Here is a 72,089-nt window from a genome sequence, read left to right on the forward strand (position 1 = left end):
CCTTGACACAAATTTTGGGGAAAAAATCTCTAGAATAAGCCCTGAAAGAATCATTCATCCTGAATACATCTAATTACTACCTAGAAAAAGTGAGTAGTATTACGCAGAAATTATTGCAAAAACCAACCTATGTAATGTTTTAGCTCAGTGATTTCCTAATTATATTAGGTTAAAATGTAAACATTTTCTAGTCAGAAACTTGAAAACTGTGACATTTAGTGTAAAAATAAATCAGCTAAACCCAGATGGTACCGTCATCACTTTATATAGTAAAGTGCCTCATGGCTGCTTTGTTCACACTCTGTATGTATTGGGATTTCTATATCTTTTTTACAGATTACAAACATACCTCTAAATTGGATATTTTTTTTTCTTTATGATATCTAAGTAAATGAATGCATAAATTAAAAGTCACTCAAGGTGGTTATTTGGCATCATTAACATAAAAAACTGAAATGCTCTAACCAGCAGCTTTCATCTCATAGGTGCCTTGCCAGTAACTGTATGTAAAGATTATCATGAATTGGAAGTGCTAATATTTCTGCACAAATAAAATAATATAATGAAATAGAAGCCTTCTTGGAAATTCTATTATCATTATATGCTTTCTAGTTGGAAGGTTTGAAACAAGGTGAAAAATAGAATGACATAATATTAACTGAATCATCTTGAAATGAAATTCTTAGTGACTATTTTCTTAAGTTGAAGCTATTCAGAATATTCCTATGTCTTTGTCTTTATCTCAAATTATCCTATCTAATAATAGACAAACATGGTAATTGACCATACCTTTGCTACACCTCCCATTGGCTAATCAGTGTGATATGCAAATTAACCACCAACAAATATGGCGATTAATTTGCATACGTAGGCTCCAAGCAGCGGAGAGAAGACTGAAGATGAGCCGGAGCAGCAGAGATGGAAGACTGAAGGCGGCTCCAGCCAGAGTGAAGGCCTGGATCCCGGGTGCCAGAGGAAAACCTGTGCTGGCAGCCAGGAGAAGGGAAGGCCTACTGCATGAATCTCTTCGTGCAACAGGCCTCTAGTAAATATATAATGGGCCTATTTATAGGCAAGAACACATATCCCTTAACAATACTCAGATACTCCACTTGATCTTAAATTATCCCAAGAATAAAACAAAAAAAGAAGTTGGAGGACAAAGTGGTCATCCAATCTCTATCCCCACAGTGCCCATCTTGTGTGTCATGCAGCACACCTCTTAAAAAATGCAGTGACATTAGGTTCATTTCTTCATTTGATCTCTGTTGCTCCATACACCTGTACCTAGAGTCAGCTATGTTTGACTTTTATAATCTTCAGGCCCTCAGGGAGAGTTGATACCTGATTAAGTTAAAAGTGAAGCCAGATGATTCTGGGTCAACAGGCTGATTCTCTGGTGTTTTTAAAAGAATCTTTACCAATTTTTCATTTATGTTTTTATTCTGCAAATATGTTTTACTTCCTACCATATGACAGGAACCATTTAAGACCTTTTGTGTGTATCAGTGAATAAAACAGAAAAGATTTTGGTCCTCAGTGAGTTTGCATTCTTCTTAAGGGCTCACACGGTCTCCTGCACTGTACTGTCACACGGCCCTGAGACCAGCAATAACATGATCAAAATGTAAATACCATGTTGTCTTCTAAAGTGATCAGCATTGTGTAAAAAATGAAACACTGGAGTGCAGGGAGCAGGAATAATATGTGTGGAGTAGGCCTCATTGAGAAAGTGGGACTCAAAGAGGGTGATGAGAATAATTCCCTGCAGAAAAGGGTTAGAAAGTGGAACTGCACATGTTATGTTTGAACTGCACGTAGTTCTGTGTTGCTAGGACACTGTGAGCCAAGGAAAGTAGCAGAGTTGGGACATGGGGTCCATTGGAGGGAAATCAAGAGAAAATTATTGCAGAATTGAATAAAGGTGAGCTACAATCTGGCTCATACTGTGCTTGTCTCATTCTGAGTACCACCTTGAGAATAGCCTCTGAAGGGCAGGGACAGAAGCCAGCAAACACATAGACCAATGGAATAGTCCAGGAAATATACAATGGAGGCTCAGACCAGGGTCATAGCCACAAAGGTGGAGAGAAAAAAGTAGGTTCTAAATATATTTTAAAGGTAGGCTCAATAAGATTTCTTGAAGATCTGTGTAGAGAATGTTAAAGAAAGCATAGACTAAAGAATGGATTTAGGAGTTTAGGTCTGGGAGGGTGTTAGAATGTTGAATGTTTGTTATTTGTTCTTGACCATGATTTCGCAGCTCCTATAAATTATTTCCCGACCTTGGGTCTCTCAGTAACTTTTCTTATATTTCCAGTGGCTGACTGTTTATAGGACTCTGCCCTATTTTCTTACTGGCTCCTGACTCCATGCTTTCTTTACCTACTTTTAGCTAGTCACTCAGTCTCTTGGACAAGATGTGTCCATGTTCTGCCTTGGTGGTCACCTCCTGCACATTACATGCAAAGGACTTTTCACAGTACTGTTTTTATAAACCCTAGAAACTCACAGGGATTACTAAGAAACCTGCATGGCATGGGCCATATAGAAAAGAAAATATTTAACTACAAGAAATTTTCAAAATCCTTGTTATAAAACAGAACACTGTTTGACAATTCTTCTGATACGTTTCCTGATAGTTACTGGTCCAGCTATATGGCTTTCATAGGAAGTTTCAGAGTATTATTGTTTAACTTTCTCTGATGCCAAAATTGCTGTTAGAAAAAAATGAAAATGTAGTTTTTCCACTCAATCAGTCAATTGTTTGATCTCTGTTATGCCAAGAATTCAGTCAACTATCATTTTCCACTAAAGCTGTGTCTACACAGTGCCAAAATCACCATGATGCTCAATCAAATGAACAATTAGTCAAGTCAGATGTTTGGTTAAGATGCTGAGCAGACAGCCAGAACCCACAGTTCTTGAGGTACACAGAAAGAATTTTTGGGTTTTCTTTATTCTTTATTCTTTCAAGCACTAGCAAGGTCACAATCCTCAACTGGAACAATGGGTCTTGGCTGCAGTCCCACCATTGTTAAGCTCAAGCTATTCCTCATGCTTGACAATTTGAGAGGAATAAAGATGGTGTCTGATGTCTTTTTCATAGCTCATCTTCTTGGGTGTACGCATGACAAATACCTGACCGGCCTTGATTTAATGTATCTTGGAAAGTGAAAGCAATGATTATGGCTAGGTTTTATTTAGTCTTAGCCTTGCTCCATTCTTGCACCAAACTGTAATCAAGTCCTTGTCTTGTTTCATGACAACTGAGTTGAAGAGATTGCCTATTAAGTATTACTTTTACACTCTATTTTATTTTTCTTAGTGAGCTTCTCAGAGTCCTGTAATTAAGCCTTTCTGCTTTAAGAAAATACCATTTGTGATAACTTGGTCCACAGGCTATTTTGGAACTTAAGCTTAGCCATATGTGTCTCTGTTGCCAAAATTAAACCATTTAAGGCATTCTTTTCAAAACTCAATTAGTAACTGGAGCTAATCAGAGTTTGGCTTCTTGTGGTATGTGTCTCTTATCTGTTTGACAAGTTTCTGGGCAACAGAATAATATCACTAACATTTAAATACAAACACAAGCTGCTATATGAGTGTCTCATTGTGAACTTCAGCACTGTTGGGACAGTGCAGAGAGTGTCACCTCTCATCATCTTGATGGACAGCTACAGACAGGAATGACCTGCTCTTGTCTTCCTTTCTAACATTTAATTCTTCTTGATGTCACTATATTTATTGTGTTGTTGTAATTGTTTTATTCTGTTTGGATGATGATAATGATGATGACAATGATGATGATTTGCTGGAATCTTAACTCTGGGTGGTGTTTCTCAGTGGTTAGAGCATTGGCTCTGCCCACCAAAGGGTCACAAGTTAGATTCTGGGTCAGTCCCCTGTGTCAGTCAGGGCACATGTGGAAAGCAACCAATTTATGTGTCTCTTTCACCTCTCTTTCTCTCTCTCTTTCTATTCTCTCTCTCTCTCTCTCTCTCTCTCTCTCTCTCTCTCTCTCTCTCTCTCTCTCTCTCTCTTTCACCCCCCTCCCATTCTCTCTAAAAATCAATGGAATGAAATATGCTCAGGTGATGATTAACACACACACACACACACACACACACACACACACACACACAAAGAATTTCCAGCTAAATGATATTTTGTCTTAGAAATATAGCTTAGTCCAAGTCAACCTCAAACAAATTGCCAGAGTGGGCCAAAATAATTGTTAAAAATACTTTTTCATTTAAAGCCATCAGCAGGTTTTAATTATATTCCCAAGAAAACAGAAGAAGTGACATTAAGGAATGTAAGTCTATACTTGACAATATTACAATGTCTTATGTTAAACTCATGCTTTAGAAAATTACTATGTCTGCTTCACACATTGTTTCACTAGATGACCAATAAGACCCTTTGAGATAATGAAGAGAAGTAGATGACCCTGTCCACTTCTTTTGAGAAAATGAAGACTGCAGAAGTCTCAGCAGCTGTTAGTAACTCAGTCATCTGTGTATAATGCAGTTACTCACCTCTGGCAATCATGAGATCACTTCTATGTGACATTAAAAGACATTATTTAACCCACCAGTGTGCATTTTAATGTTATAAAATGTATTAATTATAAAAAGTGTTCATTCAAATATTTGGGCCCTATTGTAATATTGATCCAGGTCCAGATATTAAGTATTCTATGCTATGGGAAAATGAGGACTGTGGATCACTGTGTACATGTGCAATTTGAACTGACAGACTGTAAAATTCTATAAGGAGTATGATGAGCGGTGGGGTAGTTTGTTTTATTCTTTCAAAATAAATTCAGGACAGACATTCATCTCTCCAACCCAACTCATGATGTTTGCAAAGTTTTCTAAAACCTGTACATTTTATTCTATAAATTATTTTTGTTTATAGGTCTTCATATGTAACTGAACATTATAAATTATTCTTTAGAGGTAGTTAGGTACCTTCTACAAGACGATAAGATCACTTCCCCCTTTGTTAAAAAGTAAATAGAGATGGTTTTTCAAGTTGAGAGCCTTTGGGGGTGTTTATGTCTTATGACTTTGGGTGAAGAGTGCATTGTGCCTTATTTATAAAGGTGTTTCCTTGGGACTTCCACTCGGTCTTTCACAGAGATGAGGCAATGCTGAAAACTGGGAGGAACACTTCCACAACAAAATATCCACCATCACTTCTTTCCATTTCTCACATATGGTAATTGGATATAATTAGGATTATCTATTTGACTGGGCCAGTTAGAAACATCTTACACTCTTCAGTAGGTTCCAGTGCAATTATATTTCCCCCTCCCCATGCTTCACAACCACTTACATGCTTTCTGTGCATTGATCAGGAGAATATTAACATTTTACTGGAAAGTACAATCTGGAAAGTCTTTAATTTACTTTATTCTTAAGAACAATATACGATTTCCATCACCTTCCTAACCCTACTTCTTGTTATTCCTACTTAGTGTAACATCGCCACAGAGTATAAGCAATGAAATGGGGTTTAGGGGGGAAAAAAAGCCAATCCTGTATTATATCATTGTCTGGGGAGCATGATGGTTTCTGCTGTGTTAATTTACACTAAAATCCATGACCCCGGAGCCTGATTGATTGCCAAGGGCAGAAATCCAGCCCCTGGCCTAGTTTGTTTTGTGAACTGAGGCCTCAGATATCCCTGCCAGCCACAATGATATTGATTTGATATACACTAGATGGCTCTTTATGCTCTTCGGGAAATTTATTGTGCCGAGTCAGAACCTCGGCAGTGGAGAGAAGCCACTCTTTAAATTGAAGAGGGCTATCACAGTTTGACCCCTGGGCTGCTCAGGTTACTGAGTGGCCTGGGTGAGGCTAGGTCGGAGCAGGCCCAGGGGGCCAGTGCTCATCAGTTTTGAATGTCACATCCCTTCAGAGGCCCTGAGTTATTGCTAATAGGAACTTGCTTGGGTCTATGACATTTGGATGCCCTATAAGTTAAACATCATAACACTTTCTTCATGTCAGTGTCTCTTAAATTATGGCTGAGCACAGCACCTTTGCTCTGGACGTTTAGCATTACTCTGCTGCACAATACGAGGCGACCTGCCTCCAAGCTAGAAGATCAGCGCAGCTATTATCAGCCCAAGAGCTACAACTGCACAGATCTCCCAGCGCCGATAAATTAGTAGGCTTGTCATGGGAGCGCCAATTGCTAGAACATTGTTGCCATCTTGTTTCTGCACAATCTGCACAATCAAAATCCAGTGGCCTTTGGCAACCCGCACAATAAAAGTTAGGATGCAATTCTGGCCTTGATAGCTTTTACTGTTTTTCTTGGGGGAAGCTCAGCTTGTGCCGAAAAAAGAAAATGAGGGGCAGAGAGAGAAACATCATTTTCCATGGGCATCTTATGCATGAAATAGAAAGAAATCATCTTTGTTAGAACAATTTGCAATCAGCTCTCCTCTAAGGAGAGATGTTATGCTTATAATTTCTAATTTATGCAGAAAGATATTATTCCATAACAGACCATTGTCACACTGGCAACAGATGACTTGATCTATCTCAGTAGGCTTATCATGACTAATTCCAACTTCTGAACTGCTGGAATACCCATGAGCATCATTTTACTTAAGTTCTAGAAACAGACTCCTGGTTCTGGCAAGTCGCACTTCCAGGACAGAGCTTTACAAAGGCTACTGGAATCTTCTCTTGGAAATTTTCTACTGCTGGAGACTACAGACATTAAAATCTATAGCCTCACTGAACTTCTCCTAATACATAGCTAATTACATTCTATTGGAAACCAGTGTGACCTGCAATATTGATAGGGATACTCAAACTGGCTTAATGGCAGGGTCACAAGCAAATGGCACCTAGGGTGGCATGCAAAAACAAAACAAAGCAATTTCAAATAAGGCTGCATCTGGCTTGTTCTTAGTCTGCGTTTGTATTGTACCTATTACACTGTCAAGGTCCCTGAAAAATTCCCATAACTAAGATCTGAATATCTTGAAGAGCTATAAATCTCTTGACTAGGGGGAGGAAGAAAGAGCTTAACATATAAACTTTGAAAATAAAATAATGTATTAAAGTGAATGATATCATTAGGAGCAATAAAACATCAGGAATTAACTTTGAGGCAGAAGAGTACTGAGATGCATCCCCATAGTGTCACATACAGGCAGGAGCAGCCCACAAGAGCTAGGAAATCTAGGTGAGTCATCCCTAGGCCCTGGCCCTTGTGAGTAAAGGAAGTAATCTTGTTGAGTTTGCCTCTGAGTGACTGACTTATTTTGTTTAGTGCAGTAGTCTCAAGGTTCATCCAAGTTGTGGCAAATGGCCACATTTCATCTTTACTTATGGCTGAGTAGCATTCCATTGTATATGTATACCACATTTTCTTTATTCAAGCATCTATCAAAGGACATTTTGGTTGTTTCCATGTCTTGGCCACTGTAAATAGTGCAGAGGGCTCAATCCTGGCAATCTAATCACCTTCCGTAGGTCTCACCTTCTAATACCATCACATTTGGGGGTTAATATTTGAACATATGCATTTGGAAGGGACACAAATATTCAATTAATAGCATTACTCTTGTATGCAAAATATAAAATCTAAATTAAACATTGTTGTGAAAACTAGTGATAAAGCTCTTAGGGCCCTGGGCACATGCTACTTCTGAGTATGTTTATGGTTGCTTTCCCTGCCCAGAGCTATTATCACACAATGGGCACAATCACTGTTTTACATTCGCTGGAGATTTTGGAGGTCACACCTGCCCGTTGTCACACAGGCAGCACCACATTCACACTCTGGTTCTCCAAAAGGACACCCTTGAACAAATCACTAAATACACATGGTCTTACCCCTTAAGTAGAGAGTGCAAAGAAAGACAAAAGCTGAGTCTCTCAGATAGATGAGACAGCATAGAGGCAATGAAAGGAAAACAAAGTTGGAAATGTTGGGATTTTGGAACAAAAAAATACAAAGGACCAGTTGGACAACGGGTATGGGAAGAATGGAGCCAGCAGAATGATTCAGAGAATCTGCTCTTTCTGGTGGGGAGAAATATCGGTGCCTTTGCTCAGGAGGACTCAGGAGAGAGCCAGACTTGAGGATTAAAGGTAAGCTTGCTTTATAAAAAGTAGAATTTAATGTGTGGCTGACAAGATGAGTCTGAGACGAACAAGGACATGCTCTTGAGATTTCTGACCCGATATTTGGGAGACATTTGTGGGCAGGAAGTAGATAATGGAGAATGATCTTCATACAAATGAGTGGTCAGGTTGAAGTTGCCTCTATAGTAGCATTTTTTTTTTACACAAAGATTGTTGTTTCCCCACAATTGCACCCAGAAGAGTTATACAGTTCAATGAAGGAGCAGTCACTTTCTTATGAAAAGTACATATGAACTTGAAACTGTTTTATGATCTAAAAATTTAACAAAACTATTCTATTTTTAATAGATGCACATAATTCTAGAGGATAAGTCAATTTCACTATATTTAATTAATAGAAACTCTTGAAGGAGGAGACACCATGAAATAATAACTATGTTGAAGAGGAACGTGAAGGATATGGAGCAGTCTGAATGACCCTGGGCTAGGCAGACTCCATCTTGGCCCATATTTGCTCTTTATTGTGGAGAGTGAGACCCAGACCTCAAAGTTTCCTAATTAGAGGAATTACCTGAAGCACCTGGTGATTAAAATGTCAGGTTTTAAAGTCACTTTTCCAGAGATTCCCATTGAACAAAGCTGGTGAGAGGGGGTGGCTGTGAAATAAATATCCACTTGTCCTGAACATCAGAACCACTCTGAGGGCCTTTTAAACAGAGTGTTGGGCTCAGCCTCCCAAGTCTCTAGTTCAATATGCCTGGGTGTGACAGAGGAGTCTGTATGTCTAAAAATGCCCCTTTAAAGGTGATGCAAACACTGCTGGTGCCACACCAGGTCCAAGCTTTGAGGAACACTTCCATAAGGTATTCTTTTCAGGGAAATAAAATTCAATTCTTGCCAGTGACCTCACTCATGAGCCATAACTGTGAATGCCTTTTCCTCTGCAAGGGTGACCTGGAGCTTCAGCCACCTCCCTCTTCCCTTGGAGAGAGTGACTTCCATATCCTGAAAGTACCCTGCCCACCACTCAGCACTTTCAGGATGTGGATGCCACTCTCTCCAAGGGAAAAAGGAAACCTGAGAAATAGACCCATTAAATCTTGAGTAATTTATAATCAACACACATCCCCCAAGAATGTTGACATTGTATAAAAAGAGTGAGCAGGCAAAATCAAAGAAATGCATTTCTAAGGGTGCAATTCCTGGCTGAAGGGGAGAAAAGAGTGTGGACCAGAAAGCGTCCTTTTACCTCTTCAGGAAACATGTGCACAATCCCCACCTCTAATTCTTACCCTAACTGTGTGCTTATTTGCCTACTATTTAACTTATTTCCCTTTCCATGTTTTCATTTTTTTTTTAATTTTGGTTTTATTTTTTTGGAAAGGCACATCCCCCCATCCACCTCAGTTTAATCTGCAACAATTTTGAGAGTGCTAAAAAGTAATTTCTTACATAAAATTTTATAAATTGGCATGATGGTACCAGTATGATGCCTCTTGAAACTTTCATGAATTGTCTGCCATTAAGCATTTTTTCCCCCTTTTGTAGCTCTGTCTTGGCCTCCCCATCAGCTCTTAGCAGGCAGAGTGTGGTGAGAATACTTTGCAAGCACCCATCAGGGCCCCGATGCAGGCACCCATGCCTCATCCTCCTTTATTGTACTATGAGAAAAGCTGAGCAGTAAAGATGGGCCTAGGACCTTGGCTGGTAACCTGCTCCCCAATACCATGCTGATTCTGACAGATGGAGATGTTCCTGGGCAGGTGAGGCTCTGTCCTGTGACTCAGTACTGAACCCTCTGAAACAAGATAATGTTGCATTCTATCATGGACACACATACAAGGCTTTCTTATTTGCCTGTCAAATCATTTTAGTTTTAATAGAAATTCACATTCATAGCTTTAATATTAATTCTGTTGTTCAATTTTGGGGGTGAGATATAGCTAAAATGGAAAAAAAGTCATGTGTAATATTTTTATCTTTTTTTTTTCAAATTATACTAGTGAACTTCATAATTCTAAATGGGAAGTTGGCTCTTAAACCTTCCTCCCACCCTACTCCTCCCCCTGAAATACCAGTGGAACACATTTTTTTCTCAGAAAAATAAATTTCTAAAATACTAAAATTACTACACATTAAACCATAAGAAAGCATATTAAGTGAATATTTGGAGTCTGCCTGGCTTAAGACCAGAAAGCATGGAAATTAAACCTTTAGGCCTAAATTTTAACATAACTTAAAAGTTCTACATTAGAGTTAGACTAATGGTGTTTTTCCCAAGTTGGTTTTCAGAAGCCCTCTAAGCTCTGAATTATAAAGAAGGAAAATACCCCCAAAAGAGATAGAGCTTCAGGATGATGATGAAGTTTTTAAGATTCACTGCCTGGTTTTACACAATTGTATACCTCCAATTCACAACTGCCTCTATTTAAAGGAAAACATTTTTTAACTCTTTATAAATAGTCCCTGAAGTTGCATTATCCCCATAGAACATAATTGATGTGGCATTCTGAGGGGGTGGGAGGTAAGTAATTGATCCTATTCCCTGACTGTCACTTTGTTAATGTTAGAATTAGAATCAGTGATTCTCTCTAAAACACAATGACATTTCAAGGAAGTTATTTTTAATGTAGGTGTTTTCATCTGACCCAGATCAAAGCATCTTGGAGAATAGATGATTTCTGGGATCTCTGAGAGATAGACCATACACATCCTTTCTCTTCAGGGTTGTCCTTCACTCTTCAAAATATGACATGGACCCTGTTTATGAAGCAAGTTTTCATTTATTTCTTTTCTGTAGGACAACATGTTATATTTTCACAATAATAAAATGAGGTTTTGGTTCAGTGAATTTTCTTATTAGACATATGCATTAAAGAAACAACAATTAGTTTAGCAATTGAAAGATTTCTGATTAAATATGGGTCCACTGGAACATTCTGGTCACTACTGAGATGAATCTACACATAAACCTTTAATTAGGCGATCACATCCTACTTATATCAGTGCCCCCAATGTGGAAAATGTAACTGTTAGAGAAAAATATGATTAAACATAATTTGCTTAAATCTATCCACACACATCTAGATAAAAATATATAAAATCATGATTTCAATATTTTACCATTCAATATAAGATATTGCTTAGAAACTAAATGATCAATAGTATCATTTTTAACGATCTATGTACAAGTTAGACATTGGATAGAGACTTGACAGTCAACTGATAATTTTCTGGCAACAAATCATTGTCTCTTACCTGTTCCTGACCAGATAACAGCCCCTGCTTGACCATTACCTGGAGATCCATACTTGATTTGGGGTGCCTCTTTCCTTGACACACTCACTTCCTTATATCCAACTTCAACTGGGAAATTTCTCCTCACTCGTTTCAAATACTCACACTACAGTCTTGACCCCACTTGCTTGCATCAGAGCTTTAGGTGTTGGCCACATGATTTTCACTTCCATCTGGGGAGTTTTTCTCCCACATAAGTTTTAGAATCATTAGGAAGAAGGATAGTAATTCCATGGCCCCTGTTCATGGGAGCCAGGCTCCCACTGAGATCCCCAATGCTCCCTGCCATGTGCAATTCTATGTCTCAAATATCCTCTGGCCAATCTTTTCCTTTGGTCTGAAGTGACCTAGAGTTCACAGTAGGTGATAATGTATGTGGAAATGGAGAAACACCTTTAGAATTTGAAAATGGTACTACTTTGTATCTGGCCTTTAAAGAACCTGGATTGACCAGGTTAATAACACTTATTCCTGGTTTGATCAATTTTCCTCTTCAACCTAAGACTGAAGTCACTGAGCTCTACTAGTAGGCAGAATAGCACTTGGGTAAAATAAGCATAGCACTCACCCTGAGTTTCACTCAGACCCAATTCCTCAGTAGGACTATTTATCTGCTGCACTCACAGAATCTCAGCACTAGTCACTCAGTTCTGTTAATCCAGGGCCACTGGGGACTATTTTATGAGAGAGTTCACATGAATCTTCCTTTGTGGTGGTGTATGTCATTAGTGGCTGACAAAATGTCTCTTTTTTTAACATAAACTTTGAGCCAATGGTACAACAGCAAAGTTAGAAAGTATTAGTTTATATTGATGGCAATTTAAACACTTCAGATGAAACTAACCCACTGTTAGATTCAATTAGGAGAGCAAAGGACTATAAATGACCCATTTAAACATATCTTCATTTTGTTTGGTGGCTTTGGAAATGAAAGGACAACTAAAAATGTGATGCTTAAAGAAAGCTGTGGAAAAAATCAAAAGACACTACCACCTTCAAGAAAAAGGACTGCATTCAATGAAGTTGAAAGTTCTACTTTGCTCCCTCACTTTTTATATTTAGTGACAAGTTTGTGGTGTTTTTTTAAAATGTCACACATTGTAAATCGAAAGAATTTTTAAGGGGTGGAAAAAGCCAATGATGGGGTACAGGCTCTGGTACACCCACTTGTGACCATAGCACTAGATAATTATTCAGACCTTCTCAACATTCTCTCATGTTGTTTGTGTTATAATTAGGGCTCTCTATTAGAAATAAGGTAGTAAAGTCTCCCTGAAGAATGGCTGAGTTTGTGTGCCAGAATATTGGACTATAAGGGCTACTTTTTGTTGGCTTTTTATTATAACATGTGCTACATTAACTCACTCACCTTTAAAAACTTTTTCCCCCTCTATTTGGAGGTTGCCCAAACATTTTTAAGTTGTTTCCTCATTTTTACTGATTTATAGGAAAACCTCAATCATGTCCCCAAACTCACATTTGAATAATAATAAAAAATCATATTTTACTACAGCAGTGTTGGCAGGAGGTTAAAATATCACTTTGAAAAACACTTACTCACTTATTTTTATTTTTTAAGAATTACAAGGCAGCCTGACTTAACTGAGACATGTGGTTAGTTTTACCTTCAATTTGTTTTATTTGAAAAACAAAAAGAAAAGACCTTAATTTGGGTCCTCAAGAATGCAACTTGAGTTCATAAAAATAAACATGAGTCAAGTTTTGCAGGATTTGGGGGGTCTAGGGCAAAATCTTAAAGGTAAAGAACTCAGAACTCTCTGGTAACCAAAGGGTGATGGGTTCAGGAAACAGAGTTCACATACTAGTATTTATCCATTCATATCACTTTAGTGAGGCTGAATAGCTATAACGTTGGAAGCCTGTGCTTTTTTGTTAGGGGCTAGAATCTATTTATAAGGCATAATAGACAAAAGATCAATGAGTGTAGCATGAGAAAAGAGAACTGAATAATGTCTGGATTCCTCCTGACCTGTTGTGGTTCCTCAGCTCTGGGCTCTGTTTAGAGAACATCATGAAAACATGTCTCCAATTCCACATATTTTTGAAGCTCTTTGGAATTGATGTGCAGTCAAAGCAATGAGAGTGAATTGTATAAGTGTGTGTTTTTGTGACTACTCACCCACCCCAGAGATCTGTCCTTGCAAGCCCTGCTAGAAACATTAAATGGGAAAAGAATACAAATAGATTATTTTGCCAGTGTTAACAACTCAGTGCTTAGAGCATTGGCCCCACATTGAAGGGTCTCAGGTTGGATTCTCTGTCGAGGGCATGTACCTGGATTGTAGGTTGATCCCAGCCCCAGTACAAGCGGGTGTGGGATGCAACAAATATCTCTTTCTCTCTCTCCCTCTTTCTAATTGCCTCTCTTTCTAGCTCCCTTCCTCCCTCCCTCCTACTGTCTCTAAAAATCAATGCAAAAAATATACTTGGGTGATTATTAAGAAAGAAAGAAAAAAAAAAGAAAGGGAGGAAGGAAGGAAGGAAGGAAGGAAGGAAGGAAGGAAGGAAGGAAGAAGAAGAAAGAAAGAAAGAAAGAAAGAAAGAAAGAAAGAAAGAAAGAAAGAAAGAAAGAAAGGAAAATACTTCATTGAAAGGAGCAAAGTCAACTCAACAGGATGTCCTCCATTCTGTTTTCAGGATATTGCTCACATTCTAATCTTTTCTCTCCTAATACCCCTCACCTCTTCACTGACCTTAAGCAAACATAATCATCAACCTACTATTGCCAACACCCAAGCCTACGGCATCCTTAAATAATAAAACTTGTCACAGGGTATTTTAAATATGTCATCACATCGCTGTCATATTGCTGAACTATGAGCTTCTAGGAAGCATGGTTCTGAGTAATACATAAGCCTAACTCAGCACTCTCCTAGTACATAATAGACACTCAATGCAGGTTATAGGGGGGAAACCAAGAATAAAGGAAATGATAAAACAAAGGAGGATACCACTAGTAAAATTTGTAAATATACATAGATGAGTTAAGTAAAACATTAAGTAACACATCATAGCCTCGGAATATAGTGTAATAGTAGTCTAAAGAGTGTTTCTGTTCCCTGACATCATAAATATTTTTTTCTAAGCATCTCAGTGCTGCCTCTTTGAAATGCTCCACTTTCAGAAATATTCTCAGGTCATCAACGCAGTGGTTGTGAACTCTATGGGTTCTTATCACTATAGTACTAGTGATTGCTCATTGCCAAGGAGCCGCTGTAGGTCTAATGTCATGGAGGCGTTACATCCCTGTAAGAGTAACATGGACTTACCAGCATGTGGTATCTGTAAGAGAAGATCTGGACCTCCCACCCCCATACACACTTCCCCCAACACTTAGAATGGAGCCTGGGGCACAGGACAAACTCCATAGATATCTGCTGAATGAATGGCATACTAATATGTTTTCTCCTCAATTCTCAAATTGTGTAGGATTACCTGTACTCTCTGGTTACAGGACCCAGAGCACAAGGTTAGGTGACATGACTTTCTGCAAAGGCAACTGCACTGACCAGCCCCTTGGAAGCGTTGGTGGTGCTTAGTTATATAATTAACTCTAAATCCTCCTTGTTGTGGGTCCCAAAGTTAATTTTACTCTTAAAAGTGATTGTCATTGTCACTTAAACTTTACCTCTAAAACAGACTTGCAGAAGTCAGGAATTTCTTAAAATTTATCTTTATTGTTGAAAGTATTACATATTTTCTTCTTTTTTTCCCATTGACCCCTCTACCCTGCACCTGCCCCACACCTTAGGCCTTCACCACATCATTGTCTATGTCCATGGACTATGCATGTATACATATAATTCTTTGGTTAATCTCTCCCTACCCACCAACCCCTGCCTTCTAATAGCTCTATCAAAGGAATTTGGGTAGCTTATTAATACCCATCCCAAAATCTGATTTAAAAACCCTCAAACACATCCTAAAAAAGAGACCCATTCTTATAGATAAAGACAATATACATCGATCCTCGTACGCTTTTTTAATTAATCAAAATTATCTTATTTGGCCAGCACAAAGTGAAGCTATCCCATGTAAGATGATGTTGGAGACTTAACTATCAGCTATAAAAATCCACACACATGAACAGGGTCATGTCTACAGACTCTTTCACATACATGAATGATGGTATGAAGGGAAATTTACAGCTGAAGTAGAAAAGAGTTATAGCATATTTCTTACTATGTGTATAGTTTTTAATCCTCACTTGAGGATATGTTTTTATTCATCTTTTTAGAGAAGAGGAAGAGGGGAGAGAGAGAGAGAGATTAAAGTAAGAGAGAAACATCAATTGGTTGCTCCCGTCGTATGCACCCTGACTAGGAATCAAACCATCAAACCTGCAACCTAGGTATGTGTCCTGACTAGGAATTGAACCCTAACCTTTTGGTATATAGGAAAAAGTTCCAATCAACTGAGCCACCCGGCCAGAACTTCAATAAAAATTTTACCAAAGTCTTACCATGTATTTACATCATTTGAATAAACATGGCCAGTCCATATAAGTCTCATATTCAGTTGTATCAAATAAAAGAGAAAACATTTGAATATAGATCCACAACTCTGTATATGACAATATATCTACAAATATGGGTACTAAGGTAATTAATTATTTTTGCCTTATCTTATCTCTGAAATTGACATAAATTGACATGCATCTTTCCATTAAAGGCATCCTGTAATCACTGTGAGCCTGGATGGAGATCAGAGTCTTCTGAAGAGGTTAGCATGTGCTACTATGTGTAATCTCAGAGCCCTATTAGCTTAAAACCATTTAGGATTAATTCTCTGCCTGAGGAAATTTGGACATTGCCAGCAGTCTAAATTTCCATGTGTGGGAAATCCTTAGATAAGTTTTGTTCTTCTTGCACCCTTGGACAAAGTTGAAATATTCAAGTTTCTTCTACATTCCTCTTTATGTTCTGGCTTTATATTTGTTAATCCTCTCTTGAGGTTATAACTCTTTCATCACCCCATTTTATGAAGGTCTCTTATGAGCTTCCCCAAGAGTGAGTGTGTATGCCCTAACTGGTTTGGCTCAGTGGATAGAGAGTCAGCCTGTGGACTGAAGGGCCCCAGGTTTGATTCTGGTCAAGGGCATGTACCTTGGTTGCTAGCACATCCCCAATAGGGGGTATGCAGGAGGCAGCTGATCGATATTTCTCTCTCATCTATGTTTCTAACTCTCTATCCCTCTCCCTTCCTCTCTGTAAAAAATTAATAAAATATATTAAAAAAGAGTGAGTGAGTGAGTGAGTGTGTGTGTGTGTGTGTGTGTGTGTGTCTTGCTCAATACTACAAAAAAATAGGGTACATTTATAGATCAACATGACTTAGATTTGATGTAAGGAAATACATATATCCACTCTGTCACACATTAGGTCAAACATAAATGAAAAGTTATTAAGTATTAAGTATTGGCCTACAATTCATTAATTCCTTAAAGAGGTTAAGTGGACTTGGATTCCCTTGAGTTTTTGTTGGAGATCATACTCCACAAATCTTAACCAGCTATATATTACAACTTCTCTTGCCATTGCCTGTGTTCCATATATACCCTATGGTGACTTCCTGGAGAGAAGAGAAAATATCAATTACACTTATAGCAGTATTTGGTGTATTAGTAAAGATTAGGTAGTTGGTTGGTTGGATGGGTGAATGGACAGGTGGATGGTTGGAAGGATGGGAGGGTTGGATACATGGAAAAATGGATAGAAAGTTGGTTAGATAAATGAATCAATGGTGGATTATGGTTGGTTGGATAAGTTGATGAAACAATGGTTCAATAAGTAAGGATTTATGTGGGAACAAAAGAGGGCTATCGTCTCAAGAGACGTGAGACTAATAAATAAATGAATATTCTATATTTTGCTACTCTCCCCTGAAAAGCAGGAAGATTCAATTTGTGTAGTCTAAACATTCCTTTTTGAGAGGAGGACAACTAAATTATATCCTGGGTCAAGAATCAATCCTTTACCTGTTGCACATCTGGCTTTCACAGAGGTGCTGACAATTCCTTGAAGCAGCATTCAACCTAAACTATCACATTACTCTTTTATCTTCCCTCCTTTTTCTCCTACTTACATTTAATAGAAACATTTTGAGTCCCTATTCTCTATAAATTCTATCATGTGCTACAGTTCCCAGCAACAAATTCTCACTGTAATTGAAAATACCAGGCAAAATCATGGGACTATTTTAGCACAAATGCGTACCATGGGAGGAGGGTTGTATGGCTCCGTTATCAACAGAGGTCATCTCTGGGACAAAGAGCTGAGAGACATCCCAATAAGGAACTCAGAGAAAAGGGAAGATGAGTGAAGGGATGAAAGAAAAAGGGCAACTTGATGAATATGTTGGACCTTAAACTACTTTATGTAATTTAAACATTTTATACCTAAAATAATATTTGGAGGAGGATTTGCTATATTCAAACATTTCTATATTCAGACTAAATGTCTGATTTTTAAGAATCATTCTCACATTGGGGCCTACAAAATAGAAATTAAGGTGAGCTATATAGAGCAGAGGCAAAGTGCAGAGAATACTGTAGTCTATGGAAAGTCCACATAAAACTTAAAATGTTAACATGACTTCTTTCACCTCAGGTGAATTTATAAATGAAACTTTTTTTTCTTTTTTAAGGCTACAAATTCATTAGTATATCCTTGGGAATGACTGATTCAATTCAAAGGATTTTTTTTTTTTTTTTACAATTTGACTCTAATCTGAACCATTATTTCTAATTTCTTAATATGAAACTAGAAATATTGGTGACCTAATAAGTTTTACAGCACTGCACACAACCTTCTTTATGGAGCTTACACCATTATGTAATATGTTATAAAGCAAGTTGAATGTTGTAAAACTCATTATTTTTTTCTCTTAGCTAAAGTGCATGATAGCCAAAAATTTAAGTGGAAAGCTATTAAAGTTCCAGAAATCCAAACCTTACATGTTTTTTCAAATGTTTTATTTTTCTGTTTTTGGTGCTTTGTGTCAGTTTCTGCTGTTCGGTCTATTGAAAGATTGCATACTAACATTGCAAACAAAGTTAGGAGGCTACTATAGAATCTTGGGGCCTTATACATTTTTATATGATTTATTTTTTTCACTTTTTTTTAGGACGGTTACAAACTAAGTGGAACAATTAGAATGGACAGTTAAAGTTAATTGTTTTTTTAAAAGTAAATATCAGAAAGAATCATTTATTGTTAATAATAGTCTTATTACTCTAAGCTTCAACCCAAACAATTTTTCTCTTCTTAGAGAACCTTGACATGGAATAATGAAGAAAGGACCTTTATTACTTGTTGAAGTTTGCTGTTTCTCTCCTATGGTTCTTGCTGTCATGCCTCTGTTTGTAGGTCCAGGGTATAGCTGGTTCCATCTTTAAAATGATGCTGTCTTTGACCTAATGGGCCACTAGTATTACCGAGTGTCTTTGTCACAACTTCTGGGTGAGTTTAGAATTTATAGATAAGATTGACTAATAGTAAGCATAAAGAATTAAGAGAAAATATCTTTCAATAAGCAGAAATTGTCTCCCTCCTCATCACTACACAAAGACTTATCTTAGGCCCATATCTCCTCCAACAAAAGAAGTGGAGGGTTTTGCAAATTTGTTAAAACATCGGTTGTTTCATTTGTTTTTTTTGTTTTTATTGAAATTTTGTACCATTTGTTTTTACCACTCATACAGTTCCCACAAATTGGAAGTATGCTTGAAAATTAATCTTTAGGTGAAATATTTGCAATGTCAAATATCTCTTAGAATAGGAAAAGTTTTTGTTGCCAAAACCACAACTGTGAACTATAGCAGGTACTTACATTGAATTTCCAAAAGCAGAACCACAAACAGAAGTCAACATTAGAATCTATAGGGATATAGTCTTTAATTCTTGACTTCTATGTTCATGTTATATTGCAAAGATTATTACATACATTATGGTAGACTTCTAACTATCTGCCAAAATGCACTTTTCTCTTTTCCCTTAGTAATTTTACCCTGTGATTTTTAGGTAAGGCTCATGGTTATTGGTAACAAAGACTACATTTCCTAGCATCCCTCATAAACAATGTGGCCATGTGCCTACATTCTGACCAATGGACTATAGGAAAGTAAAAATCGAGGTCCTTAGGAGAAGTATGCTTTAGCCTCCTCTTCTTTCCTCTGCTCCTCACCCATTGTCTCTTTACTGCTAAATGCAAAGATAGTGTAAAAGCTGATATTGAGAAGCTATCTTGGACCATGAGATGTCCTCAAGATAAAACCTGGGTCATAGACCTCACCGGCCTTGAACTAACAACTTCCAAACTTCTTAAAAAGGAAGGAGAAAAGAACATCTTGTTTTAGCCATCTAAATTTAGTTTTTGTTCTTATTACTTATACTTAAATCTAATCCTAACTTATACAGTGACCATAATGTCATCTATTTTTTTATCAATCAAGTTAGTAAAACTTAGTAAGAGAAAATCTATGAAAATCTCTAGCAAATTACCTGGCACAGACTAGGATTCCTGTATATAACAGTTAAATAGTTTATCAAATGTTTCCAAAAACATCAATTCAATTAATAAAATCATTATATGAATAAAAATATAATCAATCTGAAAGCTGTTATTTTGAATAAAAATATAATCAATCTGAAAGCTGTCAGACACTCTGAAAGCTGTTAGACAATCTAAATAAAGACCTGTGAGTGTTAATGTATACAATTGGTCTTGTATGTACACATTTTTGTAGGGTATATACCTAGAAAAGGAGTTGCTGGGTCATAGGATGTGTGTGCGTATACATTCAGCATTAGTAGACACTAACATATAATTTTCAAAATGGCCCTTCCAATTTACACTTCCACAGAGTTTATATGAGACTTCTAGTCACAAATTCAGAGACACTTGATCATTTACTTATTTATTTTATTTTATTTTATTTTATTTTATTTTAAACATTATACTGGTTATGTAGTAGGTGTCATTGCATTTTTAATTTTCATTTCTCTGATAACTATGAGATTATATCTTTTCATATGTTAATAGCCATTTGGAAGACTTCTTGTGAGCTATGAATATTTGTTTCTTATCCATTTTAAATTAGGTGAAGTGTTTACCGAATATATGTACTTCAACTACCACATCCCACTTTGTAGCTTGCCTTTTTCTTCTCTCAATAACATCATTTGATGAAAAGAAGTGCTTTTCCATTTTGTGTCAGAATTCTCATCTATAAAATGAAGAGATCAATGTGATTTTGCCTTTAAATTCTCCAAGAGCAATTAATCTTGTAATCTATACAAAGTCTTTTGAGACACAATTTAAGAAAAATCCACCCAGCTGGTATGGCTCAGTAGATTGAGGGTTGTCCCATAGACCAAAGGGCACTGGTTGATTTCAGGTCAGAGCATATGCCCAAGTTGAGGGCTGGATCCTGATCCCCAGTACGGGGCATGCAGGAGGCAGCAGATCTATGTTTCTCTATCTTAGATATTTCTATCGCTCTCCCTCTCCCTTTCTCGTCTCTATCTCTCTCTCAAAAAAAAAAAAAAAAGAATAAAAACATATATATATATATATATATATATATATATATATATATATATATATTTTTAATAAGAATCCTAAGAATAAATGAAAAGTCCCTTAACTGGAACCCTCATGTGGTTCTACCTCTCTGGCCATTGACTATCAAAAGACTTTGTCTTTAATTCTGTCATCACATTTCTTTTGATGCCTTTACAGCAATACGCAGATGCCCCCTTATTGTAATTGATGCTTACAAAAAGAAGGCTCAGGTGGGCTGTCTTTCTGTCCTAAAATAATGCAGAGCATTTTTAATGTGGAAAAGATGGCAAGTGTTATTTTCTGCAATAGCTACGGGAGCCAGAACAACCCCAATTCTCTTTCTAGTACCTCTTGTTGTTTGTATTTTAAGTTATTTATTTACCTACATAAATCATAGCAAAGGCATTATTTGTCTCTTGAGTAAGTTTTATCATAGACTCTTAAAAATGGATGTACTGCGAGGGCAATTTAATGTTTGTTTGGATTTTTGCAGACTCTCAGCAGGTTCAAGAATCTGGAAAGATTTTTTTAGAACTTTTCTGAGGGGGGAAAAATAAAGCAACTTTTATAGCTCTGCAAAATAGGATTCCTTACCTACTAAGAAACATTCTTAAAACCCTCCTGCAGCTTCCATAAAAACACTTTATTTAGCAGCTCTTTGCATTTTGAATACGTCCAAATCTTTAGGGACATAATTTATTTGCGGAAAATATATTTTTATTTTTTATTGTGTTTTTATACTGTGTTTTATACCCTTTTACAAGATGTTCTTATATAGGTCCTTAATTTCATATATTCTTATACAAATTTATCGGTGCTTTGCATGTGAATATTTTCCAGTTTTTCAATGTCAAGAAAAAAAATAAGTGAAGGAAAGCCAACCTGGGAGTGAGAGATTTGTGTGTATAATCTAGTGGAATAGGGACCACATATTTCTCCTTCTCCTTCTTAATTGTAGATATGAAAGATGTATAGATTACCATGATGTGTGTCAGAACTATTACAAATACATTGCTCAAAAATTGTTATTTTTTTTATTGAGGCTTTTTGCAGCTTGGAGGGAGAACCATTTCTATAATGTTGACATTGTCTTAAGTGGAGTTTTGATGGAGCCCTTGGAGTCTTCCTCAAGAGTTCCAATTCAAATAACATAAACAAAGCATTACCACCACCAGGATCCTCCGAGAAGCAGGATGGGGGAGGTTCAAAGGACAGTACTGATCATTTGCTTTATATATTTACCCAGGTTTATTTTCTCTATAACAACTTTATGTTGTTTTCATTACTTTTAAATAAAGATAAAATATTATAGTAATTTCTTATAATTATTATGTACGAAAATATATTGCTAATTGGGCTATTGGCGGTATTACAGACATTTAACACCAGATGCAGGAGTTATGCTGAGCTGCTGTTTGAACTTCATACTGTAACTGCAGTCAAAATACATGCATTATTAAAAGCACTCTGTTAAACTCTACCACTACATTTCCTTCTACACAATGGGAGTTGCTATGAAGTAGTTCTAAGAATGTGTTAGAGTTAGGGGCTGTCTTTGGGACAGAATCAGACAAGTTTGTCCAGTAGAAAGAGGGGGCCATGGAGCTGTAGGATGATTCTGAACCTCGCCAGTCAGAAGACAAAGTCGACTCTCCTTATACCCATGGATGCCATCCTGTGGGAAGGAGAGCTCTACTGTGTACCTGTTCAAGTGTAAGTGTCATCCAAAATGATGAGCAGGACAGCTGAAGGCCATATCCCTATGAGAAAGTATCTCACAGGCTGGCACATGTGGTCCTGGGTGGTCAGGTAAAGACCCCTCCTGGCAGTGGCCTGGAGCTGGTTCCACAAGTACTGACAAGGATTTGGAGCCTATGTCTTTACTGAGCCTGTCAGTCAGGGTTATGGCTGAGTAGGGCACTCAGGCCAGCTTATTCTGAGAGGCAGGGATAGGGAGGAGGACAGTTCATACACTTCCTTTTTCTGTCCAAAGGAGACACAACAATCTAAATAGGACAACTTAGTTGTTCTTTATGTTTCCATCTCTGTGTGTCTCTCTGTATTGGGGCTTGGCTCAAAAAGGCCCCTCTCTGCTCATGTGAGTCCCATCCAGGAAAAGGATGCTCCTGCTCTCACTCTGCACCCATCTACCTTGCTCAGCCCTGACAAGTCAGACTGATAGCATAAACTTTGAATGTGAGCTTAGGAGCTGGGAGCTGGAATATACATTTTTGTATTTTTAACATCCTTTCCATATCCACATCCTCCTTTTCAGTGGGAAGCTGGTCCTTAGCTGCCCTGACACAAAGTACGGTCAGGTCCTGGGCAAGAGAGAGACTGAATCCAGCTCTGTCCACCTGCCAGCGGCTTCTCCACTCCTCAACTGCCTCCCCTGAACTGTTGAAAAAGTGACAACTGAAGCCTTGTGCTGAAAGGGGTGACATTTCATGGGGACACCATGTGAAATTCCCTCCTTGGCTTGTGCAGTTGTCAGGGAGCTAATTTCCCAGGAGGATCCAGTCACTGCCAGGCAGCAGGACCTCCAGCCTGGGAAGGTCGGCCACAGCTGCTTGAGCACAGGAGGGAGGTAAATTATTTCCCCGTTCCTATATCAGAGACTTTGGGGCCTCCACAAATAATACTCTAAAACTCACTAACGCATCATGATCAATAAATCACTCAATGATCTAGTTGTGACACAGTCATTTAAAAAGAAAAATCAGCCTTTGTGGTGAATGTACAGCATCTGGACTGTAGGGGGTGCAAGAGCTCCACTTCCTCCAGGGCTGCACTGTGTCTCCACGGGTCAGACCCCACATTGAATAGGCCTTTATCACCACAACAGAGCCAGCTCTTCTATGAATCCAGCCCTATGAGAAAGAGGATCAAATCAGCATGCCTTTTGACAGTGTAAGCTGCAATCTTAAACCCAAAGCTGTGAGTGAGAGCTCAGAAGAGGAGCGAGCTTGTAGGCATCCTATGAATTGCCCGCGGGAGCCCCCCTCTGCCAAATCTGTGGGATCAGTTCAGTTGATTACAAGAAGACTTTCTTACCCTAGACATGAATGCACAAACTGGCTGCTTTTGTGGAGGCCAGTGTCACAGAAAACATAGCAGAGAGGTTGTTTTTGCCAAGAAGAAAGATGATCAAAGGTTCCTGCAAATGGATAAGTGGGTAAATGGATAAATGGATAAGTGGATGATCCTAATTTGGTGTGAGACAGGGACTGAATTTTCTGGGCCCTTATTAAAAATTGTTACACCTAATTCACGTGTATGATACAAGTGCCATGTGACAAGATATGCCCTAACGATAAAATTCATATAAGCACGCACATTGATGGGCGTCTACAGGGCCCATGACTGATTTTCCAAATGGACTCAGCACTGCTCGCACTTCCTCTCAGCACAGAGACATGTCTGGTTCCAGTCCCCAACAGGATGGGCCAGACCTGGAATCACTGCACAAAACAGAGTCAGGGGTGAGGCCGAGGTGGAAAGGCTAAGGGAAGTTAGAGGCTCCCTCCTGATCATAGTTCCAGACCAGCAGAATGGCTTTGTATGCATTTTCATTTTGCAAGCTATAGTTTTGTCAGTCAGTGTATAAAATTGCAATCTACTCAGTGATATGATTAAAAAGTAGTAATTTTTACCATATTTAAGGGTCTCTGCTCCTTCTGAATGATGATTATAGAAAATATTTGTGACCTGATTGTTTCAATATATTCTGTGTATGCCACACACAAGCCATATTTAGCTATTCTTAAATGGGGCAAAAGACACAAATACTGTGGGAATGGTTTCTAAATGCAGTTATGAAAACATTTCTTTTTCCTTTTTTTTAACAACAGATGATCATACTGCCTTGGAATAGGGTGTGTGAGGAGCAGGCTGGAGATTTATGGGACCCTACGTAAGTAATCCACAACCCACAATAACCACCCAAGCCTGGGCCTAGTTGACAAGACTCTTTTGCTCCACTGAAAGGATAAGGACATTAATCTATTAGACTGATTGGGATAAAGTTGGAAAATGAACTCCATAAACTCCATAGCTATGACTGCCTGTGTCCCTGTGTCCCTGAGCTTTGTCCACATTGGCTAAACCCACACTCTGCCTCCCTGCTGCCTGTGGACCTCAAGTTGTCAAAAGTAAGAACCTTCTGGAAGGTCCGCTATCAGTCTCCATCCTCTCAGGCCACCATAAAACCTGGAGTGCCATTCCCATGCCTCCTCCCTGAATCCCAAGAAGTCTCTAAAAAGAAATGGTTAGATCAGAATATTGGAAGGGGTGAATATGAGCCATTGAATTCACCTATACCCAAGATAAAACCCTGGGGGGGTCCCATCAGCATCTCCTACTGAAGGGTGCAGTGGGAAGAGTTTGGGTCCAGGAAGGGAAAGAGAGAGAGCACAGCATTTGCAATCTCTGGATGAAAGCTGTTAGCTCCTGCTCGAACACTCTCTTCCGAGATGGCCACTCAGCACATTTGAAGAGCACAGGCTCACGTAAGTGCTTAAGTCCTCAGAGCACTTAAGGAAATGAAGGAAGGCTTGATCCGCTCTTCAGTCTGAAATAATGAGTCAGAGGGGATTACGGTAAAAAAAAAGAACAAAAGTGGTAAATTTGTTTGTAGTGACAGAAATAAGACTTAAGCGAAGACACTTATGCATGTATCCAATTCCCAGACTAACTGTACTGTTAAAAAAAGAAGAAGAAAAGAAAATGTTCAGAAACTGTCTGTCCACAAGCAATAATGGGGGAATAGGGCACCAACAACTGGGAAAGTGAGTCTAAAACGCTGATTAATGTTCAGGGCAGAGGGAGGTGGCGGTGCTATTTCTTGACATCAGAGTTGGGGGGTGGGGCACTTAGCCATGAAGGACTGTGTCAGGATGTAGGGATTTCTATTCTCACAGATTTTTACAAGTAATATTGATGGCAGACCCATAAAACTATAATTAATCTTATAACTTGGTTTATAAGGAAAGTAAATAATAAGCATATCTTTGCCTACTTTGTCCTGCTAGCTCTCTCCCATATGCCTTTGACTATATACTAAAAAAGAGCAAAGGTGAAATTTTTGAAAGTTTTTCTTTTTAGGTCACCTGTTACATTTTTTTCCTTCCACGTTAGTAAAGTAGAATCAATAACTTCTCCTGCAGCCAACCAGAGTGAGTGGAAGGCAAATTGATCACCGTGCCCTGTGCATGGGAGACCACATAGGTAAATGCCCACATTCTCGGGTTCACAGCTGTGGGTTTGACTGGCTCTAATAGGTGGATATAGGATCCTCTGCCCCGTGGTTGAGCTCCATCAGAGAAAGTGACCTGTGTCTAATCAACAAATTGACACTTAGAACAAAATGCCAGCACCTGGGAAACTCTCTATACTTTTCATAATCTACAGAATCATTGATTGTCAGGGGACTCTCTACATCATACTGACATTCTTTTCTCAACCTAATGGTTTGTTTTATTATCTGGGAGGTTCTCAATTGAGTGCCATTGTGTTAACCCTCTGCGGGCACTGAGCTCACACTGAGTTACAGGCTTACAGGTGGTGCTCTGCCCCTGGATCACCGAGCAGGACAGGATCTGGGCACCCAGGTCCTGGGGTCCATGGAGCACACTTCACTCTGGAAAAGGAGAAAACGGCTTGTCTTCCTCTGCTCTGCCATTTTAGTGACTCCAGTCATGTCCCAACCCAGGATTTAAATGTGTTCCTGTCCCTTTTTGAACACCTAAGCCAGGGTGACTTACAGGACATTGTTTAGAACGTGCTGCAATGGGTTCTTTTGAAATCAATTTTATATACTTTAAACATAGACAAGCAATGGAATTCATTTTTATTTCTAGGAAACTTTTGATACCTTAGGAAATCTGAAGATCTAAGTAACCTGTTAATATTTGAGAAGGTGTATATGGACCCTATATGGTGATATAATTGTGTTCGTTTGCTAAATTTTCTTTCAAATTGAATTACTTTAAACTTCTGTTTGGTATTCTAACCAGACTGGAAAGAACAATTTTATTTCTATAAAAAAAAAGGTGCAACTCAGTAAAATATTAATAAAAAAGAATCTAATTTTATGGGAAGTCAGATGCTGCTAGACATTCACCATGACAGGGGCAATAAGATATTTATAACATATTACCAATTATTACATAATTGACTGGACAAGCCATTCAAAGTTTTTAAATTATATATGAATTATTTAAATCCAGGTATAACTATGTTCCTTCCAAAGCAGTTGATAAAAGTTTGTAAATATTTTGCCACTACTTTGCACATATTTCACAGATAGTTTGCAAAAACAGTTTGCAAATATTTTGAAATGCGAAAGAAGAGGAGGAAAAATATGCATGAAGCCGAAGGAGAAAGAAGAGTGAGACAGATGGGAACAAGAAATAAATGCAGCCAGAAAAGAGTGAAGCAGAAGATGGAGAAAGCAACAACACATTGCAAACATTCTCCTTCAGACTGTTGTTCACCTGAATGCCATAGAATATTGAATACACGACTATGCCATTTCTAACGTGAAAAGAAGTAGACATTTCACCATTTGAAGTAGGAACACACAAACAAACAAACAAAAAACCCAGAAACTATTGGTTGATGTATGCTCTTGACGGAAATAAGCAGAAACGAGTCAGCATGTCACTAAGGTCTGGGCTAGCTAATATATTAACCTGTGACAATGGCTGGAATTGTGCATGCATCTCAAACACGCTACCTAAGACTTTAACGGAGGGGGCACACCTGGATGATTGCCATCAATGGGTTGAGGCGGGGGGACGCACACCTGCACACATCAGCTATATCAGCATTTTAATAAGCCCCCACACACCACATAAACCAGCATTGGACTAGGAATACAAGGTCTGAATGTGTACGTTGTCAGCTTTTGTTTCTTTTGAGAGTTCCCAGAGTACTATTCTGTCCTCGATGAACGGCGAGCTTGCTTTGGTCCTGAGTTAGCTCCTAGGACTGCAGTAACAAAGGACCACAAACTGGGTGGTTTTAAAGAATAGAAACTTATTCTCTCATGGTCTGGAAACCAAAAGTCTGACATCAAGGTGTCAGTGGAGCCTGTTCTCTCGGAGGATTCTGTTCCACCTTCCTCTTAGCTTCTGTGGCTGCCCTCAATCCTGGTGTTCCTGGGCTTCTGGACACATCATCCCAGTCTCTGCCTGCACATGTTTGTCTTCACATGACATTGTAAATCTGTGTCTGTATGTCTTCTCATCTTCTTATAAGGACACCAATCAAATGGAGTTCAGGCCCACACAAATGACTTCACTCTAACTGGATTATTATTTCTGCTAAGATGCCATTTGAGAATATCGTCACATTCATAGTTACCAGGAATTAGCAAATCAACAAATCTTTTTTGCAGAATTTTGTGGTTTTATTAACACACATACAATGTGTACACAATCCGTCTATTCATTTTCTTCACTGTACAGCCTGGCATTGGGATTGGTGACCCTGATGGCCAGCTGGGCTGCTCTTTCCGCAATAGCTTTGCGGTTCTTTGAGGAGAACTTGTGAGCAATCTCAGCACAGTAAGATTTGTTGCACATCAGCAGCACTTCAAGAACCTTGACATTATGGACCAGAAACTTCCGAAAGCCATGGGGAAGGACGTGTTTTGTTTTCTTGTTGCTCCCATAACCAATTTTGGGCATCAAGATCTGGCCCTTAAATCTTCTATTCACCCTATTGTCAATGCCTCTGGGTTTCCACCAGTTCCGCTTAATTTTGACATATCAGTCTGACTGGTGCCGGATGAACTTCTTGGTTCTCTTTTTGATAATCTTGGGTTTCACCAGGGGTCTGAGGACAGCCATGGTGCTTAATAGGAGATGGCTGCCACCTCTTTAGGCAGTGCCAAGGAAGAGCAAATCAACATAACTTTTGGGGCTACAAAATTTAACCCATAGAGGTGCTCATTGACTTTGGAAGTGAGCACAGCTGCTGCAGCATGACCTCACTGGTCATCTTCAAGTGACTATGTAAAACATTGTCAAGGACAGTGCCCTCACCCCTTTCCCCAGCACCATCTACTCACATGCTCCCTGGCCTGCATTGCCACGTATAGTGAGGGGCATTGGGTCAGCCCAAGAAGGGACCCCCAAATTAGAAGACGTTTTAAATGAAGAAGAAATTTATGTTTCTGAGAATGTCAACTCAAATTGTGGTTTTGTGATTTGCTGTAACTTCTAGTACAAATAATAATTAGCTGAATCCTAAGGCATTTAAAATCTGTTATTCAGTCAAATTCTTCATCTTAATATAACACCCTATTTTCAATTATCCTGATAAGAGAAAATAATTGTTTTTACCGAAAAGAAAAAAAAAATCTAATAATTAGTAACTATTCTTAAAAGCTGTGGACTTTTAGAAATGTACTAGTTTGCTGATAAATATGAGCTATAAACAGATGTATATTTGTAAAGATAATCAGGCATTATTACTTATTATAAAACACTAGAGGCCCGGCCTGGTGCACGGATTCATGCACCAGTGGGGTCCCTCAGCCTGGCCTGCACCCTCTTGCAATCCGGGACCCCTTAGGGAATGCAGATAGCCAGTTTTGGCCCAATCCCCACATGCCCATTCCAGACAGGAGGGAGCTCGATCCTGTGCTTTGAGCATCTGTCCCCTGGTGGTCAGTGTGCATCATAGTGACCGGTCATCTGATCATTTGGTCATTTGGTTGTTTGCTTAGGCTTTTATATATATAGATTTTAAACAATATTCACATCCAATATTAAAGGAATGGTAAATTACCTCAATATATCTTTAGAGGGGGTTTTATTCAGCCAGCAAATGGCACTCTCAAAGTATATTATTTTTGCATAGGGAAAAAGTCTCATGGTATAGTAATAACTGGTTAAACAGATTCAAAAGCACATATTCAGAAACTAGCTATCCTTTTAAAAATACCCATGAGCATTTCTTTTGATGGTGTAATTACAGTTGATTTTGATTTTTTTTCCCTCTATGTATTTTTTTTTTTCTTATTCTCTAGGTACCTCATAAAGAAAATATATTTTTTTTACACTGAGAACAGAAATAGTCAGGACAACTTGGTGATTGGCAGGGGACCTTCCCAGTTACCAGGTATGGGGAGAAATCAATGAGTGATGTCAAGGGGCTTGGTGATGAAGGCAGTGGAGGCCATACTCTGATGCTATGTCCGTAGCAGAGTTGTCCTGCCAAGTTATGCTCTATATTTTAAGGGAGACTTGGAAGTAATTTTCCTGCTGGAAGATTTAGGCAGAAAACAAAAAACAAAAAACGCAACTTTGGCAAGGCAGAAATAAAGGTTTTAACTATAACAATAAATTACAGAGAAGACTAAAGCACACAAAAAAATCTTAAGTGTCATGACTGTAATAAAAAAGAATAATTAACAATCAAAGAGGGAGCTTCCATCTTAGTCTCTGATGATGCAAAAAGGAACTGAAAGTATTGCTTAGCCAACTGTTAAATCAACTCAAATTGTTTTTAATTATAGGCCTCATCTCATGACAACTTTCTAAGTTTTTATTTCGAGTGCACCATAAAGAGAAGATAAAGATGCTTCTTTCCATCTGTTTTCATGCTATCAAACAACACACTGAATGGAAATTACCTTAAAAATTCCAATTGAATATTCTTTTTTTTTTTTTTAGCTCTGAAATCATCCATGAATTTCCAAGGAACATTTGAGTTAAATTTAAATAGAAACAGAACAGCCTCACGCTGGGAGTGAAGGAGAGAAGTGATATAAAACATCGATGTGGCAATAATCCTATTCGTGAGGCATTTTCAATTCTGCATCCTGAGTCTGACAACCACATGCCACAATATCTTTGTGATCATAGGATGGGGCAGAAGCATCAGGACTCATCCATTCCTTCTGCACACATTCCCTCAGTCTCTGCTGGGTGCCAGACACAGCTCTACACGCTGGAGGCTTGTCAAGAACAAACAGACACAGGTCCCTGCCCTTATGAAGAGTAAGTTCAGGTCAAGTCCGATAAATCAGGTGTAAGTCTATGAGTCTGACAGAATGCGTGACCACCTATCCCTTATGCCCCCTGTTTAACTATGCCTCGCCTCCATGGTGCTTAGCACCCTGCAGTGTAAACAGGGGGTAACAGGGAGCCCAGAGCTATGGAATACAGTAAAACCAATTGGCCCAAAAAGTGAGAATAGAATAATGGATCACAATGAGCTAAGCAGAAGCCAAAGGAAAAAACTTTGATGTTCACTCCCAGTGGCCAAAGATCATGGGAGATACACATTTTTTTTAAATGAAGGGCTGAGAATATACACACAAAACAAACTAAGTTGTAACATGGGAGAAATGTCTCATCAGAAAATGGAAATGACAGAATAGTCTGGAAATAATATTAATAGTATATGTTCAAATTAATGAAGAAACAAACAAATGAAGCATTAAGTAACATCCATAAAATTAATGAAAATGACAGGATTGAAAAATACATTTGGTATGAAAAAGAACCTATTAAAAATCCTAAAAATAAAAAAGACAAATTGTTTAAAAAAAAAAAAACTCAATGAAAAGATGAACTCTAGATTAGAAACAACTGAAGAGAAAATTAGTTAATAGTAAAACAATTATAAAAACACATTGCAGGGGTTAAAAGGTTAATAAATGTTTTAAAGATTAAACAAAAGAAAGAGTGAAGGGACAATATTTTAAGTGATAACAGTCATGCTTTTATTCCCTGGCTCTTAGACACATGTCTAGTGCTGATAGGAATAAATAAAATAAGTCCACACTAGACATATTTTAATAAAATTATAAATAGAAAAGGTATTCAGAGATTTAACAAAATAAGCTCATAATTGTCAATGTGAATAACCACATAGACAGTAAGAATCTCTTCTGCAACAACATAAGCTGGAACGTCATACAAATATATGTCTGCAAAGGGCTGAAGGAAAATAATGGTGGACCCTGTTTTCAAACCCACTTGATCTATTGTTATAGTGTGAGAGCAAGATAAGGGCATTTCCACACATGCAAAAAAGATAAGAATTTACCATGTAATTAATTAAGAAAATATTTTTAAAGGAAAAAAAAAAGTGTATGAAAGTTAATAGAAATAACAAAAATAATAAATTATGTTAATAATGAATTTAACTATTAATGCCCTAGTCGGTTTGGCTCATTGGATAGAGCGTCGGCCTGTGGACTAAAGGGTCCTGGGTTCGATTCTGGCAAGGGCACATTCCCAGGTTGCGGGCTTCAGCCCCAGTAGGGGGCTTGCAGAAGGCAGCCAATCAATGATTCTCTCTCATCACTGATGTTTCTATCTTTCTCTCCCTCTTTCCTCCTCTCTGAAGTCAATAAATTAAAAAAAAAAAATTAAAATTAACTATTAATAATAAATGTATTATTTATGTTTTACTAAAAATGGGATGAAAAAAGTAGAAGCCATAACATACAAAATAAAAGAAGTGTATTTGGAACCATGTTAAACCATGCTATTTTGCTGCCTTGTTCTGAACAAGAGCAGAAGAAAGAATAAGTTTACATAATTGACAAACTTATTTTGATATTAAAAATCCACAAAATAATTAGATGCTAGCTAGATGGATAAATAAATAGGCAGTGGATAAAAAGATGATTATAACTTGATAGGTGCATAATAGATATAAATGATACATATATTTATTTGTGGTAAAGCTTAAATAATTGGTAAGAAAAATGTCTGTAATATTCTTGATTGGGAGGTAGGAAGATAAACTGGGCTGGAAAGAAAGCAAATAAATACAATCTACTCAACATATCATTTAAGTGTAATGCTACTTTAATTTTTTTTTAAATCTGAAGAAAATAAGATGAAGTATCACTACTTGATTATTTTAGGTATTTGCTTTATTATTTGCACTGTGTTTTTCTCACAATGTTGAAATGAATGGTTGAGGTATGTGGATAACCAAAGTACTTATTCATACTTGTTCAGTATTTATTAATTTATTTTTTACTATTTATTAATCCATTCAGTACCATGACTTTTCTGTGAGATGACTGCTGTAATCCCTATTTGCCAGATATGGAAACTGAATCACCAAGAGGTCAAACAATTCACCTAAGGCCACGCAGTTAAGAGAGAAGTCAGGATTTCAAACCTGGTTTCTGACCTAGTACTCTTTACTATTTCAGGGTTCCTCCACCTCAGCACTTTTGTCATTTGGGGCCAGAATGTTCTTTTTTGGGGCGGCAGTTATGTACATTGTAGGATGTTAGCAGCACCCCTGGACTCTGCTCACTAGATGGCCAGTAACAAACATCCCATCCCGTCATAACAATCATAAATGTCTCCAGATGTTGCAAATGTCCCCTGAAAGGTGAAGGCAAAACTGGTCTTGGCAGAGGCTGACTGCATTACAAAATGTTGTCCCAATAGTTATCATCTCAAGGAATCTACATGCATAGTAAATATAGCTGCACTGTACAGAATAGTATGAAAAAGAATGAAACTGTTTATTGTGACCTACAGATAAACACATGATGATTTATTGGATTTCCTTCCAGTCATTTTTATGCATATAACATACAAAATAGAATAACTGCATGGACATATTTTTTTTCACTAAATATTGCATAATGAATAATTTTCATACCAATTAAATATTTTTTGCAAACACAATAATCTTAACGATTCTTTTGCATCTGATCTTATGACTATTAACTTAATTAAAAATTTCATTAGTATTGAAATTTTGATTGTCTCCAATGTTTATTATTATGCACTACATTGAATTAATAATATATTTATTCTTACATAGTTTATGTCTTTATTTCCTTAGGAAAAATTCTTAAGAAAAGTATTTCTGGCTTAACAGATATTCTTACTTTTAAATTTATTTTTTGACAAATCAAATTCCTGGAATGTTATGCCTGATTAAAATCCCACCAGGAATGAAGCACATGCAAATTTTACTGAACCTATAACAATGTGGCCCAATACGTGGCCTGTTTTTAAATTATCCAGTGTAGTATACAACACAGGCAAGCTTATTTAGGGCTTAGAAGTATGGTTCCATGGTCATTTTAGATTTCACACACCCACAGTGAAGAATATTAAAGGGGCTCCTGTCACCCATGCCTCTTCTTCCAAGAAATGTTCACAACTCAATCTGAGCCCAACAGAAAGAAAGCAATACATTATCCAGTAAGGAGAAAAAAATAAGTATGGAGAGAATAGAAATTATATATCATACATTAAATATGCTAACTGAAAACACTAACAACAGGAAGACTAAGTTATGAACCAGCAAGGAACATCCTATAGATTTGAGTAAGTCTGAAGTACTTTTTATTTCTATATTCACATGATTTATTGATATGATTAATTAAAGTGCAATATATGAGTGTATGTGAGTGTGTGAGTATAACAGTGCATGTGAGTGTGTAGAAGTTTTGTATGGCTTGCTTGAGTCTTAATTTAAAAAAAAACATACCAAAAAAAAAAAAAACTTGAGTCACACATACTCATCTTAGAAAAGATCTTCATTAGCTCTGCCAAGAACCTTTATGAAAATAAATTGTAAATAGCCAGAAGTAGAAGAGGGTGAGTGGGATGGGTTGCTTCAGACTCTAGTCTGATATAGAACAAGGGATGGGCACCGACAGTGGGCTCTCCACAGGGAAGGAGTGTGCAGTGGGATTCTGGCTTGATGCTCAGAGTGTGTGCTAACAGAGAAGGTCTGCTTCCTGTAGTGTGTGGCTTAAGGCTGGAATATCCTTTGACACACCCACCTTGATGACAGTCATGCCTTGGGAAGTCTGAACATCACCAGCTGAAGAGAACCATCCTTGTGTCCAGAGCATAGAATTCCTCAGGGATCAGTGCAGGTGACAGCCTTAAAAAAGCAAATTAGCACCATGGTGGACAAAGATCAGTCAGGTAACAATAAATGCAGAGGTGATTCCAAACTATAAGCTCTCTAGTCAACTCTTTCCACTCAGCATTATTTCTCTGCCTGTCTTTGAAATCAAAGGGCACAATCCAATACCAGAGTTCTGAGGAAAGTCGTGGAGGGGTGGAGTTCTCAAAAAGAAGATGCTGAACTTTTTGATAATTTGCAAGAGGGATTCTAGACTTGATGGGAGAAATTTACAGCTGTGTTTTTAGAAGTCAGAGGCATACATTTTCATTCTCAAGGGTGTGTATGTACAAATGGACATTGGATAGATGAACTATTGCCATATGGTTAAGAAGCATAGAGAAAAGAGGAATGGAGTGATTCACTCAGATAAATTCCAACCATGGTCTCATTGTGAGATATGGATGAAGTTATCTCCTGAGATAACATATCAACCTTTGTCTGAAACAATATTGCTGCACTGCCCTACTATTACTGAAGGGGAGAAAGTTATAGACTTATTAAACCGTTGAGTCTTTACTTGATTAAGAGCCTGCTGCAGAGCTTATTTTCTGCTTCTCTGCATTCACAGTCCATCAACTGCCATAGCCAATCACTGGAACGGATTTCGTGGTTCGTTGAGCCACAGTGATCTATGGTGCTCATGGCAGGAAAGTTGTTTCAGAGCTCACAGAAATCCCGAGGTGGAGAAGGAAGCCATTAGGATTGGACATGACCACACTTTCACACCTTAGGGTGCACTGTGAGACAATTCCATTGGTTGATCGTAGTTCTTCTTATGTATGGAGTCCATGCAATCTCTCTCAGCAAGGCAGCCTTTGAAACCGTATAAACAACAGCTGTGGTCCACAGATTCTCCCATTTATTGTGTTAAACAGACCAAGTTTCTTCACCATTTATACAAAATGTATACAGATAAATTTATATAGATAAAATAAATTGACATAAATTTTAGGGCAAGTATATTTACTGTGGGTCTGCATTTCACACTTTCCCTTCTCCCAGAAGTACATCCCAGTGCTGAATGAATGTGGCTCCTCTTTCCACATGGCAGAGTCTGCTGTACCTTCCTTTTAGGGACACCTTTTTTTTAGACATCTTTCAATATACCTTTTCAAAATGTACCATTAGAACAAAATGTTTGGTTGTGTTAAATAAAGGGGGAGGATGGCTTTCCCATGCCCTCATTGTAGATATTTTCATTGTACCTTATTGCCCAGGATGGCTAGCCCATTGTAGCATCAATACCTTTCTCAAATGCTAAATTGACAGTGGCTTTAGATTGACTTTTATGTAGGGCTCATCCTGTAGCTGTTCCTTGTTATGACCTTGTATGCAGACTGAACGTTGTCTTCTTGTTTTGGTCTAAATGTCCAATAGTGCTATAAAGATACATTCATCTGTGTAGTTCTACTGGCTTATGAAAGAACTCACTATGAGGGACTGATTGATGGGTCAGAATATGTACCCTTATTATGCCTATTTAAAGTTAAAAATAAATACATACATAAAAATTTGAAAGGAGGAAAATCAATTAAGTGAATTGTTTTGATCATTTAACATTTGACACAAAGTTATAAAAATATCTCTCCTAAATTGATATTGGAATTGTGTGTTTATTTGAGGTGTTTGATTCTATTACATGTACCAGTAGTTCTCAATCAAGGATGATTTTTTTCCTCCCCAAGTAACATTTGGTGATGACTGGTGACATTTTTTATTATCATGATGGGGATGAGGAATTCTACTACCAGCATCTATCTAGCAGGTAGAATCTAGAAACGTTGCTAAACTTCTTACAATGTTTAAGACAGCTCCAGCAATAAAGAATTATTCAGCCCATAATATCAATGGCACCAAAAGTTGAAATAATGTATTTATCCATATACTAACAATGACAGCTACTTTGATATTTGACAGCAGTAAAAGACATATACAATTTGATTTTATCTTACATTATGACATGCTTTTCAGAATACTCAAACTGGTATAATTGTGAAGAAATATGACTATCTCTAATCTTTTAATTTCACATTTCCTCTATAGTTGATTCCATGTCCCTTGATAAAAAAAAAAAAATTAGCTGCTTTCTTCTATTAGAATTTACATATTTGAAAGCTGTGTCATAATAAAAAATATCTAAATGTTGAATTTGTGTTGTTTTTATTTGGGACTTTGGAATCACTACATGAAGGTCTGTGAAGTTAGAGAGAGTAAACTTCAAATAAGTTCACAAGTACCAAAAAGCTTGAAAAGTTATCCTATCAGCTGAGTTGTTTAGAAACATAATAACCTAGAGTACAGAACATTCGTTTTTTTGCTATCAAAAGAAAACAGTCATGGTAAGAGAAAGACAAATTATAAATGCTCATAAAAAAATAACTTCATGACAAAAGTTAAATATTTTGAAAACAAAAACCATTGTTCAACTTTTCCAAGAAGACTCAACAGACAACTTTATGTAAATAAATGAATCACAGGCTTCCTCTTTCCTCACTTCACGTACCAATAGACTGCCAATAATGGGACAGGAACCACACACATCTAGAAAATGGGGGAGGGAAGGGAGAGAGAAAAGGAGAGAGAGAGAGAGAGAGAGAGAGAGAGAGGAAATACAGGAAGATGAGAAGATAGAAGGAGTAGAAGGAAGAGGGAGGAAGGAGATTTGGCACACAGTATAATGTTGATGGTGATATTCCACTTCATAACCTTTGTAGGATTACATTGCTGAAGCAAACTAGGAAATCCCATCAATAATTTGTCTCATTAGTACATAGATGAGAATATGCCATAAAGAGAAACTGTCAACCAAACAAGGCAATAATGAGCAGCTTCATATTTAGCACTGTGATCAAGTGTTTACTGCACTCCTACTATGTAAAGGCCCCATGCTAGGGCCATACAGACAGAGATGACCTCAGACCTTGCCTCTTTATTAAAGGTATTTGAAACTTGAGGGGTTACTCAATTTTTAATACATAATGGTTTAATCATTGACATTGTGTCACAGTTTTATTTCTGCAATGGAAAATTAGAAAGGAATTTCATTACTTATTCCAAAAAAATGGAACTTCAAAACAATGATGACACCAATTTTTAGAATCAAACCACATGCTTACATCTTCCATTTGGGGGACTAAAACAGACAATCGCGTACCTAACTGCAACATTTGCTTAAAGTGCTTCAATTACCAAGCAACAGAGTAGAGGATATTAAAAAGTTACCATACATGGAGTCAAAGGATTATCCTAAAATTAATTTTTCTCCCAAATGTGTATCCTCAAGGGAATTCTGGACTTTAGCAGTTTCCTGTCTGCTAACCTGGCTATATAGCCACGTGAACAAGCTCTAACAACTTGGTGTGTATATATTTTTTTTCTAATTTATACTCCTGCTGCATGTACCTCTTCCTAGAAACTAGGGTCAATGGTCAACCCTACAAACAGTGGTGAGAGTGTGGTTCTCCAATGGGATTCCCAAATCAGGAACAGTGTTCACCATCTTGACACAGATATACCACACAGAGCTGGTGACTTTTGGAATAACATGTCCTCACACTTGCCAGAGCATTAGGAAACACACTGGGTGGTGATTCTGCTTTATTAAAACAAAAAAAACCACATAAAAAACAACTTTATTTTAGTGTTCTGTGGCTAATGATTATATATATATCTGTGGGTCAAACTAGGACTCCTGAATAGGCTATGATGAGTGACGTGTTTTGGGGAGGTGATTTGAATTGTGCACTGGATTGTGTACTTAAAAGATGATTGTAAAAAATGTGAGGATAACACAATTATGTGGCCCTGAGTAGGAGAGGCCACTGGGAACTGAGAGATGCAGTACTCCGACAGCCTGGCAATGCCAGGTCCACACTCGGTAGAGCTGACCCTTGCTTCACCATCTCAGAGAATAAACACAGGGCTGGTGTAACATTTATAATATGTGGATAGTGCCTCCCTGCTTTGGAGAAAAAAAATCCTGGTGAATATATATATAATTTCTCCCCTCCGCTGGCTTGCCCTGCTGCAAACAATTTAGGAAATTTGAGACCATCATCTTTGAGAGAGAAACTGTTAAGATACACCTGAGGTTTTACTTAGACCAGTTTGGCTATAATTTTATAGGATAATGTCTCAGTCATAATTTTCAGATCCAAGAAATAGTATTATAGTTCACGAGAGTTTCCCAAATATTTGTATAAAGTAATGTTCAAAGCGTCCCACACATTTTCCTTATGATTTACTATTTCTCTGTTGTATAATATCCATTAAAGCAATTTGGTAGATCATGTCCTCAAGAAATACCTTGAGAGTTTTATCATTTAGGGAATATTTAAACAAAGAACAAATGTAAGTGTTAATGCAACGACCCAGCTTAAAGTTTTAATTAAAATAAACTTAAAACCAGTGATTGGATCTATTAAGTTAGACATTGATAGATGGGCACAGCTGAACCTTACAATTTGGAAAGGTTAATATAATAAAGATCAATGTCTTATCAAGGTTTTAAGTATACCTTTAATTTTTTGGTAATACATACTCTCAAATATTTTAAAACTATGTAAAATAGTAAAAATATAAATATTTGGAGTAAAGATAAGGAAAGCAGAATCTGCTATGAGAATGACTTCATCTAGTAGTTAGGACATTTCAAATAACTAAATTCAGCAAAATGTAGCATCAATCTTAGCAAAGCAAAATGCTAACATATACACATGTTTGCCATGAATTAAATACTTATATTAATTTCTTGTATTTTTTCTGAATAACTGAATTTATATAATCACTTTGTCAAAAATAATCTATCTTCATACATCCCAGTGCCCAAGGATCAAATTTTAGTAAACATCTTAGTAACTTCTTTGTGCTGCTCTATAAGAAACAAATGAAAAGCAGGAATGTATGGAACCCTAGGTGATCTGGCTGTGCCTGTCTACTAGCACTGTCTCAGCCTCTCAGTAAGGTGGAAAGAAAATGAAAGAGGTTCTATTTTTGTTGCTGAAAAATAATAACAAGCCAAAGAAGAAGACATACTTCCTGCAACATAAGATCTTACCAAGGACCTGCAATCACTCTGTAATCATAAAGTCTCATATAAGAAGGGCTGTCTTTTTTTTTTAATCCCCAAGATAATTTTCCTCTTTGACAGACCAAAAAAATATATGCCTTGGTTAACGGAAGTACAAAGGAAAGAGTGCTGCATGGTGAATGAAAGTATGACTTTTGAACTTTGAAAGCAATACCTCTAGAAGACAGATTGAAGAGATAAGGAAGAACAAAGTGGGTAGTTTGCAGAGCATAGCAACGGAGGGGAGACCACTGCACAGAGAAAGCTCTCTGGGGATGTGTGACAGTCTCTCCTGAATACTCAACAGGGTACGTATCAGTACTAAGAAAGAGAAATAACTACCCAAAAGGAAAGAAGAGGATAGCACCCAGCCTCCACAAGAAGCCAGAATCTGTGCTTGATTCTAACAGACAGAATGGAAAACTTCATAACTCCTGGAGTGTTGGGGGAACCACTCAGAAAGTGGGGAATGGTAAGTCCTAAAAAAACATGGCTTAGATCTACCAAGGAAATTCCCATAGCAAGATCCAAAGTGATAAACTGTTTCCAGGCATTTTAAAAGCATTTTAAAATTTAATTTCTGAAATTATATGAGCTATGGTCTAATGGTTTGTGTCCCTCTAAAATTCATGTATTAAATTCCTAACAATGTGATGGTACTAGGAGGTGGGGTCTTTGAGAGGTTCCTAGATCATCAGGGCAGAGCTTTTATGAAAGAGATTAGTTCCTTATAAAGAGGTCTAAGAGAGATTTCTTGCTCCTTCCATCATGTGAGGATATAAGAAGAAGTCTGCAACATATTGACCAGTCATGTGATCACCTGTGGCACCCACTGCTCAAATACAAGAATCAGAAGCAATGCCATTTTAAAAGCCTAATGAACTCTGGTTGATGTAGCTCCGTTGGTTGAGCATCACCTCATACACCAAAAGCCACCAGTTCGATTCCCAGTCAGGGTACATGCCCAGGTTGCAGGTTTGACCCCCAGTAGGGGACGTGCAGGAAGCAGCAGATCGATGTTATGCTCTCACATCAATGTCTCTCTCTCTATTTCTCTTTCTCCCTTTCCCTCTTTCTAAAAATCAATATATTTTTTTTAAAGTCTAATGACCTAAATATAAACCTGAGCCCAAACAAAGAATGATTGATTGTTTATTCCTAGTTTTATCCAATTACACCTAATATGATTTTCTATGAAGCTAAAGAAAAATTCATTTCTTATTACAATCCTTAGGACATGCGGGAATCACTGAATGTTCATGGGAAAGAGAATATCAGCATTAAAGCAATTTACACACACGATAATTTGCAGGGTGCCACAAAGCAGTGTGAAATTAACTATTTGTGGCAATCTCCATGCCAGCCTTAATTAAAAACAAAACAAAACATTAATATTATTTTTCAGAAGCCAAGCAACCTTCTGGGTTTGATAAATAGGACACATAAGTTAATGATTTAAACAAAAGCTGTGACTGTGGTGTTTTCCCAGGGACCAAACTTGAATTGCTAAAAGTACTGCAGAGGGACACTAATATGTGTTTCTCAGGCACTGTCAGGCCTCCTTCCACGGGGCACCCAAAATGCACAGACAGGGAATACAAGGCGGCAGCTTTGCCCTTCTAGAGAGATCTAGAGCACAGGCTTTAACACTCAGAGCAAGGACACTGTTTTAGTCAGCTCAGGCTGCCATAACACAATACTATGGACTTGGCATCTTAAATAACAAACATTTACTTCTCTGTTCGGTTCTGGAGGCTGGAAGTCTGAGATCAGGGCTCCAGGGTTATTTCTGGTCAGGCTCTTTTCCTGACTTGCACACAACCAACTTCTTACTCGTATTACATGTCAGAGAAAGAGAGATCTCTCCCTAATCCTCTTCTTATAAAACCCCAGTCCCATCAGATTTGGGCCTCAACCTTATGGTCTTATTTAACTTGGTTACCTCCTTAAAGACCCTATCTCCAGATGCTGTAACAGATTTTGCATTTCTATCCTCAGAACTAATTAATGGTTGCTGAACCAAGTGATAAGAGTGGGGAGTTTTATGTTGTTTAATAGATCTGTTCAGTTGCCTATATCTAGCACGTCTTTTCAGACAGTTTGGATAAGCATCTCTCTACCTTGTGCCAATGTTTAAGTTAGATATCTCCAGTTGTATCATTTGTCTTTAAGATTAAAGATCATTTCAAATTAGCATGACATTGAAAATGTTCAAATGTAGTCATATATTTATATTATCTTACAGAATCTATAGCAAATGAATGCATATCCTATTAAAATAAATCAGGCAATTATTTAAAAAGTGTTGTAGGGGGATATTTTTATTTTGTAAAGCAAAGGAATAATCACTTTCTCATTTGTTGATAAAGTCGCAGAGAACTTTGATAAAATTGCATGAAACAAAATACACATCCACACTCAAATGTGGGGTTCAGGCAATACTTCTCTGCGAATAACCAGGAAATGCTCTAGAACATTCAGAAGTCAACCTGGGTTGAGCTTTTATAAAACTTCTTAGCGTAATGTTTGGTTGAAGATGCTGAAATCCAGGTCACTCATGACCTGTTGTTTTCAGTGAACTGGTTTTTGAGTTATCCAGCCAGCTGTAAAACAAAATACAGTTACATGTAAATGCTAAAGACAGAGTTAAAATACAGCTCAGTCCTTGGTGGGGTGGAAGACCTTAAATGACATCACTGGTCTCAGGTACACCATATTCTTTCACTCTCTTTCATATCTTGCTTTGACCTTCCGGGACTTGTCGCCTTCTCTCTGTCATGCAGTTGAAGTGACTGCTTTCCAGTCTCTGGACTACCCGACCAGTCCCAGCCATGTGGGAGCTCTGACCTGGCTGCCTGACTTCCCTGCTCAGCTGTGACTAGAGATAGCCATTGATCTTTGAGACCAGGCTTTGGTGGTGCCTGCCTTCAGGATGCGGCCTCCTCAGCTTCACATGTTGGCCCCTTCAACTGCTGCCTGAGACAGGCACCCACTGGGGCAGGGAGAGGCAACACCTCCTAGAGAACAGATATCCAGCCTGGACAACAGAGTAAAAAGCAGTGATTGAAATAATTAGTAGCTGAGCACTAGGCCCATGTAAACTGTTCTGCCAGGCAACCATCACGGGTGCCCCTGAGACTCAGTATCTCCATCTGTAAAGTGGGTCTAATGGGTACTCTACAAGGGATTCATATGACCAAATATCTTATTATATGTGAACTACTAACCACAGTGCCAGCAGAGCCAGTAGTGCCCTGGATGTATGACTCAGGCTCTGTGAAGGTACATGTTCCTCTGCACTTATGGCCCAAAGTATTAAAGATAGACTGGTTTATAACCTGTAAAATATTATTTGCATAGTTAAAGGGCATTATAGAAAAAAAGAAAAAATGTTAAGGCCCTGTAAATATTCTGTAATCATTGGTCATTTTATTCTCATTTATTTTAAAATCTAATACTTAGTTTGATAAGGAATTAAATAATCTCAGGTTTAAACAGGTCTTGGGTGATCTCACTAGTGAAGAAAATGACAGAGGTTTCTGAGCATTCTAATCACCTACCATTAGTTGGAGACTTTGTGACTCAATAGCATTCTATTTTTTACTTTTGTATTCCTAAATGACAATTTAGACTCCCATTGCATCATCTTCTTGGAACGCCGTCACTTCCAAGGCTGGGACTCCCCAGAGCTCCACCCCTTGCCCTTAAGCAGGTGGCCCCAGTGTGGGCACTTGACCTGGGCTGCACCAGTTATAATTACCAAGCCATCCTGGGAAACTAGAGTCCTCTCTCGGGATTTCCAAATAAGTACTGAGTAAATATCACCTTTCCCCAGGAGAGCCAGATGTGTTTTCAAATGCAGAGCAAACAGGTCAGCCATCTGTATGCTGAGAGCAGCAGAGGTGAGAGGGGCCGTCCCGAGATGCCCTGCTGCCAGTGTTTGGACCCCACTGCAAGCATGACCTCCTTCCCAGACTCTGGCTTCTGCCCATGTTAACTTGAGTGGGGTTCTCCATCCAGCACCCTCAGTCCCACATAACACGGTTACCCCTAAGTACTCAAAACAGGATCATGAGGGTTCCCCCCTGATATTTGTTGGTTAGAAGCATCAGAGGATGTCTTTGAGTATTGTTACTTCTTTGTCTATGAATGGAAAACATTTGTTTACATTATCTTTAGGTTCAAAATTATTTTCAATTACACATGGAGACAGGGTAAGTGTTGTGAAGGGTTCCCCATCCTGCTCATGGGAGGACACAGCCATGCTTGTTGGTTCCACCTGCAGCCCCATGAAGGCTGAGGCACAAGCAGTGAGGTAATGCACTATCCCAGCTGCCCTCCATATGGGCCCCTACAGCAAGTTACCTGTGTTTGGTCAGCACCTGAAACAGAAGGGCATAGATTGTCCAGGCACCTTGGGAAGCTGTGGAGAGAATGCTTTCCAAATATACCTTGCATTGGTCAGAGAAAAGAAAGTCTGCACCCGAAAAACATGCAGACACCAAGTATAGGATTCTTTGAAGACTGTGCTTACTTTTCTAATCACCATCAGAGCCAATATAGGAGTGATAAAGATACAATGAGGTCTGCTTTGTCAGGTTTTTTTCTGCTCTTTTGCTCGATATGAATCAGAAAACATCACATAAAATTAAGGAAAGAATAAAAATCAACTGAGTTGTGTGCCTGGAAATAACAAACTACCTAATAGACACACTCTGGTGTGGAGATTATTTGCAGTGTGTGATGGGCAGTTCTGTAGCCACAGAAAGATCCAGGGATGCATTCAGAGTGAAGGTCAGGTCATCCAGGGCTGAGGTGATCCCCAGGTGCCGGGGTCCAACCCCAGCAGGTCCAGGCGTTCCCAAAGGCGTAGACGGAGTCGGCGAAGAAGGAAGGACACGGAGACAGTGTTCAGTTGATCAGCACCCTAGCCAGGATCTCCAGCCAGGATCTCCAGCCAAGTTCTGGTCTGGATCTCCAGAGAGGTTCTGCCGTTTATTGTCTTGTTACATCCATATTTATACCAGTTGATTTTAATCCTGTCAATTTCTATTACAAAGGTTAGGGCGTTTCTTATCTCCATTCCAGGGAGTAAAGATTATGTAGCTTAAGCATGATTGTAGTTAAAGTGATTAACTACCCGCCTGGCACTTAGTTAAGGAGTTTCATCCCCTCCCTAACTTCAGGGAAAAATCCCTACCTGGGGAAACAACCTTTCTCGGAGAGGTGACCTTGGTTAAAACACACAGCGCTAAGGGGAGCAAACATATTAAGAACGGTATGCTATATACGCCAGGTCCCTTGAAACATATGCTGTGCAGATGTTTCTTTCCTGCAGTGACTGTGTCAAGCAGCAAGGATGGACTGGCTTCCGGCACCCAGGGAGGCATGGACCCCAGCCCAAGGCAGGAGTGTGGAGTTAAGGCAGCATCTTGTAGATATTGAGAATTTCTTTAAAAAAAAATTTTTTTTCAATATATTTACTGATTTTAGATAGGAAGGGAGAGAGAAAGAGAGATAGAAACATTAATGATGAGAAAGAACCATTGATTGGCTGCCTCCTGCATGCCCCCTACTGGGGGTCAAGCCCACAGCCCAGGCATGTGCCCTTGACCGTAATCGAACCTGGGGCCTTTCAGTCCACAGCCAATGCTCTATCCACTGAGCCAAACCATCTAGGGCTTGAGAACTTCTTGGGAGGACAAATAGTGAGTGACTTAAATTTGGAATAAAGTAATGTATGTGTATCTCTAATGGGTGGCAGGACATGCAGAAGTTATGAGGTCATTAACTATTTTCCCAGCACTTTTTAATCTCTAAAAGCCAATAGTCTCAACTATCAGAGTAAATAAAAATTCTCTAAGAGAGCTAATTAAAAATGGGGATTTCCAACCTCTGGCCCCCAATGATTCTGATTCAGTAGGGGAGGGTGGGGCCAGACAGCTATATTTTAACCAACACCCCTTTGATCTCCAAGGGGTGGATACCAGCTTTTTGAAAAACAAAAAATTAACTAACACAATTGCTGCAACAATGATATTATAGCTTCTATAATGCCTGCATGGTTAAGATAGCAGATAAAATATCTTTTAAACAATTTAATTATTTAGATCTATATTCATATATCACTAGTTTGCAATTGGTATATTTACTTCATAGAAAAAACAATTACTTTTAAAAAAGTTTATTATAATAATAAAAGGCACTCATCCATTTAACCATTACCCATATATCAATATTTATGTCTTATATGAATTTCCAAGCCACTTTGAGAACTTGTAAATAAATCTCCCCTCTGCCTGCAGAACAGTTTGTGTATTTGCTGAAATACACAAAGCTATGCCCATGGGACAGCTTCCACATACTGTGGAGGTGACAAAATGTAGATTTGGGAGCTTGATTACAGAAGAGACCCTCTGAATCCATCTGGACTGATTAAAAGAAACTTAGTGAAGAGAGAACTGAGCTCTTTCTGCACTTGAATGCAAACTTCCATGTTGGCTACTTGAGTTTTGTACAAATAAGTTGACACATAAGGTCGATGTTCCTGGGAAACTTCTAGATAAAACTTTAAAACAAAAAGGCCTTTCTAAGTGAGAGACAACAAACATTTATTTGAGATCAGTCAAATGACATTCTGGACATAATTAATTCAGGCAGAAGCCCACATGCCCACATAATGTTCTGATTAGGAGACAAAAGCAAAGGGTATGTTTGAGAAAGGGAAGGGGAAGAATTACATCAATAGAAGAAAAGCATTTCTGTTGGTGCAGATAAGATATCATGGTGACAATAATTCTATATGTTTCAAAATTTTAATCCAGTAGTCATTAGCCCAGTTGTCATAAAGTTATCGGGGCACAAAGTTGGTTAGGCCTAGTGCACAGGTTAGTTTGCCCTGTTTTAGCTTTACAAAGGTTTGAGGCCTAAGAAGTGTAAGGCCGTTTCTCTGAGATGACATCTCTGGCTCCATTTTAGAGTGGCTCCATTTATATCATTGTTTACAGTCAAAGTTATTAAAATGTTTACTGGAGCATTAAGTTTGGCTCCTTGCCTTTTTTCGGTGTCTGTTGATTCAGCCCCTGGACTAACTTCTCTCTCTCTGCTTTCAGTCCACTTCTCCAGGGTGTGAGTGGTCCCCTTAGTCAATGTCCTAGTCCCATCTCTGGTTAGCTCTCTCCTGTCTGTTGACCTTACACTGGCAACTCCAAAATCTATGTCTTCTTCTGGAACCCACAGCCAGAAAACTGGGCGCTTCCCAGTCCCTCCAGTTTCCTCCTCTATTGTTGTTTTTTTTGTGTGTGTGTGCCATATTTCTGACATAATGGCTCTACTACCTGCTAAGTTTCCAACTCCATACCCCCAAAACCCTCCTATTGAATTTTCCCTTCTGTGAATCTCACCTGCTTCTCTTTCCAATTTGCCAAAATTAGGGCTTAAAACTTGGAGGGAACCCTGCATTTAGTTTTACAAGTTTCAAAATCAACTTTATATTGATATAGGAGAACTTTTTAATGCAAATGTGAATATCCAACACATTACTTTTATAGGATAATGTAAAAGCTGCCCTGTGTTGCATCAAAAGACAAAGTTCTGGATAATTTCACCTCCCTAATGGTCAGCCCATCTTATAGTAAGCACCCCCTTAACACAGCTGTATGAGTTTGTTATAGCTGCTGTAACAAAGTATGAATGGAGGCGGCAGTTGATTGATGATTCTCACTCATCATTGATGTTTATATCTCTCTCTAAAATCAACACACACACACACACACACACACACACACACACACACACACACACATCCTATATAATAAAAGGCTAATATGCAAACCAACCAATGGAATGCCCAGTTGCTATAATGTGCACTGACCACCAGGGGGCAGAAGCTCAATGCAGGAGCTGCCTCCTGGTGGTCAGTGCACTCCCACAGGGGGAGTGCCACTCAGCCAGAAGCCCTGAGCTAGGCTCATGGCTGGCGAGCGTAGCAGTGGTGGCAGGAGCCTCTCCTGCCTCCATGGCAGTGCTACATATGTCTGACTGATGGCTTAGGCCTGCTCCTGTGGGATCAAGCCTAAACTGGCAGTCAGACATCCCCTGAGGGGTCCCAGATTGGAGAGGGTGCAGGCCAGGCTGAGGGACACACCCCCATGCACGAATTTCATGCACCAGGCTACTAGTATATGTAGTAGCCTGCATACACACACACACACACACACACACACACATACACACACACACACATCCTATATAGTAAAGAGCTAATATGCAAATGATCATCACACCCTTGTACCCTCACACCCTTGCACCCTCACGCCCATGCACAGGGACGGGGAAACCTGAGGCTGTGCCTCCTGCCTCAGCGCTGGGGCTGGGGAACCTGAGGCTGGGCCTGGGTACCTGAGGAAGTGCCTCCTGCCTGGCACCAGGCCGGGGGACCTTGAGGCTGTGCCCCCATCCCTGTGGGGCTTGATGAGGGTGGGGCCGGCCTGGTCTGGATCTCGCGTGATTCCGAGGTGTACGCGGGTGAGCAGGGACTTGACTCTGGGTCCCGCAGCATGCTCCAGACTCTGACAGGAGGGAGATTTTCATATACATTTCAGTAATTTTCTTTCATATCTGACACTTCTATTATAGAGAAAGCGCAAATAGCAATATTAAAATATTTCCTCTAATTAATTCCCTTTTAATGTGCATGAATTTTGTTCATCGGGCCACTAGTAGAATATTTTGTGACATACACACAAAATATATGCACAAGAGCTAGAGCTTTGGAAATTTTATATGGAATATACTTTTTCTCAAATAATATATTTTTCTGGTTCCCAGTTATAAAATTTCCATATACAATTCCTGACAGTAGATAGTTTTCTGTAGTTAGCTTCAAAATCATTAGTAGAGGTTGAGCAATGAAATAAAATGATATCAAATTTCTCTGCTCTCAATAATATGGATTTCATAATGGGAATGTGTGCAAGCCTTTGGTCAGCCAGGACACCCAGAGCAAGCTTTCAGTGGGCAATGCTGAGGAAATCACAGTCCGACATCATTCAATGTTTTTCCTTTAATAATTGAAAGTGAGGGCAATACAATAAGTAGTAAGCTGATTGCTTTCAGAATATTATTGAGTCCATAATTACTTCTAGATTAATAGTCAGGAACAATGATCTGAAGTGGCTAAGTTTACTGTCAATTTGTGATACTAGTTTGACATTCACAAAAAGCAAAACTAAAAACAACAAACAAAGACAAGAACAAAAACAAGGTGATTTGAGCACATGGAGGTGGATGAGCCTTCCAGCAGCCACGGGTGGGTGTCTGATGATGGAGTGATAACTAAGTCCTGAGGGTGAGCATCCTTCCTTACTGCCCAGCACTCCATCCTGCAGCACCACTGGGCAGAACTGGTTGTGGTGAGAAAAGGAGGTGAGAGGAGGAGGTGAGAGGAGGGCCTTCTTATTTTGGGGTGAGACATTTTTATTATCAGGCCAAACTCTATTTTCAAATAGCTTTCTTGTAGCAACTCAGTGAAGGCAGAAGGCATTTTCCTCAGAATCTTAGTCATTACTGAGTGAAAAAAAGCCCTAGGGGTCAGAGAGGGCTGAGGACATAAGTCTAAAATGGAGAGGAATGGTGTTAAAGATGAAATCCCCACTGCTGGCTCGTCCTCAGCCTTCCTAATGCTGCGGCCCTTTAATACAGTTCCTCATGTTGTGGTGACCCCCAACCATAAAATTATTTTTGTTGCTACTTCATAACTGTAATTTTGCTACTGTTATGAATGTAATGTAAATATCTGGTATGCTATATGTGTTTTATGATGGTCGCGACCCACAAGTTGAGAACTGCTGCTCTATACTGTGAATTTCTTAGAGTGCACCTCAGGACTGCCATGGGAGAAACCTGGGAGCAGTTTCATTCACTGAAATGCAAAGGAACCATTTGATCAGTGAGCACTCCAAACTGAACCCGGCCACCCGTGACTCAGGTCCTGTAAACCTAGACTAACTGCTTCCTATCTGGGCCAAGTTATAAACTTACTGGTCAAGCATTTTGAGTTTGAAAGAGAAACTAATAATAATATCAAGACTGAAAATTGGTTAAAATCAAGACATTTCCACCAGAGATCTCTGAAATCTAAAGGGTCTTTTGATATTTGGAGTAATATTTTGCAGCCTAATTGCAGCTTCTCTGAAAATGGATGGACAAATTAAAGATAAAATGGATGCCTTCATTTTGCATATGTTGTTTTTGGAAACCAGGTTCTTTGCCTGATTTCAGACTTTGTCTTCATAGGGTGACTGAGTTAAACTGAAATCAGATATTTTAGACCTTGTTTTCATGAATTCCTCCCTGCTTCAGTCCAACCTCATGGACTGGTCACCAGACCTACGTCTTGGAACTCCTTCTGCCCTTAGGGTTCCATTAATTTTCATTAAAATTTTGAGTGTATGGGGAAGGGTCTATTCTCTTTTAAAAATGTCAAAAATATAACTGGCCACTTCAAAGACAAAAGTCAGAAAAGGTTAAGTAAGACAACCATTGTTGACAACCTATTAAGAAGACTAACAAAGGAAGAACTAAAATGTGAGAATAGCCCTAGCTGGTTTGGCTCAGCAGATAGAAAACTGGCCTGTGTACTGAAGGGTCCCGGGTTCGATTCTGGTTAAGAGTGCATGCCCAGGTTGGGATTAATTCCCCAGTGGGGGGCATGCAGGAAGCAGCCGATCAATGATTCTCTCTCATCATTGATGTTTCTATCTCTCTCTCCCTCTCCCTTCCTCTCTGAAACCAATAAAAATATATTTAAAAAAATGTGAGAGTAGTTTGTGGGATGGTAAGACCATGGGACATGCTTAGTGGTGGTGTTTGCAAAGAGACAATTCTAATGAGAGCTTATTACTGACATTAATTGTGCTGATTATCATGACCCTGCCTTCCAAAGAAAAAGCCATCTTTTATGTTTAGAACTTAAAGTAGAAACATATCTAGTGTTGATGAGTAAAACATCTTCCTTGGCGGTAGTGACCACTGCAGTCTGGTCTTTCTGGTTATAATGCTATCTTAGCGAACAGCCCCTTGAGTGTAGATTCAAGGTTTAGAGAACTAACTTTTCTTATAGTTCAGTTTATGGGAACTAACACATACAACTCACACTCTATGCCCAGTCTTTTAGAGCAAATTACTGGATGATAGGTGGATTCTTCATTGTATGTGAGTATATAAAGGTATTAATTAAAGTTTGGATTGAGCTGCTGAGTGCAGATTTTAAGAGTGGCATTGAGTTATTGGCTACCTTTCTCTATGTGTAGATTTTATAAGAAAGTTGAAACTCACCCAGCAGTGTTGGCACAATGCCTAGATTCCAGGTCTTAACTACTTTGCCCAGAATCTTAAACTAGATGAGAAGCTAATATTATTCCTTTATGTGAGCCCCTCCTGACCTCCAAACAAATGTCACAGCAGAGATGATGACGACAGATTACTACTTACCGTGCATTTTAAAATCTCTGGTTAAAATCTGTCTACTTATGTTTATTTTCAGTTTTTCAAACTGAAGTCTATGTTCACATTAGTGCATATAAATTATTCTAGTCTTGAATATATATTTACCAGGACATCAAATTAAATCAGCAAATATTCAGAGCAAACCCAGTAGGTACAAGGCAGCACTCTGCATGTGGTATGGGAGTTATAGGTTATATTGTCCAGTAATCTGATCATGCAGCTACCCAGAAAAATGTGGCTTGATAATATTCTCATCTATTGACCTGGCTAAAACAATGTTTTTTTCTTAATTGGATAGTGGAATGAACTACCTTGAATAAGAATTCATTTTGAATTAGTAAGCTGTTTTACTAAACACGTAGGGTTTGAAACTTGATCAGACATCTTTTTTGGATTGTACAGGAAACAGAGACCATTTTACTGCCCACCAAGAACCCAGAACCCAGTTTCGAATAGGACAGGCAGAAATACCTAAACACAAAGAAGTTCACCAAACCAAATTTGTAGAGAAAAATAATATAAACATGGGTACCACTGAAGCGGCCAAGGCAGAGGCATGGTGCCCTCTCTCCATAGCTTGGAAATGGGCCATGTTTTTTCTTTGGGAATGGATATTGAAACACATGCCCTAGAAAACAGAAGAGTGTTTGAAATATTATTTTTATTTTTTTGTGAAGAAATTCTGTAACCCCTTTGTTTGAGGATCATGATCCAATCTTCCCCATGTGGCTATGCTGTGTTGTCCTGTCAGTTGATGTAGTACTGGTGCCCAGAGGCTCCTGATGGGATAATTCAGACTAGTAATAGACTGAAGGTTTTCCTAATCAATAGCAGTTTGTTTTTAGAGTGAATAAACGTTATATTGTCAAATCTGGAAAGATTATAAAAATGTATTCTACTGTGTATTTAAATATTTAAATTTATGTTTCAAAGTCTAGAAAATAAGTGTTTCCAAAGTAAACAAAACTATGGGGGGCGGGAGGGGGGTGTAAGAGATCAACCGAAGGACGTGTGTGCATGCATATCAGCACAACCAGTGGACACAGACACTGGGGGGTAGGGGAGGCCAGGGGAATGTCAAGGGGAAGGGGGGGAAGGAGACATATGTAATACTCTTTGTAATACTTTAAACAATAAAACAAAATTTAAAAAAAAGAATATACATATACATATATATATATATATATATATATATATCAAATTATCTTAAAAAATAAATAAATAAATAAATAAATAAATAAAATATACCAAGAATCTTCAGGTAAGACATACTATTTCATGTATACTGAGACTATTCCTGAAATATTTCTTTTATCCAAGACATATTTAAAAACTTGTTGAAAGCTAACCATCCTCTGTCCCCTCTCCCCCCAAAAAGTACAAACTTTGCATTCTAGTCTTCCAAACTCTAAGCTGAGTCCATTAATCTCAGTTTAAAGCCCTGTTTTTACATATCTAATTTAAAATAAAAAGAGACTAAGCCTCTAAAAAAAACCAAAGTAAACAAAACCAGCTATTTACAAACAAAAACTTATATTTTAAATATATGACAACTCTGTAAGGACACATTGAATTTACTTTCCATTCTGATATTTTAATTATTCTATAATCTATCAATATATTTTATCACTCATTGGTTCAAAGATAGAAAATATCAGTTCTACTGTTTTCACAATTTCCCTAACCAAAATATACTCTGTGTACAACGTGGCACAAGAAAGGCACTTAAATCATGAAGACAATCTTATTTCCCACCTTTTTGTACCTGTCCTGCACATTAAAATGCCGCGATAGTGTGAATCAGATTTAGTACCTAGTTCCAAAGTTTTACTACCTTCTCAGAATAATACCTGTCTCCTCCTATTGCTATGTGGCTTATTCAGTGTACGCAGTCAGGTCTACCTTTGTTCTTCATTCAACCAGGTTTCCCCAGAGACAGTTCGGGATGAGGATTTTCAGAAAGTACTGTCTCTGCTTCTTGACATGGTGGACATTTTTTGCACTCCCATAAAGCACTAGATTTCTTAAAGATATAGTAAAATCATTTCATGTAGTTTTTACATCACAACAGGAATTTTAAAAGTAGTGTTTTGGACCCTATACTAACTATTGATACATACTCAAGCATGACACTATCTCATATTTAAATCAACCACAATGAGAGGTAAGATGCTTATTAACCTCTGTACACCTTGTCCTCTTATCAGAGGTGTAGCCATGTTCCATTAACTGCATGATCCTCTTTCTGTTGATCTGGGGATGCCTGAAATGGAGTATAACATATCTGAATCTCTGTATTATAAGCCATAATTATAGCATCTTTATGTTTTGCTGTAAAGAAGTGACTAACACTTATTTGAGTACCTACTATATGCATGTTCTATGCTCGATGTTTTGTTCAAGTTATCAAAAAGGTTTTGTAGAGTATTCTTCCTATTACGTATGAAGCAATCCAAGCTCAAAGCAGTTTACATAGCTGGCTCAAAGCCATACAGCTGGAATTTAGAAAGTCTGACTCTTGAGCCCAGACCTGGTTCCAAAATTGTAGCTCTTTCAACTGTAACACACAACTTCCTGAACACTAACATCAAAATGATAGCTCTCTCCCAACTCACATAAAGTCTGCATTATATAGTGGTTTAGGGCTTCAAAGGAGTCTCCATTCACTCTGAAATTTGAATTCTAGTGTTTTAACACCAATGTTCAGATTGTCCCTGTCCACTTTATTAAACCTACACACTTTAAAGAAATCAATCTATATAGGCCAATCTTCTTCCCTAAAAATGTATTCTTTCCTAAACTTTAGGATATGTAGAAAAATACAATTTTTAGAAAACCTAAGGAGTTGACATAATTGTTTTTACAATAATAAACATACATAGTTACATGAGAAGTTACTGTTTTTCAGCCTATTTCCATGGAATAGAGAAATAAGACCATTCTTTAATTGTCAGCCTTTTCACTAAGCTACAGTGAGGCCTTGACTTAGAGTTTAATTAGTTCCATGACGGAGCTCGTAACTCAAATTACTCGTATGTCAAATCAAAAAGTGAATGAGTGAGACACGTGATGCTGGGGTGATGTTGTGGCGTTCACTGTGATATTCGCTGTGCTAACTAGCGGTGGGGTATCTGAAGCTGGCTCGTAACCCGAATTTTAGCTCGCAACTCAAAGCAAAATGTCAGCCGAGAGACGGCTCGTATCTCAAAAAACTCATTAGTTGGGACACTCGTAAGTCAAGGCCCCACTGTATTGGGTTCATGACAGTATGATTGCAGCTTAGTTAAGAACTAAAAAAGTTTATTCCTCACATAAACTCCTCCCTTTAATGTTGAAGGGAATTCTGTGCAACTAGTCTGTTCTCAAAGTTACTTTTCTACTAAGGGAAAGTTATTTCTAAATGAGTCACGTGTTTAAGAGGGGACATATTCGGAATAATATTCTCATGTTTCTTAAAGATGCAGCAGGACACTATTAGTAACTATTTTTGGGTAGAGAGGGTTAAATTATCATCTTTAATATAAACACATGAGTTTAAAAAAGGAAATATGATTCCTTTTGTTATCACTCATATATCAGCACTGTTGGAGTTTTGGCCATGTGATTCTTCTTGGGAGTTTCTGTTCAGTGTGCTGTAAGGTGTTTAGCAGAATCCCTGTCTTCTATTCATGAGGCATCAGTAGTACTGCCACTCCAGTTGTGACAATCAAAATTGTCTCCAGAAGTTGCCAAGTGTCTCCTCAAGGTCAATTTACTCCCTTCTTTCCATAGTTAAGAAACTTAAAATATTGAGCATTCACTATATGCAAGACACTGTTCTACACACTTTTAAAAATTAACTCAATAATCAAACAACCCTGTGATATAGATTCTACTGTCATCCCTATTTTAGAGAAGGAAACTGAGCCACAATGAGGTTTAGAATCACAGCTTGTAAATAGTGAAGCAGGCCTCAAGCCAAGCTTATCTGACTCTGGGGTCCTAACTCTTGATCACTGCCTAACTTTTCCACTCTGACATTTATAAAATAAAAATCAGAATACAAAAATTGAGGATAGTCTAGAGGTTACTAAAATTTTATTTTATATTTGTATCTCTTTTCCCTTAAACTGAAAGCCATGGTTTCTAATATTAGTATATTTTTCTGCTTTATGCAATATATGAAATGATTTGAAAATATACCATTGTTAATATATTCAATAAAACCAATAAGTGATGTTTAAAATGTCAATATCAGAGAGAGAAAATAAGGAAATGTAGTATATAGATATATTTGCATGAAGAAGCATTTGAATGATAACCAGAAGTGAGGTGACTTGGCTGGTGAGGGTTGGTGTATACTTGAGGATCCTCTGAATATTCCCCATTCTATAGCTTTATTATTTAAACCATGCAAATGTATGACATTAGGTAATTAAAGTAAAAAGAGGAAAAGCCAATACCTAAAAGTAAAACAAACTAAGACATACAAAACCAATAACATGTCAGATTGACAACATAACCACCCAGAGAAAAGGAGAGTTCTACATACTATTTGAACACTGTGTCAGCTTCAGTGTATCAGATTCTTAAAGACAACAAAAGAATCAAAAATATGTCAAACCTCATTCATTGGTTTTACTGAATACATTAACAATGGCATAGGATTTTTCAAATCATTTCATATATTGCACAAAGCAGACAAACAAATATACTAATGTTAGAAACCATGGATTTCAGTTTAAGGGGAAAGAGATACAAATATAAGAGTATTATCAGTTTAAATTATATTTGAACATATTAATATATTCTCACCATTATATTTGCATTTTTACTACTTCTGTACACTGAAAGGTCCAGAAGCTATAACACCTAGCAGCAATGAACACACCTTGCACCCACAACTTGTTTTCTAAATACAATACCCCACTAAATGGAACAAGTGTTCCTTGCAGAAATGGATGATTCTGTGTGTGAGGCATGTAATAAGCAAATGAACCTGGATGCCCTGTGCCAGAAAATCTCAGCATATCAAAAGAATACTAAAGCTAGATTGATCTGGTGACCAACAACAAAATCAGACTGATTTGGCAACAAAATGTACACTAAATAATAAAAAAGAAAAAAAAAAATTATTTGAGACCATGGTATATGAGGAAAGCAAAAAGAGATAAGGTGCCTTATTTACCCACATTGAAGTTTACAACAAAATCTAGTTGTAAAAATTGATGAGAATTAAGCATAGGTCTTGACAGGTGTATTTTCCTCTGAGAGAAACAATAGTTCATCGCCAGTTGATAAAGGAAAGTTCTTTACAAAATAATGTTATCGAATAAAGGAAAAGAATAGTAGTATTAGAGAATCACTATTCTGTAAACCCCCCAAAAGCAATTAATGCCAGCAAAACTTGTTAATGGATAACCAAAACCATTATTTGTGAGTTGCTAATAAAAAAATAATTCATTTATCATGGCAAGGTCAGTCTGTTATTACCTTTAAGATTGGCATCACTAATGAGGAAACCACCTGGCATTATGTACCTGATGTGTTTAAATGGGAAGCACAGAGCTGTCAAAGAGATTTTAACAAGTGTCTAAAAGAGCTGTTTTCTCTAATATTCCTAATCTATACCTTCTTATTAAGAAAATGTAGAGATTATTTTTCAGCTTAAAATTTAGAGTAACCACAAAATAAAGATTTCAAAACTTTTTTCTATACAGAGATACTATTTAACAACTTGAAAATTAATCATTAAAAATGTAGCCCCTAATAATATAACTGAAATAAAGTTATACTGCAATTAACTAATCCTATCTAATAAAACACAAAAAGGGTAATTAACCGTACCTTCACTATGCTTCCTATTGGCTAATCAGGGTGATATGCAAATTAACTGCCAACAAAGATGGCAGCTAAATTGCATATGTAGGCACCAAGCAATGGAGCGAAGCCCACTGGCCCTGGGCAGGTGCATTGAGCGAAGGCCGGTGTGGCAAGCGAAGAGCGAAGCCTGCAAAGAGCTAAACCCCTCGCCCACTGCGCCAGCACCGCCACCGGGGCCCACTCGACTGGTGCAGAGCTAAGTGCTGAGCCTGTCGCGCCTGCTCAACCCCTGGGGACCGCACTGCAGGCGCAGTGCTAAATGCAGAACCAGCCCCAGTGGCCAGCGCAGATCAAAGCCCGCCATGCTGGCCCCTCCCAGGTGAAGAGTGAAGGCCTGGGTTTCGGGCGCCGGAGGAAAACTGGTGCCAGCAGCCAGTGTAAGGGGCCCCCGAGGGGCCCCAGACTGCAAGAAGGCACAGGCCAGGCTGAGGGACCCACCTGAGTGCACAAATTTTTGTGCACTGGGCCTCTAGTATTCTATGTAAAGAACAATGGTCAAAAACATTGCACATAAGAAAATTTTATTTTTTTCCTTTGTTTTAAATAGCCTCTCTCAATCATCCTTCCCTTTACATGTGTAACTTTTGGATGTAAAACCATGGCTTGGATTGACACTAAAATCATGTAACTGGAAACAGCCCATTCTCTAACTGCATTACGTTGCTTGTAGGAAGTCTTTGGAGCAATTTCCAAAACCTGTTGTAAGATTGCTTTGTAAACATCTGGTTTTAAAAAATGGTGTTTGAGTATAGGAAACACTGCCAAGCCCCACCAGCTGAGAACACCTCGCACCCTGGAGATTACATCCTATTTCCAAATTTCCAAAAGTAGCCCTTTCTCTCATTCTTCACATGCATTATGGCATAAAGTTGGAAAGGGGATGGATGTGGGAGTGAGTTGGCTTGGAAGGGTGTTGAGCTGCACTTGGGCACATGCATGTGTACACTCACATGCTTAGCTGGAAGGCAAAAGGGCTCCCAGCAAATGAACAGGGAGCTGAAGTGAAGGACAATTTCCATCCCTATATTTCCCATTTTGATACGGCCTTGGTTTTATTTCTGCATATTGACTTGGCCTTTGTAAACATGATAGAGCTCTGATTGTGCTCTATCCAATTAGCCCGACCTGTGCCTTGGTCATAAAACTTTATGCAAACTACCACTCACAGGCTTTGCAGTCCAGGGAAACAATGATAGGCTTATAACTCTTGAATATTTTTTTGGCAAATTGCTAATAAGAGCTTTTTTTTTTCACAAGACCTTCAGCTGATGGAAAAGTAACAGAAATAAACAAGGACTGTAGTCTCATACAGGCAGTGATGATGACAGACCCATTAATAACACGGATCATTAAAATTTATAAAAAGCTATTCTTAATATAGGATATAAATACATTTCTCAGGCAGAGCTATGAAATTTATAACCTTTTTATTGTCACCAGAGGACCTTCTTACTGCTCTAGCCCTGGCACTGTCTGCCCTCTGTCATAAATCACCGTGTGGTTAATAACCTAGATTACAACTACCAGTTGCATTTACAGAATTAAATATTGACTATGTGAAAATGTTATTACATTTTTACTGATCGGAAGACCACAGAACAGCCCTGCAGGACATGTAGCTAGACAAAAATATCTGTGTAATCTTTGTTGGAAATACAGTTATGGGGCACTCAGTAACAACTGACACAGTTTGGAGCAATGAAGAAGAAAGGGAAAAAATACCTATGTCTTAATTTTACATCAGAAGGAGGACATTCTATTGAAAGATTGTACCTTATTTTCAATTTACAAGGCCCCAGACCAAATGCATGATGTAACTGCAAACCTCAAATGTTAGGGCAATATGTTGAAAAGCTATAGTATTCACACAGTAAGGTTATTCAACATATTGGTAGAACTCAAGCAAGAGATAATGTACATGATTAAACTGGACACATCCCAACTTCTGCTGATTTAAAGAGAACCACTGATTCCCCAAACTCAAAATATGTGAGAGGTATTTGCCTTTAACTTGAGAAAAAATCAGAACAAAAACCTTTGACCCTAAATAATTTGTTCCTATCATCACATATATGAGTGGTTAGCATTTCCTAATGTTCAGGTGATGATTGGATACCTCGTGAATGTTTAGCAAACCCAGGTCAAACAACTCAATCTAATGATGGGCATGGTTTTAAGACTGATTACAATTTGGCCAAGTTAATCAAAAGAGTTCAGAACACATACACACACATTGCACTTAAAAATGATAAATGGATGTGCAATTGGATATACTTAACTCAAAGAATTGAAATCTGACTGAGTCATCCAAGAATTCAAATTTCATCCTGCCTCTTTCCTTAAATTCAAGGAGGATAAGTCACTTATCAAAAATGTAACAACAAGGTTTAATTGCATTCTCTGGGGATTAAATATGTCATCTAGCATTTTTCTACTCTTTTTCAATAATTGTAAATTTATGTTATTGAAAATACTAAGATAAGTACTTATTATGAAAAGACCCTTTAAGTTATGAACAACATGTTTCAATAAACATATACACCTAAAAAGTTTATGTATTAATTTATGAAGTTTTCAAATTTACAACCATTAAAAGGAAGCATTAACACATATTATTAAATTAGAGGAAATCAAATGCACCCTACCAAGAATTAGACAATAATCACCTCATAAAATGTAATATTCCAAGTATTTTATAATTAGATACAAAAGAAATTAATGACCCTCACTGTATGACAAGTTGATTACATACTACACAGAGAAAAAAAATCATTTCAATCTCCTTAGATTTGACAAATAAACTGATTTATTGTAAGAGACTACATTTTGACTGTACTTGTTTGCTAGGATATTTCATAAAGACAAATTGAAGGCCAAATAAAATATAAACCACATTGGACAGGTACATGGAAAAAAAAAATGAAACTAGGCCATCAACTAACAACATATACAAGAATAAACACAAAATGTATAAAAGACTTAAATGTAAGTCATCTATATATAACAAAACTAATATGCAAAGTGTCCCCTGGGGAGTTAGAGCCACCAGGAGTTTGATCGCTCGCTATGATGTGCGCTGACCACCAGGGGGCGGCGTAGAATGAAGGAAGACCCCAGCTGGCAGCCGACAGCTGCTAGGGACCCTACCTGTGCACAAATTTCACACACTGGGCCTCTAGTAAAAACATAAAAACCTTAGAAGAAACTATAGGCAACAAAATCTCAGACATCTCTCAAATTTTGTAAAAATGGGTATACCTAAAGTTGTTGTTTTTTAGTCATTCATTGTGTTGAGTGACCAATTGAATCTTCATGTGGAATCTGATATAACACTAGTTTTTTTTTAATTTTCTTATTTTCTATATTTGTCAAATAATAAAACTCATGGATTGCTCCTCTAATTTTCTCTTTCTTTTTTCCCTCCCATTTTCCATCTCTTTGTCTTTTGGTTTACCATATAAAAGATTTCCTCAAATTTTTCTCATTCAATTGTTTTATTTTAAATTTCCACATGTATAATTTATATATCATATAGGAACATAAACACATTTTTAGATTATATATAAACATTTATATATTACATATATTAATTTCACTGAACATTTTCTTCTTTCTTAGATGTTTATTTTTATAGAATCTGGTTCTTAGTTTATGGATGAAAAGACTTTGAGTTGTCTTCTACTCCCTGCTCTGTCACTGTTTACTATGTCCTTTCATCTGTCTACGCTGGTGTCTGGCTTTCCTTGAATGTCTGGTGCTTCTTGGCTCTCTATTCATGCTTAGGGAAGGGGATTTGAAAAGTCTTTCCAGGCTCTGGATGAAGGATAGTCTTCTGGTTGGTGGTTTTATTTTGAGTTGATGGAGGATAGATGGGTCTATTTAACTAGGAATATCCAGATGTTAACATCTGTCTCTTTTCTCCAATTTCAACTTGTTACCACAGAAAGGAATCATCAGTAACTTCTAGGGAAGAAAATATGAACGTGGGGAGCTATTGAAAAAGAGACCATAGATTTTCATATTTTGGGAATGCAAACTTTCACTTAATCACCAGTTTGGGTTCAGTTAGTACAGTTATTGACCACTGGTTTCCTAGAGAACTACGACTAGTGCTGTCCCATTCAATGATCCCAGTAGGCCTCTTCTCCACACTGCCTAAGTAGAGAAGAGTGGTTTCTGACTGCAAATGGATGGGCAGGAATCTGGGAGTGCAGATGCACCTTAAAAAGATTGGTCCAGTTTTCAGGACCTCTGCACTCCGGCCTTCAGCAATATCTGGTACCTCCGTTGCCTGCTCTCACCAAGCTTTGAAGCAAGAAACAACTATCATCTTTATAGCTTTTTCTTTCCACTTGAAGCTGTTAGTTTCCAATTCTCTACAGTGAGCTTCATTAGTCACCATTTGTGACAGATGGTATTTTTCAAAGATGTCCACACTGATATCTCTCATTCCACATGCTCTTCTAGAACCTGGCCATTCTCTTATTACTAGGTGGACTCTTAATTCTCTTCCTCTTGAATCCGAACCTCTGCATTACTTCTAGGATGTAAGGGGAACATGTAACATACGTGATGTTGCATGAGTTTCATGTCTAGGGCAAACAAAACAAAACAAAACAAAAAGATGAAATTTTAAGCTTGTTAGCAGAAGACTTCACCCGTGGAGCCCTAAGTTGCCAGGTAAGAAATCTGTTTATTCTTTGGTGCCATACTAGGAAGAATCTCAAACAAAATGAAGAGGTGATGCATAAGAGGCGCAATGGACAATCCCTGTTGAGGTCCCTGCTGACACCCAGAATTAACCAACACATGTGTGATGAGTGAGTGATTAGAGTCCAACCCCCTGTCTTCTAGTCACACTGATTTCAACTCTTCCTATCTCAGACCCCAGATATCGTGGTGCAGAAGCAAGACATTCTGACCAAGAGAATCTGTAAATATAACCAAATGGTTGTGGTAGCACACCACTGTTTGGGAGTTTAACTATGCAGCAATTGTAACTGGAATACCACTCATCCTTTACTTCTCTCATTTCCAATGCTGTGTTGACTTTGTCTTCCATCTTATTTAGTTTATACCTTTTTATATTCTACAAAGTTAGTCCACTCGATAGCCTCAGAGAATATTTTGTAACAATTCATTAGTAGCATACTTTGGATGTATAAACAAATTATTTGTTGAAGGAAGAACAGTAGAAAAAAAATTCCCCTATGAACATTAAAATCTTCAATCCAGAGTTTATCTTATACAAAATAATAAAAATTGCTCTTTTAATCAATTAATATTGTATTAAGGTTGAATTTCCCCCTCCACCTTTATTAGTAAAGCCTTTTGGAAAACTTTGCAAATTTTACCCATGCCTCTGTGTTCCAATATCTGACAAAAGATGATCAAATAACAAGGCAATTGTTCCCTTTAGATCCCCTAAAGGTCCTACTCAAAACCAAAGGGTTGCAGCCCAGACACCAGGAATGGGCTCCCCTCAGCCACCTTGAGTGATGAGGGTGGATGACTAGCTGATGTGGCTGAGCCATCTGTATTAATTGTGAAGACTGACAGCAGGGAACGGTATAAACTGTGTTTGCTGTTCTGTGATCTGTTTTACAGAATGTACAGAGACATGACCTTACACCCAAGTATTAACTTACATGCTGGGAGAACATGGCCCATGTTAAATTATGTCAAGTGTTTGATTCCAGTAATGCATTAGGAGGTATGTACACCCTCTCCTAAAAGGCGTGCCAAGCAGCATCTTCTCTGTTGCATAAAGCTCTATCCCAGTCTCATATTTAATGAAATAGAACTTAAAAATGAAACAAACAAACAAACAAACAAACAAAAAAACAGGCTTGTATCAACACCACACATATGATAATACTAAATCGAGATAAATATACAAGCATACAAGCCAGAATAGGCTCATTTATAATTTTTTATATATTTAGCATTTTAATTAAATATGGTTTGATCTACATGTGTAACTGGTGTATGTAGCCATGTTAATAAAGTTCAGAATGCTAGCTTTGTGCTATATTTTCCCTGATAACCTAGACTTTATGTATAAAGACTTTATGCTAAGGTTACTTTTACACTTCTAACTTGCAAAATAAATTTGCGCTGGTGGGGAAAGAATGTTGTCTTCCCATGTATAATGCCCTTGCTTTTCTTGCATAACCTAAAACAGATTAAGTGCCTTTGAGTTGAGTCTTTTTTTTTTTTTTTTTTTTGGCTAGACGAGTTCTGAGAATGCTAGTAAATGATCAATGCATTTTCTAAAATAAACTCCTCCTCCTTGTTTAAATCCAAAAAGTTAAGACTTTAAAAATTAGAGCTCAAAGAAGTCCTTTTTTTCTATATTAAAAAGAAATGTAAATTTGGCTCTGAGAATTTTCCAGGAAAACATTTTTGCACATACACTCATTTAATAATGTTTTGCTTAATCCTTTGCTTCTCAGAAGCCCTCAGAAGTTAGCCTACTTGAATATACCCTAAGACATAAAATATGGGGTTACTCATGGATTTATTAGTTTCTGGTTTCAGAGACACTACTGGTGGGGTTTCATCAAAGAAGTAGGCAAATCAGTGGTAAGATCCAGGCAAAGACCCTTCCTCCATCTTCCCAGTCAGCAGGACAACCTCCTGCAAATCAAAAATTATATGAACGTTCAGAAGTAGGACTCCTCATCTCTCCTTTCTCTCCAAACCAAGGGAGCTCCAGTTATGCTTGAAATCTCTTGACGACTTGAGGGCAAAGATGCAAATCTTTCTCACTTGTTGAGGAAGAGCACCTGCCAACCTAAAAGAGAGAACATAATACGACTTGAAATGAGGCTTTCAAGTCTGACAATTTACGTACAGTCTTAAATCTCCCTGACCACTCATTCAACCCCTGATGCGACATTTAACTTAAGTCTCTTCGCAGCTGAAAATACAACGTGAAAGCATCCTGGACCAGAACCGCTTCCCCCATATTCCTCAGCGATTTCCTGAGCAGTTTATGAAACCATGAGTTCCACGAGTATTTCACAGAGGAAGGGGGGAGAGAGAGAGAGAGAGAGAGAGAGAGAGAGAGAGAGAGAGAGAGAGATATCTTGGGGCAAAATAATTGAATGTCTTCTCCCACCTCAGGGACACCTCTGAACCCTGCAAATAGGGTGGGTGCCATTTCCCCTGGGATGTATTTGTGTGCCTTTGGGAAATTTGGTAGTCCAAGAAATGTTTGATTGTGATGAAAGAACCAAATGAATAAACTTCTCTGTGTTGCTCTATCCTCCTGCGGGAATGGCCCGCTGGAGCCATCTGCCCTCACCAGTGACAACATGCTGTGTATTCACACAGGGCCGCTGAACACAAAGGTGGCTTCAGTGGGCCCTGCAGCTTGTCTCCTCAGCAGGAGCCCCACTTTGTTTAAGCTTTTAAACTCTATCAGCGGCAGGAGAGAGTGGATGTTTGGAGCACAAAAGGGACACAGTGTAGTCTAATGTATGCGTCTTTCCTCAGAATCCTAATGGTGCTGTACTGGGGAGAACTTACACAAACCTTATAGGATTTAAAAAGAGACATTTATTTCATTCAGAGAATGCAGTGACTTCCACTTCTGGTGCAGCTTGGAACCTCGGCTTTGAAAGAGCCTTTCATGGTGCAGGAAGAAAGTGTGGGTCCGGGGCTGAGGGGACAATTCGGGGACCAGCCTGGCCTGCCTAGCAACCCAAACTGGTGAGTTTTCCTGTCCCTCCTGAAATGATGGGGTTAATCCAAACCCGCATGCCAGTGTTTGTGTGGCCCCCATAATGAGGCTGTTGTGGGCTTCCTCTGCTCTTGTGTCCCCATTTAGAAATGTGTCATTCCCAGCAGTTCAAAGTGTGAGCAAGTGAAAAGAGCCACAGTCACTTCATTAGTGATTTGTAAACAGAATCCCCAGAGCTGCCACCACCTGCAAGAGCCCTGGGCTGCAGGGGCTTTGTGGGCTGCTCTGCCAGGAATCTGGGTGCAATGGACCTGCGAGTCAGGATGTGCCCTGGAACACTTTCCACTCTTCCCAATAGTTTCATGGCAAGAAACTGGTGTCTTTTTAACTTTTCAGAGGCATTTCCAAAGGGACATTAGAGACGATTTTTAAAAAGGAAAATAAGTCAACCTTATCATCATTCCAGGCAGCAGAAGTTCACACTTTGAATGGCAGATGGCAAAATGCAGAGTGGGGCAGGCTGGACATTTGCAAACAGCAGCATGCACATTTATAAGTTTGTTTGCTACACCTGTGGGCCTCTGCACCCTGCACCCCTCTGTGTCACCATAGCTCCAGCAGCTGTGGGCTGCCAAGGCCTTGGGCTCATTCTTTTCTCCTTGGGAAGACAGGCCTGCCCTGATTGGGGGAGGGTTCTGAAATCGCATGCATGCATTTTTCTGATTGTGTGATGTGCTATTTATTTTTTAATGATGTTTTCAGATGTTGTTTCTATAAGCACAGCTACTGCCACCTAACTGTCAGATTGTAGCTAAATTTTGATTTTCACTTATTGGAGACATGTGGTCCTATGGAAACCTAACAGTGCGTGGATGGAAGTGTGACCACTGGCTGGTCTCTGGCAGCCCTGCATGTTTAAGGTGCAGTGACAAGACCATCTGGGAGCAGGTTGTCTCCCAGAAAGAATATGCTCACCCGCCTTTCCTGAGCTGTTGGCTTTGGACCTGGAGAGAAAGCCAGGAGGGGCGGATGAGATGATGATGAGGGGAGGCAGTGAAGTGGAACAGAACTTCAGGTGGACAGTGGGTTCCAAAAGAGCGCCAGTGAGTTGCCTCTGGCGATGTCCCCATTCCTGCACATGTGGTCACATGTCCCCCCAGAGACTGGCCACAGGAAAGTGCAAAGCCAAGAATCCCCTGTCTCTTTCACTCAATACTCTGATCACCCTACACCAGAAATGTCCAACCAGGAGGTGTGACTAATCCTTTATGTCTTTCACTCCTGTGTGCCCTCCCCAGATATAGCTGCCCCCAGGTTCTTCCTCCTGACTGCGGTGTCAAGGCTAGTTACCCAGTGTTTAACCTCCAGGAAAGGGAAGTACTGTCTGACATGAGGCTGGTATGTGGTATCCTCTCGCCTGCAACATCACATCCATTGAAGTATCCTGGCTGGCCACAATGTCTCTGATGACTGTACAGCCTGATGCTTCCTTTCCCAGAACACTACTGGTTCTGGCAGTGCCTGGGGGGTGGAGGGTGGAGCGGGGGGATCTTCTGGTGACAGGGTTTCTAGTTTTCCTAGTCCTCTGCTTGCCTGTGCTCTTTTAAAGCATTCATCCAATGACTTCCAGTTATTCTCCCCACAAGTGTCTTTGCTCCAGGATGAGCAATTCCTGGGTGATATAATCTATAATAATAAAAATGTAATATGCTAATTAGACCAGATGTTCTTCCAGATGACCTTCTAGATGAAGCTGGGGCTGCAAGGGAAGTCCAGGTCCCGGGTGCCTTCCAGTGGTCTGAGGGAAGGCCCAGGTCCTGGGTACCAGAGGGAAGCCAGTGCTCGCAGCGGGGGGGAAGGAAGGCCTACTCTTACATGAATTTCTTGCACTTGGCCTCTAGTAGGAGAAGAATAGCCCATCTCTTAAAACAGGTGCTTTTAGGGATGTAAGAGGCATTTCAAAAGGGACATTAGAAAGGATCTTTAAAAAGGAAAATAGAAGTCAACTTTATCATCATTCCATCCAGCAGAAGTTCAAATTTTGAAAGGCAGATGACAAAATGCAAATAATTGGTGCCAATTATTTTTTCTTTGCTGTATGACCACATCATGCTACACTGAGACCCATTTTCAAAGTATTCTAATTTAAGCATGACTCATCTATCTGTACTGATGTGTGCATCTGTGTGTGTGTATATGTACTAGTATATGTGTGCCTGAGTGTGTGTATAGGGGGTGTTTAACTTCTATCAACGTTGGTAATGTACTTAGAATTGTTTATTTGGAAGATGCATAAAAATATTATGTGTGACCAGTGGTTTGACTTTAATACAAATATCACCTTAATAAATTAGATATTTAAAATATACTCCAAATTACTGGTCTTTCATTGAATTTTCCTTTCATGCAGTGTCTACAGGTAGAGTATTCAGCATGTATCTGCCATCCTGATCTAATTTATGGTGTGACAAAACATCTGACATTTATTAAACTCTCACCATCGTTAGCCACCTTGCTAAGTGCCTTCCCATAAGCTCATCCTTCCCCAACCATGAATGACTACATGCTACTTGGAGGGTTAGAATGAATTCTGAAGTTGAGCTCACATACAGTCAGCCTGGAGAATTACAGGAATGCCAAAGCCACTGCCATAGATATGGAATAAGAGGAGGTGGTTGTTGTTCATGTGGCACCTGGGAGGACTGTTGTCCAGTGTGCCATCCCTTTCAGAGATCATACCCTCAAGAGATTGCAGCAGGCTGGGATGTGTGGGGTCTGTAGTCAGCACTCACAGGCCATGATAGATGTGGGACCCTGAGTTGAAGGCTAGAGTGCAGAGCAAGGAAACTGGCAAGTTCTAAGGCCTCATCCTAACCACATCTCTAGAATATGTGTCATTTGGTCATTCATGCATTGATTTATTCATTTGCCTTTCTACAGGGCACAAGGCTGTAAGCCAGTCACTACACATAAAGTCTATTTAATCAAATATCTTGTCACACAGTTTGGTAATGTGTTGAAAGTATCTTCTCAAGGTAATGAAGTTATAGTAACTTGGAGACTAAGGGCTTGAACTTATACCCCTAGTTGTGTTTCTTCACTTGGCATGACATGGAGTTTTGTGCAGGTAAAGTAAGAGAACACATTTCCTTTGTGACCTGGAAGTAGCCCCAGCTTAACAAACAGGGAACCAGTGGTGTTACCCGTGTCATTTGCTGTCATCAAGGAAAGAACAGAGCAACCCTGAGAATAGCTCTAGAAACAGTGGATCCTTCTAAACTGTGACCTACTCCAGGCTGATGGACCTGGAGTTTCTGTGGTCACATCATTCAGAGCAAGCTAGTCTGGCACTGACACACAGCTTTCTCAGAGCCTCATGCCTTGCCATTTTTCCAGTGTCAAATGTGTGTATGTACTTGTGTGCATGTTCATATATTTGTATGCATGTGCATGTGTAAGTTTACATTTGCAAGTTTATATGTTGATTATGTGTGTGTTTGTATGTGTGTAATTATGCATGTATGTCTGTGTGTTTGTGTATATATATCTGTGGTCTGGATGCAAGGGATTGCTGATTGTTTTCTGAGATACTTGCTTTTCTAATCTTCCACCTTTAGAAAACCAAATGAGGAAAGAGGAGAGAATCTTTGTACAAGTGAAATAGAAACACAAGAGACAAATAGACATAGTTGTCTGTAGGAAATATACACAGTACATTCTTACAGGTTTTTTCATGTATTTCATTTGGTCCAGACTTTAACTCATAGACCACCACTTACATGTACAAATCTGAATAGCCTGGGACCAGTGCTCGTTGTCCTTGTGCCAGGAAAAAAGCTGAAATGCGTTTTCTGCTCACATTTTATAGGTGTCTGGGTTCTTGAACCCTGTAATTTTGCGGGGAAAGCCCAGCTGGCACTTTTCCTACCTCTGCTTGGGGTAAGAGATGGTCATGTGCAGGGAGGGAGTCAGAGTAGGAGGTCATTGAAGCCAGGTCTCAGAAGCAGGGCAGATTCAGGCATGGGGACAAGATGAAAAGTTCAGCCATTGCTCAGTGTTCACATGATAAGATGTCATTTTATTAAGAATGTGACATTTGACATGATAATATGGCATAGAATACATGAAACTTTCTAGTTCTGTGTGGATATTATGATCTCAAGTTCTTATTTGCTCTAGAGTTCTGATTCATTTTGTGTTTTCAGTCTCTTATCTCCAAGAGGTGAGATGTTCTGGTAGAAAGAGCAATGGGTTCAGACATAAAGAGGTGCCATCTGTGCCACCTCCTCCACAGAGTTGATGTTGGTGTTTGGTTAATGACCCCACATGCCTTTCTTGGGGAAGCTGCCCTTCCCTGTTCCCTGTTGCTGAATGAATCTGTCATTCATGAGGCTCTTCCTCCTCACCTCTTGTGAAGGATGGGCAACATGACCCAGTCTTAGACATAACAATGCCCCATTACTCTGGCAATAATTCTTGAGCCAAGGATATTTCCAAGGACCCAGCAGAGCCCATCTGAGGCTATTGCTAGGGTTGGCAGAGGGAGGCTCAAAGAACTTTCATCTCCATGAGGATTGGTGAGCAGGGTGAATATTCCTTTCTAGCTTCACTGAACAAGTCAATTTGTGCTGTACAATGATGAAATCAAAACACACAGGTGAGAAATAAACAGAAAGAGGAGATAGGGCTATAGGGGTGCCATTTGAGCTTCTGGGTGTAGTCCTGAGTTAGCTTCCATCATTGAACATGAACCAATACTGTGTGATACTGTGTGTGTGTGTGTGTGTGTGTGTGTGTGTGTGCCTGTTTATAAGATTAAAGGGTTCCATACTTTACTCAGTGTTTCTAAGCATGAGTTGAAACTTCTATCACTGTTTGAGAGAATAAACTAAAGTATCTTAAAACTTTTTTCCAACTCTGTATTTTTAATACATTTTAGAAGGGAAAGTGGTAAAAAACAAAATGAGATTTAAAAATAACTGGTTCTAATTCCATATTTAAATGCAATAATGGACTGAGAAAGCATAGATTAAAGTATTATATAACTAACTAGAGGCCGAGTGCACAGATTCATGCACTGGGAGTGGGTCCCTCAGCCCAACCTGCACCCTTTCCAATCTGGGAGCCCTCAGGGGAGCCCTCTCCAATCCGGGAGTTTCTGTCTGTCTTTGAAATCATATGAGCAAATTGTCTGAGACCCCCAACCCAGTTTGGTTTGTTGCTCACAGAATAATAGAGGCATTTTTTTTTTCTTTGCTTCATTGGTGGAGATTTCAAGGAAGTTTTAGGATATCTTCCCTTTAATTTTTCCTAGACACTCTGATTTTACTTATGTCTCTCACCTTTGCTTTCCCTCCATCCCCCACTGCAACAGTAACTTGCTCCAGGCTCACTTTGCTCTAGTGTCTAGCAGATCCGTCTGCCACCAGAACTATGATTTCCAGCATTCCTGGTGCTCACTGTACTCTGGGCTTCCGCTTCAGGTCCCGGTGCTGCCACCAGAGCTACTATTCCCAGAATTCCTGTGCTCCCTGCACTCTTGGTTTTCCCTTCCTGCTCTGTCTCCATCCCACGGCATCCCACTCTGCCAAGTCCTCCAAGCGCCAGCTCTCCCTCTCTGCTCTTTGCCTGGTTCCCCAAGCCGCTCCCCTCTCTCCTGGCTCTCCCACTCTGCTCTCTGCCCAGCGGCTTGCGGGGTGTGACTCCCTTTGTCACTGGGAGCAACTGAGGGAGCCACATCCCCCCAAGCCTCCGGCTCTCCTGTGCTGCTCTCCACCTGGTGGCTTGAGGGAGCAACCAAGGGACCCACACCTCCCCAAGCTGCCAGCTCTCCCTCTCTGCTCTCCGCCCAGCACCTGTGTATGCAAATCAACCCTCCATCTTTGTTGGGTTAATTTGCATAATCACTCCTGATTGGCTGGTGAGGGTAGCGGATGGGCGGTCAATTTACATGTTTCTCTTTTATTATATAGTATAAGTAGCCTGTTGGTGTTTGTATTTATTAAATGCCCCTTCTCTAAACAGGGAATGCCACATCCACAATGCTGATACTGTTGTCAATTACCAGTCTCTCTTGTGTTATCATTTTTTTATGCACATAGATCACTTTTTTTGAAACTATACCTTAATCACCTTTGTAACACCTAACATTTAGCCTTGAACAATCCCAATATAATTCAGCAAGTCTTCACTGAGTTACCCAGCTCCTGGTGGAACTTGGAGGTAACACAGGCTCCTGATAACACAGGCTCCTACCCATCAGGAGCTTGTGCTTTCCACCCACCATTGCCAATTTCAATTGCAGAATTGATCTCAGTTTGGATACTATTGGATGAGAAGGGAACTGCTCATCTAGGACTCCAAAGGTCTCTAGTATTAAGGCATTTTTCTCCTAAATTATGCTTTCTCAAAGGCAGCTCATGAATCATTTTAATTGAGTGTGCCATTTCCTTCAGGCTTCTCTATTTTGTTACCTTGGACATTACAGATTCATTTCAAATAGTTTAGCAATATTGAAGGTGCTGGCCATCTGCATAAAAATTTTTGAAGCTCACCTCAAACACAAGCCTCGAATTTCAGTGAGTCCCTATTAAAATGGCATCACAGGAATTATCTTCTAAGTCAGTCCCTTAACGGTTTGCAAATAGAAGTAGTGCCCTTAGTTTTAATTCATGTTTTAAATCAGACCTTATGTTATACTCAATTACATCTTAAGGACCTATTTGCCAAAGTATTTATAGCCCAAAGGGCTTTCTCTTCTTGAATATAAAGGATTTGATGTCTATAGTTCTTAATAAAGTGAGTAGCAATTATTAATATAGTAATACTTTATTAGTTTAACTGAAACCAGAGATATAAATGTTTCAAGATTTAGACTTATAACATTAAAGCCAAATTAAAATAAGTCCAAGAAAAAGTCTGTGAAGTTAATTTGTTGAATTCTACATTTTTAAAGGCGAACTAGTGATTATTGTTACTCCTGGTGGTTAAAAATAAAAAGAACAGTGCTTAAATTTAAATTTCTGGAATTATTAGTCTTTCA

General features: G+C 38.7%; 1 pseudogene; it reads right to left on the minus strand.

Moving 5' to 3' along the window:
* Positions 1–28,447: 28,447 nt before the first annotated feature.
* Positions 28,448–28,855, minus strand: LOC118656996 (annotated as a pseudogene).
* Between the last annotated feature and the right edge of the window lie 43,234 nt (positions 28,856–72,089).

This window comes from Myotis myotis, unplaced genomic scaffold (genome assembly GCF_014108235.1).
Source record: "Myotis myotis isolate mMyoMyo1 unplaced genomic scaffold, mMyoMyo1.p scaffold_m19_p_5, whole genome shotgun sequence".
Classification (NCBI taxonomy): domain Eukaryota; kingdom Metazoa; phylum Chordata; class Mammalia; order Chiroptera; family Vespertilionidae; genus Myotis; species Myotis myotis.